The sequence below is a fragment of the Zingiber officinale genome, chromosome 11A (assembly GCF_018446385.1).
Source record: "Zingiber officinale cultivar Zhangliang chromosome 11A, Zo_v1.1, whole genome shotgun sequence".
Classification (NCBI taxonomy): Eukaryota; Viridiplantae; Streptophyta; class Magnoliopsida; order Zingiberales; family Zingiberaceae; genus Zingiber; species Zingiber officinale.
This window is the reverse complement of record NC_056006.1, coordinates 88,493,812-88,565,900: the sequence shown is the minus strand read 5'-3', so window position 1 is coordinate 88,565,900 and position 72,089 is coordinate 88,493,812. Positions and strand designations below refer to the sequence as shown.

General features: G+C 44.2%; 1 protein-coding gene across 1 annotated transcript; it reads left to right on the top strand.

The window, feature by feature from the left end:
- The first annotated feature begins 38,974 nt into the window (after positions 1 to 38,974).
- LOC122032377 (indole-3-acetic acid-amido synthetase GH3.8-like) lies at positions 38,975 to 41,213 on the top strand. Its single transcript, XM_042591664.1, has 3 exons — positions 38,975 to 39,425; positions 39,509 to 39,610; positions 39,694 to 41,213. Exons 1-3 carry the CDS (start codon positions 39,085 to 39,087, stop codon positions 41,087 to 41,089), a joined length of 1,839 nt encoding a protein of 612 aa, XP_042447598.1. The 5' UTR covers positions 38,975 to 39,084; the 3' UTR covers positions 41,090 to 41,213.
- The last annotated feature ends 30,876 nt before the right edge of the window (positions 41,214 to 72,089 follow it).

Below are 72,089 nucleotides of genomic sequence, written 5' to 3'. Positions count from 1 at the left end.
CTTCACTATTGCATGTATATGAGAGGAGAGCCACCATCACTTACTTTGTAAGGTTTATTTTGTTACCATTTTCAATTTATTCATTATGGATTGAAATCATCATATTAGTTAATGAGTGTATGAATTGAATCTATGAATGCTTGGGTCATTATGACAATTTAGGTAACTTTCTTTTACAAATTTCTAAGCATGATTGAGAATTCTATGAGAATACATCCTTAGTTATTTTCTTACTTTTGCTCACTTGCACGAGACATGCAAAAATAAATGTGGGGGATTTGATAACTAACCGTTTTATTTATTATTTTGGCTCTTATACTTGACATTTTGGCCATCTCGCATGCATCAATTGGTATTTATATCATATTTATGAGTAGGAATTTATTTGAAACTTAATTATAAATTTCCTACAATTATGTAGTTAAATCTCATGTTTTTAATGTGATTTTGTAGGGAATCCAAAGAGCAATGGATCAATGTCAAGTTGGATCAAATTTGACTTGATTTAGAGGTCAATTTGAGGAGATCAAGTTGAATTAATATGAACTATTGATCGAGATCTAGAGAGATCTTGTTCCTTCACTTAGATCTAGTTATCCAGCCCTCCATCCAGATTTGGAGCTACATGGACCGTTTGATCAAATCAGTCTTAATTTACTTTCTAATGATCTAAATCACTCATCTCATGATTTGACGGCCAAATCTTCATCCATCTCCCTCACAAGCATGGATGACTTAGATCGAAGGAGAAAATCCTTCCTTTTATTCATGTAGATGCATAGTGAATAGGGTAGCTAGGGCTCATTACTTTCACATTTTTCTCTCCTTCATCAACTCCCGACGTCCATTTTCCCTTTGCTCTCCCGATCTTCTCCAAATGACGATGGATTTCAGTGATTCTGGCGATGATTATGACATTCCGATTATGCTCGACTCGCCGGAGTGGTTCTTCGATGTTTCCCTCTTCCTTTATGGCTTCTTCGATGTCCTTGCCGAAGTGGTAGCAAGGGCTAGAGCTTCAAGGTAAGCAGCGGCAGCAGCAAGCTTCGATCTTTTGCACCTCACCGGAGTGGTTCTACGGTGTTTCCTTCACCTCCCAACATCCTTCCAACACTCCTGCACTCTGTGGTTCGGACGGGCAGGGGAAGAAGCGGCGGCGACAGTATATCCTCTACTCCGGCGGCAACATATCAGCTCCTTCACATCCCACCAGCGAGCTTCGAAGGGTTCCCTTGCTTGAGTGGTTGCAAAGGCAAGGAGGTTCTTAAAGAGTTTCAATAACCACTTCTATTCGTCGGAGATAGCTTCACGGTGTTGTATGGACTCTGGCTTCATCCAATTTGGCTAAGCTCGTCGAGATTCGCGTGGGTGGAAGAAAATTGACAAAGACAGATAGCCCTCCCCATCTTTCGATCAACTTCCATCGGAGTGGTTCTTCAGTGGAAGATTCGTATCATTGTCGTTGTCGAAGCAAGCACCACCATCAGTCCATCACCTTAATTGCTATCCACTGGAACTGATGGTTCCATCTCTGGGCCTTCGTGTGACGGTCAAAGTAGTCACTTGGAGTTGATCATGGATTGTGGTTGGATAGTTTAGTTTACTTACCTATTTAATTGTTTCATGTTTGGTTAATTTAGTTGAATTTCTTGTTTGATCTATGTGTTATTTCTTTATCATGTTTGATTGTTTAGTGTTGCATTTTGTTTCATTTATGCATGATTTTTTATCTTGTATCATAGGGTGACAATGTGATACATATTTATCATTTATGCATAGTTAGGTTTTGTTTATTTCTATTTAGGTTTGTTCAATTCACTTGCATAGTTCAATTATATGTCTTGTAATTCCATTTATTTTCCTATCATGCCTATTGATGGATTTCTTGTGTCATAGTATGACAATACGGTGCAGGGTAACCTTCGATAGTTAGCTAGGATTTTAGTTTCATTTATGCATATTTATTTTGTAGGTGGTGCTTGTAGCGTAGAATGACACTGCGCTATGGGTTCATCTTTGTTGGTTAGTTAGGATTTCATTTATTTTATTAGGTTTAAAGAACAACCCCAAACAAAACTCCTTGGTTTGATTTGGTCTAAAAACAAAGGTCTTGCCATTAGTTCCATGTGAGAGATAGCCTAGACTCTCTACTATGCTACCTTAGTGTAGGTTAAGGGGTTTCAGTTGATTATAAATTATTTAATTTGATTTGTGTAAGTGATCGTTGTGATATCATCAATGCCTTTTCTATTGATTTTTTTTAACGTTGTTTTTTTACCATTTTTTCCTACGGTTCTTTCTATTATTCTTTTTTCAAACCGTTTTTTTTCTACCATTGTTTTTTCTATCAATTTTACTAATCATTTTTTTTCCAATGGTTTGCAACGACTAATTTTAGATTATATATATCTATCATCTCTTTTAAATTTTTATCATTCATCTTACACCGAAAAATTATTCCATTCTTATTTTTTTGTAATCCATTTCATTTCATCTTTTATTCTTTCAAAAGGATCCAAATTATAGTGGAGGTTTTAAAAAAATCAATTCTAAAAATGCAATTTAGTAAAGTTCATGCAATCATCCTTATGTTTAATATTCTCAATTTTAACTTCCACATACTATCTCCAAAATTTTCCAAATGTTTTATACATTCCATAATTTTTTCTAAATTTTTAAAGTTCTTAAAACTTGTTGGCTCCTTCGAGTAATGCCCCTCAACCTCCATTTTACATCTATCCTCTAGAATATTAGCAGTCCATAGCAAGCTAATTCGTAATGTCACACCTTCTTATGGAATTTCTTCTCCACAACCCTCATTCATGCTCTCAAACGTATCAAGAAGGGTTAGCATAGACGTATCCAGAACTGACAAAGAATCAGTAACACTATCTGAGGTTCCAGAGTTGAGCAATGAAGGGAGTTTAGGTGTGTGTAACACCAAACGAGCCAAGTGGTCAATGGACGAAGAGTTGCACCTTGCAAAGGCATGAATCAATATTAGCATCAATCCAATCATTAGTATTGATGAAAAGGAACAAACTTTCTGGAAACGGATTGTGGATTACTACAAGTATTAATCTGATGGTTTTGTGGAGTAACCTTAGGTGAAGGTAAAATTACATTTCTATAGGCTTCATCTGATGGTGAATGAATTTATAGTCATATACAACAACTTTTATACATATCGTGAAAGCAAGTGGAGTGATGAGGATGTACTCATGAGAGCACATAAAATATGGCAGAAAAATCATTACAATAAGTCCTTCAACTATGAACATGTTTGATGAGTTCTTAGAGATTGTGAGAAATATGCTCCACAGGGAGTTGATCATCATGTTAACAAACAATCCAAGACCTCAGAATCAAGAGGGTACACATCCTCATTCAATCCGGATGATTGACGTAGATGATTGTGAAGTGCATACTCATCCAATAGGGCAAAAGGTAGCGAAAAGGAAAGGTAAATCCAAAACTAGAGACATTGATGACATGTAATTCGATAATAAATGGTAAAAAATGGAAGAATTACAACGAGAACTAATTGAGATGCAAAAGCACAAGATGACAATCAAGGAGTATGAAATCTTTATGAAGGATACTAGTGGAATGACAGAAGATCAGCTTAAGTTACATTTTAAATTTTATGAAAATATTAAAAAGAAATATGGTATGTATTGGATGTTTTAAAGATTATCTTTATAAAATTTGTTATTTTTATTTCATCTATGTAATTTATTTTTATTTATATTAATGTTATTTGTATTGAAATAGTTTTTCTAAAACTAAGAGAAATAATTGACTGTTATAACTAAAGAGCCCGTCTAAAAATAGTCGTTAACAAACTAGAGGTGGATAAAATTAACGGTTATAAAAATAACCGTTATAAAACTAGCCGATTTAAAAATAGCTGTTAGAATTAGTCGTTATAAATATATCTCTTATAACTAGCCAGTACAAATGCTTCTATATATTAATGTATAGAAGCTAGAATCCTCCATTCTACTAACATTGTCTTCTCAAACTACATTGATAGTATTCATTTATTTCAAATTATGTCTCATGATCTCAATCGCTCTAGGCGTTCTATTCTCTACGAACAGTGGATAAATGTTTTGATGGATTCAGATGATGACTTGGATCACATGACGCTGATGCTAGTTGAGCATAAAGAAATGAAAGTTCTAGCAGCTCAAAGTTCTTCCGGAAGAACTCACAGAAGGTATTTAAATCAAGAATGTGAAGCCAGACATGATCACCTCTTGAATAATTACTTTTCTGATCAGCTAGTATATCTTGATGAAGTATTCTGAGGTGATTTTATATACGAAGAGAGTTATTCCTTAGCATAGTCAATGCCTTGAGACATCATTCTTAATATTTTAAATGGAGGGTTAATGCAGCAGGAAGACGTGGTTTATCACCCCTTTAGAAATGCATGGTCGCTATCCTTCGATTGACGTATGGATCCCATGCCAACATTTATGATGAATACCTATGAATGAGTGAAACAACTGCTCTAAATTGCTTGGTTAACTTCTGTTAGTGTGTGATTGAAATATTTAGGACACAATACTTAAGAAGACTTAATGTTTCTGACATCTAACATTTGCTTGAATTGTATGAACAAAGACACGACTTCCTTGACATGTTGGGTAGCCTTGATTATATGCATTGAGAATAGAGAAATTGTCCCGTTGCTTAGAAACACCATTTACTCTAGGAAATCATGAGGTCCCAACAATTATGCTTGAAGCGGTTGCATATGCAAACTTATGGATACGACATTTTTTTTTTTAAATCGTAGGGTCATGTAATGATATCAATGTGCTTAACGAATCACTTTTATTCAACGAAGTTCTACAAGAAAATACACCATAGATTAATTTTACAATAAATGCATGACACACATACAAAAGGATAATATTTAGCTAATGCTATTTATTCAGAATGAGCTACTTTCGTTAAGAGCATTTCGTGCGCATGCCCACAAGATTCCAAGAAAAAAATATTCAAACAAAGACAAGAAGCTGTAAGAAAGGACATCGAGCGAGCATTTGAAGTGCTCCAATCTAGTTGGGCAATGATCAGAGGTTTAGGACGATTTTGGTAGAAGAATAACTTGAAGGATATCATGTATACATGTATTATTTTACACAAAATGATTATTAAGGATAAAGGGGATGCAGTAAGCAATCAATTGGTTGAATGATGAAGAAGATCTTTTGGCATAGATATTTCAAGGCTCTACTCAAGAGTTTGAAGAATATCTTCGGATAAACTACGAGAAATGTGATAATCAAGTACATCATTAATTTTGAATCGACTTGGTTGAGTATATTTGGACACACTACAAGTGTGATTAGTAAATGATTAATTTTTATAAATTATTTGTAATAATTCTTTATTAAATGTTGTACTATTTTTTAAAATTTTAATTTTTAATACTATTTTTTAACAAATTATGTGATATAAGAGTGATCCATCGATAAATAATTGAGGTTCTTTTAAAGATAGATTAATGGTTGAGTGTAGCTACTTAGGATCATAAAAAAAAAAATTATATGAAGATTTTTTAGAAAAAAAATAGAGTAAGAGTTTTTTTATTTTTGATATGATAATAAAATGGTACATAGAAAATGAAAAAAAAAAAAAATCTCACTTGTAAAGTTTTTCATGGGAGATGTCCTAAGCTACTAATGTGTGGTCTTCACATGCACAGTCAAGTCTCAGAGTGTCAGTGACAATCGTTTAACAACTTGTTTCATTGTTTGGCGGGTATGGAATGAATTATTAAATCCAATGCCTTTCGTCTGCGTCCATCCGCTTGGCGTTATCCAGCGCACGTAATAACTGAGATGTGCATCTACTCGTATAAAGGACAGCTATTTATTTTTGACTTTAGAAAAAAAGATGTTTCCATCCTTCATTTTTCATTTTAATAATTAAACATTCGTTTTTTTAATTATAAAAAAGAAGTTCCATCTTTCATCTTTTGTATATTTTATTTTTGACACTATTATAATTATTACATAATTTTGATTTCTTAGTTATTACAACTAAACTATAATATCTACTATTAATTAAAAATAAATTATCGATATTATAGGAGTTATAATTTGTAATTCATATTGATAAACATTCATATTATAAAGAGTTATAAATTATAACTATTACAATAATATCATTAGTATTGGCCAAAATTAAAGTACTGTTATAATATGAACATAATTAGTATACTAAAATTTATTAATTTGTATTACTCATAGTTGAAATATCCATCTTCTATCTAATAATGTTGAAAATAAAATATACTAATATAAGAGATTAAAAAAAACACATCCTTTTAGATTATCCAACTTTATTATGGGACCTATTATATTATATTATATTATATTATTATCACATTAAAAATAAAAAAAAACCATAACTTTTAGGACATATTCAATGATAAATGGTTTTTTTTTTTTTTTTTGACTTTTTAGTGTAGTCCCCACCAAAAATGAAGAAAGAAAAATAACAATAGGAAAGAGAATCATGAAAAAATTGTAAAAAACCTTCATTATCGACGGTCTTATAAACCCCTCTCTATAATCATAAATCCAAAAAATAACTTTATATTAGATCCCACTAAAACTCACACATCATTATTGATATTTTTCTATTTACTATTTTTATTTATAATATTCATTTATACACCATCATAAATATATATTTATAATATACATATTAATTAATTTATTAATAATATATATTAGTTTTATTTAATAATTTTTAACAAATTATTAATTTAATAATTAATATATAATAATTAATTCTAATTTTAATTTTTACATATGTAGATTTGTTTATGAAAAAAATAATTTCACGCCCATGCCCACATGCGCACGTGCTGTACATGCGCCAAAAGAGAGGTACACAGCTGACAGCACCCTTCTTTTGACATGCATTCTTATTCTTTTTAAATTATTCTAAACCACGCATTAAATTTTGGATCCTAAGATCTTTGATTTACGAATTCCACGTTAATTACATTGGATTTACAAAACCCAGCTAATTAGATTTTATAAATCTAGCATTGCAGCATGATACGGTTGGCAATGGAGGGGCCCCCGGAGGAAAGGATGAGAAGAGTCAAGGTCATATAGCGGTCAAAAGTTAAGAAGACGTGGCGGTCAATAGTCAAAGTGACCTGGCAGTCAATAGTCAAGGTAGCTCGGCAGTCAATAGTCAAGCTGATTAGGCAGGCAGAGGCAAGCATATGGGGTAGTCAGAGGCCCGGCAGACTTGCCGATCAAGGGAGCAAAGTAGTTGAAAGACAAAGAGAGACGGCAGACGGAACACCGGGCACAGGTCGGGATCGGCAGAGCTGGGTAGAGGCAGCTCGATCTACAGGTCTGCGATTCGAAGGCTCGGAAGTGCAAGTCACAAATCACAGATCAGAAGCGTCAGAGCTGTGTAAAGACAGCCTGATCTACAGGCTTACGGTCGAGGGCCAGCAAATACTCACGGGTCGGGATTGGAAGAGCTGGGTAGAGGCAGCTCAATCTACAAGTCTGCGATTCGAAGGCCCAGAAGTGCAAGTCACAAATCATAGGTCGGAAGCGGCAGAGCTGTGTAAAGACAGCCCGATCTACAGGCTTACGGTCGAAGGCCAGCAAATATTCACGGGTTGGGATTGGCAGAGCTGGGTAGAGGCAGCTCGATCTACAGGTCTGCGATTCGAAGGCCCGGAAGTGCAAGTCACAAATCACAGGTCGGAAGTGGCAGAGCTGTGTAAAGACAGCCCGATCTACAGGCTTACGGTCGAAGGCCAGCAAATACTCACGGGTCGGGATTGGCAGAGCTGGGTAGAGGCAGCTCGATCTACAGGTCTGCGACTCGAAGGCCCGGAAGTACAAGTCACAAATCACAGGTCGGAAGCGGCAGAGCTGGGTAGAGGCAGCTCGATCTACAGGTCTGCGATTCGAAGGCCCGGAAGTGCAAGTCACAAACCACAGGTCGGAAGCGGCAGAGCTGTGTAAAGACAGCCCGATCTACAGGCTTACGATCGAAGGCCAGCAAATACTCATGGGTCGGGATTGGCAGAGCTGGGTAGAGGCAGCTCGATCTACAGGTCTGCGACTCGAAGGCCCGGAAGTACAAGTCACAAATCACAGGTCGGAAGCGGCAGAGCTGTGTAAAGGCAGCTCGATCTACAGGTCTGCGATTCGAAGGCCCAGAAGTGCAAGTCACAAATCACAGGTCGGAAGCGGCAGAGCTGTGTAAAGATAGCTCGATCTACAGGCTTATGGCCGAGCGCCAGGAAATACAGGGTACAGGGTACAGACTGTGATCGACAGTGCTGTTTAGGGTGAGCCCGACTGACAAGTAACGCTTAGAGGCGGGATCTGGTCAAGGGGTGTGAGGTAGATGCAGACCGCGATAAATAAGATGAGCTAAGCTGTGCAGGAGTCGGAGGATCACAATTGTCCGTCAAGGGTAATCATTACATACCAGTGAGATGTGCGAAGGCGGAGGTTCCTAAACGAAAAGATGCCCTCATAACCAATAGTAGCCTGACAGATGTCCTTCACTACAAGACAAAACTCATGTGTAAAGGCGGAGGTTCCCAAACAAGAAGATGCCTTCACGACCAATAGCAGCACGACAGGTGTCTGGGATATATAACAAAGCCTAGCGTCTAACGTTTTCTGACAAGGTTGCAGGTTCTGGAAGCAAGGCGGATGCATAAAAAGGAGGAGATTCCTCGTACGCGGGTACGCACTCTCTCGTCATTTTTTCCACAACTTCTCATTTTCAGTCTCTCTATTTTTTCTGGGGAAAAAGTACTTGACTTGAGCGTCGGAGGGCCTGATCCGGGGGTTTTTTCCCTGGGTTCTGGTCTCTAACGTTAGGGAGGGGAGATCGTCTGAGCGTGTGCAGGGTCCTGTAGCATCGTCAGCCGCCCGTGGGAGCCGAATCGCCCACGACTTTCCGTCAACAACTAAGCCATCGCGACCAGCCTTGGTCCGACTCAGCTTTCGGACAGGATCAAATTTGGCGCCGTCTGTGGGAAACACAACAGCCTGATCCGAAGCGTGAAGATGGAGGACTCTGGTCGAAGCTCCAGTAGAAGGATTAATGTTACCATGACCGTGGGGGAGTACGAGCTCTTCAAGGAGGTCAGAAAGCGAGCCGCCTCTGAAAAACAAGGCACGGTTTCACGACCTCGCCTAGCACCTGAAGCATCCAAAGAACCAGCTCCTGTTTCCGACAGGAGCTCAAAGAGAAAGCAACCGGAAGAACTCCCTCATACTTCATTCCGAGAGCCTCGCCGCAACTATCATCGAGCTGGACCTCGAGAGCATAGCCCGAAGAAAGAAGAGCCGCCGGCGTCGGTGGCGGAAAGCTCTTTACATCCACCCCAGGATTCAGGAAAGGGGAAGGCTATAATCTCTGCCAGAGATCTGCCTGAAGATCCGGATGATAAGGTACCCTTCTCGGCTCAGATCTTGAGAGAAAGCCTGCCAAGGGGTTATCGAGCCCCAAACATCGGAGAATATGATGGGAGCAAGGACCCGGAGGAGCATCTGCGGAAGTTCAAGAATGCAGCTATGTTGTATCAATACAGCGATGCCGTCAAATGCCGAGTCTTCCTACATACCCTATCAGGGTCGGCGCAGAAGTGGTTCGATGGATTGCCCCCAGAGTCCATCAACCGCTTTATGGATTTCAAAATGGCCTTCCTGCGTCGTTTCGCCAGTAGTCGTAAGTATTAAAAAACCGACCATTGCCTTTTTGCTCTTAAACAGGAGCCGACTGAGCCTCTGCGAAGCTACATCAACCGGTTCAGTCAGGTGGCCAATGACGTCCCCTCCGCCACCTCAGAAATATTGATGAGCGCCTTCTCCCACGGATTGCGAGAAGGGGAATTCTTCAGGGACCTCATCAAAAACCCCGCTCGGAGTTTTGACGATATGGTGGAGAAAGCTTCTTGCTACATCAAGGTGGAGGAAGCTCAGGCCGCTAGGAGGAAGGCTGAAAAGACGGTGGCTCCTGGCAACCGACCTGAAAGGAGAGCACCCCAACCAGCTCAGCCCTTTCAGCGCGTTCAACCCAGGTCTGCCCCTCAGCCCGCTCAGGGAGTCAGACTAGCCCCACGAGTTGCTTCCATACACGCGCCCAGGCCTGGACCAAGGGGAGCACCATATTGCACATATCATCGGTCCAGGGCGCATGATCTCAGCAACTGCTTCCAATTCGCTCGTGATTCCAGGCGAGCCGCCGAGCAGGGTCTGCCCCCTTCCGGAGTTAGCGCCCCAAATACAGAGAATGGAGGAAGAACGAGCCGCGGCTGGGCGTGCTCGTCAGACCCGACTCGACCTAGCCGGTCCTTCTAACCAAGCCGGTCCCGGGGAAGATCGAAGAGATGCCGGAGAGCTGGAAAACCGGGGCAACGCTGCTGTGCGAGAAATCGGCATGATTTCAGGAGGGCCCACTGACGGGGACTCAGGCCGAGCCCGTAAGTCACATGGTCGACGGTTATATGTGGGAGCCGTGGGATGCAGCCACAAGCAGGCGTCCGACCTTGTTATTAGCTTTGGGCCCCAAGACTTGGAGGGTCTGGAACTGCCCCACGACGACGCTCTCATAATCAAGGCCGTTATTGCTAATAGCCGAGTGGCTCGGGTCTTTGTGGATACCGGGAGCTCGGTTAACATTTTGTTTAGAGCTGCGTTCGAGGAGATGCAGATTGATGCTGCTGAGCTTCAACCCGTAACCACTTCTTTGTACGGGTTCATAGGCAACGAAGTCAAGCCCATGGGTCAAATCAAGCTGGCCATCTCCATGGGCACTGAGCCACTGGTGCGCACCCGGAGGAGCACTTTTATAGTGGTGGATTCGCCTTCCTCATACAACGTCATCCTGGGAAGGCCAGCTCTGCATGAGTTCCGGGCTACTGTCTCCACTTTTCACCAGAAGATCAAGTTTCCGGTCGGCGAGCGGGTCGGGGAAGTCAAGGGAGAGCAGAAGGTGTCTCGCAGTTGCTACATTGATATGGTCCGGGTGGAGGCGCGCAAAAGCCGTAGGACGCAGGATGGTGGGGTACACGCTATCCAAGAGGAGCCTCTGCCTATTGCCGAGGAGCCTATCCCTTGGGAAGAGATCCAGTTGCACCCTGACAGAGCGGAGAGCATCACTCACATTGCCAGCGACTTACCGCCGGAGCTTAGGTCGGAGCTGATACGGTGTCTGAGCCTTAATAAGGACAATTTTGCTTGGTCACTGGAAGAGCTGCCCGGAGTCAAACCAGAGGTAGCCGAGCACAAGCTGCACTTAATGCCCGAAGCCAAGCCAGTCAAGCAGAAGAAGAGAAACTTCTCTGCCGACCAGAATAAAATTATCCGAGCCAAAGTGGACCAGCTCAGGAGGGCAGGACATGTTCGAGAGGTGCAATTCCCGTCCTGGCTATCTAACGTTGTATTGGTAAAAAAGCCTAACAACAAGTGGAGGGTGTGCATAGACTTTCGCGACCTCAACAAAGCCACCCCCAAAGACTGTTATCCTCTCCCACGGATCGATCAGGTGGTGGATTCAACTGCTGGTTGTGAGAGGATATGCATGATGGACGCTTATCAAGGATATCATCAGATACCCTTGGCTAGGGAGGATCAGGAGAAGGTTAGTTTCATAACAGCTGACGGTACTTTCTGTTGGAGTGTATACTGAAAGCCTAAGCTTTTGTAAACATTTATGTTAAATAAAGAATCACATTTGGTCAATTTATCTACATTTGTTTGTAGTTGTTCAATTAATTTATATTGTAGATAACATAGTATGTGGTGTCACATATAGAAGATGATGTTATCAGTACCTTATAAATTATAAACAGTAGCTCACGACCAAAATGGAAAGGAACAAACCATTGGAAGGTCGTAGTGTAATTAGGAATTAATTTATCTTAACTATATAATTACACTAGTACACTTAGAGTGTATTGAGTAGGACCATTTGAGGTCGTTTCTTTTATACTGACTTTATAAAGAAACAAAGTCCTCGGTTATTATGGAAGTGTGTGCTCTTAATCCTAATATAATAACAAGCATATATATTTGATATTTATTTCTTTAATTTATCAATGAGTGAGATTTAGTTCGATAAATCAATAAGCCCGATAAGTTGGGAAATGGTATCACTTATAGTGTGTGTTGTTGATTATAGAAGGAAACTGTGTCCTAGAGATACTAGGTTGATAATGTCCTCAAGAGGAGCTCATAAAGATTATCATGTTAAACCCTGCAGGTGGACTTAGTCCAACATGATGATAATGTTGAGTGGTACTACTCTTGGACTAAGATATTAATTAAATGAGTTGTCAGTAACTCACTTGATTAGTGGACATTCGATATCTTAAACACAGGGAGAATAACACACTCATAATAAGAAGGAGCCCAAAAATGTAATTTGGGATTGGTGCGGTAGTTCAATAATAGTTCTCTAGTGGAATGAATTATTATTGATAAAATTAAGTTGTGTGTTCGGGGCGATGCAATTTTATCGGGAGACCAAAACCAATTCCTCCTCTCGGTCCCTATCGTAGCCTCTAATTTATAGAGTACTATACCCACCTATACCCACCTTCTATACCCACCTAAAGGGGGTCGGCCAAGCTAGCTTGGGAACCAAGCTAGGGCCGACCTAGGTATAAATTGGGGTGGCCGGCCCTAGCTTGAACCCAAGCTAGAGAGGCTGGCCAAATTAAATTTAAAAAGAATTTTAATTTTAATTTTTATTATGTGGAAGATATAATTTATTTAAGAGAATTAAAATTAAATTATCTCTCTTGTAAAAGATCTACAAAAGATTAAAGAAAGAGATTAGAACTCTTTCCTTATTTGTAGATTGGTGAGATATTTTATTTTCTCTTTAAAAATTATTCACATGTTGTAAAATTAAAATTATGGAAATTTCTTTTTATCAACCATGAAGAGATTTTGAAGAGAAATTTTAATTTTAAAATTTCCGGAAACAAATTAGGAAGTTTTAATTGTTGATTGAAACTTGTCTAATTTGATGTGGCCGGCCATTAGAATTTAATTGGGGAAATTTTATTTTATTTTTCTCAATTAAATCATGTCAAGGAAATTAAGGAAATTTTATTGTAATTAAATTTCCTAATTTGCTTAGGCCAAGGAATATAAAAGAAGGAGTGAGGGTGCCTTCATGAGATACAACCTCTATTATTTCTCTCCCTCTTTTGTTCCTTGGTGTGGCCGGCCATCATCCTCTCCCTCTCTTCCTCTTGTGGTGGCCGAACCTCTCTCTCCCCTTGGAGCTCTTGTGGTGGCCGGATACTACTTGGAGAAGAAGAAGAAGAAGGAGAGAAAGCTAGCATCTCTTGGAGCTTGGTTGGTGTTTTGATCTTCTTCCTTGGTGAAGCTTCCTTATTGTTGGCCGAACCTAGCTAGGAGGAGAAGAAGGTGGTTGTTGGTTTCTCATCTCGGAAGATCGTTGCCCACACAACGTCCGAGGTTAGAAGAGGAATACGGTAGAAGATCAAGAGGTCTTTCTAGAAGGTATAACTATTTTCCCTTTCCGCATCATGCTAGTTATTTATGGAAATAATACCAAATACAAGAGGCTTACGTTCTAGTATTTCGAATATGTTTTTCAAAGTTGTGTTCTTTTGTTTTGTTTTTTTTCCCTTGTGATTTGATTGTTCTTTTCGGTTAACCTAAAGTTATTTTAGGAAATTAAATATTAGCTTTCTATAAAAGGTTTTGTCTAGTCGGTGGTGGTTGCTCCCATATCCAAGAAGGCCGTGTGCCTCGCCACGTCAGTACTGGGAACCAATTATGGAAATTAATATTTAATGGAATTAATAACTTAAGGTGATTTGGGTCGAACGTGTTAAGTTCCGCAGGAGACCCAAGTCAAAACCTAAAAGAACAAATAGATTAAGTTTTGGATCAAACGTGTTAAGTTCCGCAGGCGATCCAAAATTTAATTTAAAAGAACACATGGTAGCTAGGAAAAGGTTCAGACCTTTGTACAAAATTTTTGTACAGTGGAACCTCTAGGTTTTCCGAGTAGCAACCAACAATTGGTATTAGAGCTAGGGTTTTGCCTCTATGTATTTGGTATTAGTTTAATTATGCACATGTCATACATAATTTAGGCAGGATAATAGTAGGATGTGCTAACTTTGTGGATGCAGGATCCAACTATTATGGCTTTTAGTTATTATGTGTATGATTGGACCCTTGGACATGTCAAGGGCATTTATATGTGTGTGCATGATTGTATTAAAAATACAGCAGAAGCTGTATTTAGTTTTATTAGGATTTTATTTTTGATCTAGACACATGTACAATCCTTTTATGGAATATAGAATCAAAAATGTAAAATTCTATTTATGTCGCGGATCGAATCTTGCAAAGCGTGGAACCTTTTAAGGACCAGAGGCGCAGCGGAACTAGGAGCAAGATGGATGCGGCAGCTAGACCCGGTGGCGGTGGCCAAATATGGCAGCAGCTTGGGATGACAACACACGGAGGACAACTAGAGATAAAAGCCATAATAGTTGAAAATTAGATTTTCTATTTATTGCTTTTATATTGTGCTGTGTGTGTATGTTAGTTTACATGTTTAGTAGGCTAGCATAGTTAAAATTCCTCATTTATAAATAACTAAGTGGGAGAGGGATTTTTAAGTAAATCCCATGGTCTCCATTACTGGTTTGTAAGTGATGCAAACAAGCTTGCGCGTTGGCTCTGAGTGCCTTCCTCCATAACGGATGAGCTTGTTTGTGGATCACTAGAACAGACTTCCATTTTTGGATAACTATAGGAAGTTAATAAAGAGCGTGTGATCTTCCCCAATGGAAGGGGCATAATCTTATTAATGGACTTAGTGTCAAGTAATGGTATACACTTAGACACATCTAATAGTATCCTCCCCATCGGAGTCACTGCTATTATTTGTGTGACCAAAAGACACCAACTATTAATTTTATTTGTTAAAAAGTTAGGTTGACAAGATAATAAAATTAATGGGTTAAAACCCTCCTTTTACAAATGTTGAATTTGTATACGTCCACACTAACGTGGCATACAAAATTCACGGTGTTTTGAGGTGTTGGTTAATTTAAAATAGTATTGTTTGAGGAATCAATATTATTCTAAATTTAGAGTTCTGACCAAAAGTTATTTGTGATTCTTAGGATGACTTTCAACCCACTGTCCATCATACTTCAACAGAATAGACTTACTGGACCTAATTACATAGATTAGAAAAGGAACCTGGATATTGTTCTTACTGCTGAAAGCTATAAGTTTGTACTGACTGAACCTTGTCCTGATGCACCCACTGGTGAATCTACCCAAGAGGAGATTGAATATCATAAGAGATGGGTAAAGGCAGATGAGATGACGCGGTGTTACATTTTGGCTTCAATGTCAAATGTATTGCAACATCAGCATCAAGATTTACCAACAGCTTATGATATTATGAACAATCTCAAGAAACTCTTTGGTCATCAGGATCGGGCTTCTAGACAAGAAGCCATGAGAAAGATAATGGCAGCCACCATGCAAGAGGGTACTCCTGTGAGGGATCATATCATAAAAATGATGGCTTATCTGAACGAGATACATATCCTTGGAGGAGAAATTGATGGGGAAACCCAGATCGATATGATCCTCCAAACACTACCTAGAAGTTTTGAGCAATTCCGCCTGAATTACAATATGAATAAAAGGGTATATTGACAGAACTTCAGGCAGCAGAAGGATTGTTTCGTCACAACTCTCATATTCACTATGTTGAAAATGGTTCTACTTCTAAACCGAGAGGAAAGAAGAAGAAGAAACAAGTTGGTTCAGCAAAGAAAGTGAATAAATCTCAGAGTACAGGACCTAAAGCTGGAATGAAGAAGCCGAAGGGCAAGTTCTTCATCTGCAAGCAGTCAGGGCATTGGAAAGCGGACTGTCCTCGTAGGAATCAGAACAACAAAGGTATATCTCATGCTCTAGTTGTTGAAACATGTTTAGCGGTGTTATCTACTAGCACCTGGTATGTAGATACGGGAGCCACTGATCATGTCTGCAATTCCTTGCAGGGGTTCCAGGAAACCCGACGACTATCTGAAGGAGAGATTACCGTCTACATGGGCAATGCTACTAAGGTGGTGGCTGTTGCAGTGGGAGACGTCTACTTATCTTTTAGTAGAAATAGAAATTTGGTTTTAAGAAATTGTCTTTATGTACCCAGTTTTAGAAAGAATTTAATTTCAGTTTCTAAACTATTTTTAGATGGATATTCAGTTTCTTTCAGTAACGATGTAGTTATTAAAAGAAATAAAGTGATTATCTGTTCTGGTGCATTGGTTGACAATTTGTATACTTTAAACCCAATTTCTTCCAAAAAACAAAACATGGAAATTTATAACTCATCTTCTAACTCTAATAAGAGCAAAGAACCTTCGGAAATGAACCAAGCATATCTTTGGCATCTAAGGCTTGGTCATATTAACTTAAGTAGGATTCAGAGGCTTATAGCTGATGGACTTTTGAGTTCGGTAGAGTTGGAAAATTTTCCAACTTGTGAATCTTGCTTGGAAGGTAAAATGACCAAGAGGCCATTCAAGGCCAAGGGGTATAGAGCCAAAGAAGTGTTGGAATTGGTTCATTCTGATTTGTGTGGTCCTATGTCTATCTAGGCAAGAGGTGGTTTTGAATATTTTGTCTCTTTTATAGACGATTATTCAAGATACGGATATATTTACCTAATGCGCCGCAAGTCCAAGTGCTTTGATAAGTTCAAAGAATACAAGGCTGATGTGGAGAAACGATTAGGTAAAAGTATCAAGACACTACGATCTGATCGTGGTGGTGAATACCTCTTAGGAGAGTTTAGGAATTACTTATCAGAGGCCGGGATTCAATCCCAATTGTTCGCCCCAACAGAATGGTGTAGCAGAACGAAGGAATAGGACTCTTATGGAGATGGTTAGATCGATGATGAGTTATTCAGAATTGCCAAATTCGTTTTGGGGATATGCTCTGGAAACAGCAGTGTATGTTCTGAACTTAGTACCTTCTAAATCAGTTTCTTCTACTCCCATAGAATTGTGAAATGGGCGAAAACCCAGTCTAAGACATATTCGGATTTGGGGTAGTCCAGCACATGTGCTGAAACCATATGCTGATAAGTTAAAATCCCGTACAGAAGTTCGTGTGTTTGTAGGATATCCCAAAGGAACGAAAGGTGGTTTATTTTATAGTCCTAAAGACCAGAAGGTCATTGTTAGCACCAATGCCCAGTTTTTAGAAGAAGACTATATAATGGATCACAAGCCCAGTAGTAAAATTGTTTTAGAAGAACTAAGAGAGGACACGTATACTTTAGTACCAATAGTACAAGATGAAGTACTATAAGAGACTGCAACACGTGTCACACATGATACACAACCACAGACAGTGCCTCGTCGTAGTGGGAGGATTGTAAGGCAGCCTGAAAGATTCATGTTTTTGGGAGAGTCTTCGGACTTGATCCCGGCTAAACATGAACCTGATCCCCGGACATATGACGAAGCACTCCAAGATATAGATGCAGCATCTTGGCAAAAGGCGATGAATTCTGAAATATAGTCTATGTACTCTAATAAGGTCTGGGAGCTTGTAGAACCACCTGATGGTGTAAAAGCCGTTGGATGCAAGTGGATCTACAAAAGGAAAAGAGGGACAGACGGGAAGGTGGAAACCTTCAAAGCTAGGCTTGTTGCGAAAGGGTACACTCAGAAAGAGGGAATCGATTATGAGGAAACTTTCTCACCGGTAGCCATGCTTAAGTCTATCCGAATACTCTTATCCATTGCTGCTCATATGGATAATGAGATTTGGCAAATGGATGTCAAGACATCTTTCCTTAATGGAAGTCTTGAGGAAAACATCCATATGAGGCAACCAGAAGGGTTCATTGAAAAAGACAAAGAGCATCTAGTTTGCAAGCTCAATCGGTCCATTTATGGACTGAAGCAAGTTTCAAGATCTTGGAACATCCGGTTTAATGAAGTAATCCAGTCATATGGATTTATTCAAAGTCCGGATGAGTCTTGTGTATATAAGAAGTGTAACGGAAACGTGGTAGTATTTCTTGTACTATACGTAGATGATATTTTGTTAATTGGAAACAATGTCAAGGTATTATCAGACGTAAGGGTATGGTTGTCCAAACAATTTGATATGAAGGACTTAGGAGAGTGTGCACACATACTTGGGATCAAAGTAATAAGGGATCGCAAGAAAAGAATGTTGTGTCTGTCCCAAGCTTCATATATAGATACAATCCTTGCTCGTTTTAGCATGCAGGATTCCAAGAAAGGTTTCTTACCTTTTAGGCATGGAATAGCTCTATCTAAAGAGATGTCTCCTAAGACATCAAAGGAGATAGAAGACATGAAAGCAGTTCCTTATGCCTCGGCTGTAGGAAGCCTTATGTATGCAATGCTATGTATGAGACCTGATATTTGTTTTGTCGTAGGCATGGTCAGCAGATATCAGAGTAACCCTGGACAAGGACATTGAACTACGGTAAAACATATATTAAAGTACCTGAGAAGGACTAGAGATTATATGCTAGTTTACCAAGCAGACGATTTGCTCCTTGTGGGTTACACGGATTCAGATTTCCAATCAGATAGGGACAACAGTAAGTCTACATCAGGCTATGTGTTTACTTTAGGAGGTGGAGCCATTTCATGGAGGAGTGTCAAGCAGAAATGCGTTTCGGACTCAACCATGGAAGCTGAGTATGTTGCAGCCTCTGAGGCAGCTAAAGAAGCAGTATGGCTCAGGAACTTTCTAATGGACTTAGATGTGATTACTGGTTTACCCAAAATCATCACAATTTATTGTGATAATAGCGGTGCAGTTGCAAACTCGAAGGAACCACGAGCTCATAAGGCAAGTAAACATATAGAGCGCAAGTACCACCTGATACGAGATATCGTGAAGCGAGGAGAAGTTGTCATCGCCAAGATTGCATCAGCGGATAACCTGGCAGATCCTTTCACTAAGGCCCTTCCAGCGAAAGCTTTCGATCGGCATGTGGAGGGAATGAGAATCAGATGTATGGTAGAAGATATGGCAGCTTAGTCATTAGTATAAGTGGGAGATTGTTGGAGTGTATACTGAAAGCCTAAGCTTTTGTAAACATTTATGTTAAATAAAGAATCACATTTGGTCAATTTATCTACATTTGTTTGTAGTTGTTCAATTAATTTATATTGTAGATAACATAGTATGTGGTGTCACATATAGAAGATGATGTTATCAGTACCTTATAAATTATAAACAGTAGCTCACGACCAAAATGGAAAGGAACAAACCATTGGAAGGTCGTAGTGTAATTAGGAATTAGTTTATCTTAACTATATAATTACACTAGTACACTTAGAGTGTATTGAGTAGGACCATTTGAGGTCGTTTCTTTTATACTGACTTTATAAAGAAACAAAGACCTCGGTTATTATGGAAGTGTGTGCTCTTAATCCTAATATAATAACAAGCATATATATTTGATATTTATTTCTTTAATTTATCAATGGGTGAGATTTAGTTCGATAAATCAATAAGCCCGATAAGTTGGGAAATTGTATCACTTATAGTGTGTGTTGTTGATTATAAAAGGAAACTATGTCCTAGAGATACTAGGTTGATAATGTCCTCAAGAGGAGCTCATAAAGATTATCATGTTAAACCCTGCAGGTGGACTTAGTCCAACATGATGATAAGGTTGAGTGGTACTACTCTTGGACTAAGATATTAATTAAATGAGTTGTCAGTAACTCACTTGATTAGTGGACATTCGATATCTTAAACACAGGGAGAATAACACACTCATAATAAGAAGGAGCCCAAAAATGTAATTTGGGATTGGTGCGGTAGTTCAATAATAGTTCTCTAGTGGAATGAATTATTATTGATAAAATTAAGTTGTGTGTTCGGGGCGAACGCGGGATGCTTAATTTTATCGGGAGACCAAAACCAATTCCTCCTCTCGGTCCCTATCGTAGCCTCTTATTTATAAAGTACTATACCCACATATACCCACCTTCTATACCCACCTAAAGGGGGCCGGCCAAGTTAGCTTGGGAACCAAGCTAGGGCCGGCCTAGGTATAAATTGGGGTGGCCGGCCCTAGCTTGAACCCAAGCTAGAGGGGCCGGCCAAATTAAATTTAAAAAGAATTTTAATTTTAATTTTTATTATGTGGAAGATATAATTTATTTAAGAGAATTAAAATTAAATTATCTCTCTTGTAAAAGATCTACAAAAGATTAAAGAAAGAGATAAGAACTCTTTCCTTATTTGTAGATTGGTGAGATATTTTATTTTCAATTTAAAAATTATTCACATGTTGTAAAATTAAAATTATGGAAATTTCTTTTTATCAACCATGAAGAGATTTTGAAGAGAAATTTTAATTTTAAAATTTCTGGAAACAAATTAGGAAGTTTTAATTGTTGATTGAAACTTGTCTAATTTGATGTGGCCGACCATTAGAATTTAATTGGGGAAATTTTATTTTATTTTATTTTTCTCAATTAAATCATGTCAAGGAAATTAAGGAAATTTTATTGTAATTAAATTTCCTAATTTGCTTAGGCCAAGGAATATAAAAGAAGGAGTGAGGGTGCCTTCATGAGATACAACCTCTATTATTTCTCTCCCTCTTTTGTTCCTTGGTGTGGCCGACCATCATCCTCTCCCTCTCTTCCTCTTGTGGTGGCCGAACCTCTCTCTCCCCTTGGAGCTCTTGTGGTGGTCGGATACTACTTGGAGAAGAAGAAGAAGAAGAAGAAGAGAAAGCTAGCATCTCTTGGAGCTTGGTTGGTGTTTTGATCTTCTTCCTTGGTGAAGCTTCCTTATTGTTGGCCGAACCTAGCTAGGAGGAGAAGAAGGTGGTTGGTGGTTTCTCATCTCGGAAGATCGTTGCCCACACAACGTCCGAGGTTAGAAGAGGAATACGGTAGAAGATCAAGAGGTCTTTCTAGAAGGTATAACTAGTAATTTTCCCTTTCCGTATCATGCTAGTTATTTATGAAAATAATACCAAATACAAGAGGCTTACGTTCTAGTATTTTGAATATGTTTTTCAAAGTTGTGTTCTTTTGTTTTTTTTTCCCTTGTGATTTGATTGTTCTTTTCGGTTAACCTAAAGTTATTTTAGGAAATTAAATATTAGCTTTCTATAAAAGGTTTTGTCTAGTCGGTGGTGGTTGCTCCCATATCCAAGAAGGTCGTGTGCCTCGCCACGTCAGTACTGGGAACCAATTATGGAAATTAATATTTAATGGAATTAATAACTTAAGGTGATTTGGGTCGAACGTGTTAAGTTCCGCAGGAGACCCAAGTCAAAACCTAAAAGAACAAATGGATTAAGTTTTGGATCAAACGTGTTAAGTTCCGCAGGCGATCCAAAATTTAATTTAAAAGAACACATGGTAGCTAGGAAAAGGTTCAGACCTTTGTACAAAATTTTTGTACAGTGGAACCTCTAGGTTTTCCGAGTAGCAACCAACACTTTCTGCTATACGGTCATGTCATTAGGACTCAGGAATGCTGGGGCTACCTACCAAAGGATGATGGACAAAGTCTTTCGAAGTCAGATTGGGCGGAACGTCGAAGTCTATGTTGATGACATCCTAATCAAGTCCCCCCTGGCGTCCAATCTCATAAGAGATATAGAGGAAACCTGCAAGACTCTAAGGCAATATGGTGTAAAGCTGAATCCTCTGAAATGCTTGTTCGGGGCCAAAGGAGGGAAGTTTTTGGGGTATCTGGTTACTGAACGAGGGATAGAAGCCAATCCTGAGAAGGTTCAAGCACTTCGGAACATGCAGATCCCTTAGAATCTGAAGGAAACGCAGAAGCTAGTCGGCAGGATAACAGCGTTGTCCCGATTCATCTCTAGATCTGCAGATCGAGCTGCGCCCTTCTTCAAAGTGCTTAGGAAAGCAGCCAAGTTTCAGTGGACGGAAGAATGCACACAGGCCTTTGAGGAGCTAAAGCAATACCTGGAGTCTTTGCCATCGCTGTTTAAGCCTGTTGTGGGAGAGCCCCTTTGGGTCTACCTGTCAGCCACCCCCGAGGCCGTGGGGGCCGTGCTAGTTAAAGAGCAGGACAATGTACAACGGCCAGTGTATTTTTTCAGCCATCTATTGAAGGGGGCTGAGTCTCGGTACACGGCCCTGGAAAAGTTGGTTTACGGACTTGTTCTCATGGCTCGGTGCCTCCGACCGTATTTTTTGGCGCATCCCATCACCGTCCTGACAAACAGTACAATGGGTCGAGCTCTCACCAAGGTGGAGGTAGTAGGTCGACTTATCAAATGGGCAACCGAGCTAGGGGAATATGATATACAATATCAACCTCGAACCGCGATCAAAGCACAGGCTCTGGCGGATTTCTTGACAGAGGTTTATCAAGCAGACTCGGAGGAGGTCTGGAAAATTTATGTAAACGGGTCGGCTACCCATCATGGAAGTGGTGTAGGTGCACTTCTAATATCTCCGCAGGGAGACATTATGCAGCTGGCAGTACGGCTAAATTTCAGAGCTACCAACAATGAGGCAGAATATGAAGCCCTATTAACAGGTCTGCAAGCAGCTCGGCATGTAGGAGTCAGCCGAGTCATAATATATTCAGATTCCCAGCTAGTAACTCAGTAAGTGACCGGGCAGTTTGAGGTAAACAACGAGAAGATGCAAGTTTACAAGGAAGCCTATAAAAAGATGAGGGAAGAGTTTAAAGAAGTCACAGTCGCTAAGATTCCCAGGGCTGAAAATGAAAGAGCGGATGAACTAGCTAAAATGGCTAGCTCCCTAACCACTTGGACGTTTGACAGATCTATGGCACAGACCTTCCTTATAGCTCAGATAGATCTACAAAATAACCTGGGAGAAGTAATTGATTGGAGGGCGCCCATAATAAGCTTCCTCCAACAAGGAATTGTACCCACCAACTTAGAAGAGGCGCGTATGCTCAGGAGACAGACCCATTCTTATGTTATGATCGGAGATCAATTGTACAAAAAGTTTTTCTCCAGGCCTCTGCTCAGGTGCTTGAATATGGAAGAAGCGGATCAGGCCTTGCGGAAGATACATTTGGGATGTTGTGGCAACCACGCAGGTGGAAGAACGCTGGCCCGGAAAGTACTATTGGCCGGGTATTTCTGGCCTACCCTGCAGAAGGACGCATAGAAGCTGCTGAATACTTGTTTGTCATGCCAGAGGTATCAGAACCTGAGGCACCGACCCACAGAGCTGCTGAGAACTTCTATAGTGTCTTGCCCATTTGACCAATGGGGTATGGATATCGTAGGACCTTTCCCGATGGCTACGGGGCAAAGACGTTTCTTGCTGGTAGCAGTAGATTACTTCTCCAAGTGGGTGGAAGTGGAAGCCCTGGCCAAAATCACTGAAGATGCGGTGATCCAGTTCTTGTGGAAGAATATCTTTTGCAGATTTGGCTTACCTCATAAGTTAGTGTCGGACAACGGCAGACAATTTCAAGGGCGCAAGATACAGAATTGGTGCAAGGGGTTCGGCATAACTCAGGCCTTTACTTCAGTGGCACATCCTCAGAGCAATGGTCAGACATAGGTGGTCAATCGAGAAATAGTGCGAGGGCTCAAAGTCAAGCTGGATCACACGGGAGGCAGTTGGGTGGACGAGCTGCCGAGCATTTTATGGGTCTATCGTACGACACCCCGAGAAAGTACAGGTCTGACGCCCTTCCATTTAGTGTATGGTAATGAAGCAGTAGTACCTCTGGAGGTCGGGATACCGTCCGTGAGAAGAATGATGTACGGCCAAGAGAACACAGAGCGACGGCTGGCCGAACTGGATTTCATCAGCGAAATTCGCGAGCAAACAGCTGCCAGGTTGGAAGCCTATAGACAGAGGATGAGACAAAACTATAACAGAAGGGTGATCCCTCATTTCTTCGGAGAAGGAGACCTTGTCTGGAAGCAGGTGAAACCCTTAGGGGAAGTGACAAAGCTGGCGCCACAATGGGACGGACCATACAAAGCCATCAAAAAACTGGCATCAGGGGCCTATTACTTGCAGGATGCTCAAGGAAGGAAGCTAGACCGACCTTGTAGTGCTAACTACCTACGGCCCTATCGAGTTTGAAGGGTGCCGACTCTATGGGTATAAGCCAGGTCGACCGAGGGCTCCGGAGACAGTAGGATAGTCAAGTAAAAATTCGAAGATACTCATGTACATGTAAAAATCTCATCAGTTTTAAGCAGTTGGAACAAATCATTTGAAAGGAGCAAAGATCTCATCCGAAAAACCTTGGATGATCTTGTCCTGATCCAAGAAGTCTGCGGGAGGGATGGAGTTCAAGAAATTCTGCGCGTGAAGCTGTCAGATAACTCCAGCCGCCGTGAAGGGTACGGTTGCAGAAAAATGTGCCCCGGCTTGGGATAAAAACTCAGGAGAGCTCAGATATGACATTCGACTTTGAAGGCAACGATCACTCTCTCCTTCTCGATAGACCGCTAAGGCAGTGGATACTCCCGTCAGAGCCGCTCGAGACTGGGATAGTTCTGCTTTCAGAGCCCTCAGTTCAGCTGCTTGAGTTTCCAGTTGAGCTGCCTGAACCTCCAATTTCTTGTTCCTCTCCTGCGGAAGGGTATCCTTGGACTGTATTTCCTGAGCCTGATGGGCCAGTTGTTGCTGATACCCCGCCTCAGAGACAACTCTCTCCTCCTTCAAAGCTTGGAGCTCATTTTTGACCTGCACTAGGGACCTTTTTTGCCGATCGGTCTGGTTGGTCAAGGCTTGGACCTCTGCTCGCAATGCGTAACTGGCTTGGGCGGGGTCATTCAGTTGCAGCTCTAATTCGGAGACTCTCTCTCAGAGTTCTTTGCTTTCGTGATGGAGGGCGTGGAAGGATTGGTTCAGCACCAAAGATTCTGCATGAGTCTGGATGGAAGATATAACCCCCAGTTAAGGCAAACTAATACCAAGTGCAAGGTGAAGCGTACTTACTTTAGCCCAGGACTTCGAGAACCTATCCATCTGAGCTAATGGTGACGCGCTGTCCATCTGACTCATGCTCTCCGCCCACAAACTGTCGAGGCAGCCTCTCATCATCTGAATGCTCGTGGGGGCGTCGTGTCGATGAGCTAGAGCAGCTTCCAAGGGGATAGTGGTCCTGTAATGATGGCGAGAGGAGGAGGAAGGTTGAGAAGGGCCAGCGTCAGAACCAGGAGGAGCAGGAGGTGGCTCGGGAACGGGCTCAGTTGGCACGGGGTCTTGACGATCGCCTGGGCTGTCTTCCTCTGCAGGAGCGAGGGCAGAGCGGAATGCAGCTGGTCTTCCCCTGTAAGGGTTGGGAGAGGCTGCCAGATAAACGAAATAAAGATTAAGAAGGGAGTGGGGTCAGAGTCAGCCACGATGGCCACAGGGGGCAATATGGCAGTAAAAGGAACAGGATTAAGTGTTTATAAAGTCGAACCTAGTCTTCGGCGCCGCCTGTGAAGCAGGGGCTGGTTATCAGAGTTAGAGTCATCAGAGCGAGGCCGACCCTGTGAGAGGCTGCAGCACCCCTGTCTGTGGTGCCCCGACCAGATGAGCTTCGACCTGCACGATGAAGGGCTGCGCGACCACGTCTGGAGGCCCGAGGGGCTCCTCGGAAGACGTGTCTGGCCAGACGGCCGGCTGGATCACAACCCCGACCTCGGCTCGGGGCGGCAGGTGAAGGAGAAGCATTGTGTGAGGCGGGGTTGGAAGTACGCTGAGGCGCTGCCCCAAATGAGGTGGATCCAGAATGAGGGAGTAGCCTCCTCTCCAAGATCACCCGACCACGCCGCAGTATTTCCAGATCACTGAGGGGCAAAGGCAGAACCTCTGATGCGCAATGCAAAACCTCAGCTGTAGGCACCAACGCGAAGGATCAGTCTAACAGAAAATGAGCGAAAGGGGGAGCTCAGCACAAACTTACCTAAGGAGTGCGGTGTTTCAGGAGAGGGAGGGCTCAGCCTGAAATAAGAAAGTAGGTCGCCAGATAGCAGTCTTGTTAGATTCAGGCGCCAATTCTCCATCTGAGTTGCAGCCATGTTAAAGTGGAGGTTCATATGGAACTCTTCCAGCGCCGGAGTTAGAGGGAGCTCAGTCTGCCAGTGCATAGGCCAGCCTGTTTCTTCGGGAAATCGGAGAAAAAAGAATTTTTTTCCTCCAGTTAGCACTGGGAGGAGGGAGAGGAGAGAAGAAAGCAGTGTGACTGCGAGCTTGGAAGTAAAAAAGACCATCGCGTGCCGAGCAAGAGCAAAGAAGCAGTGAAAGAGGGGAGCGGACCAGGAAACCTCGCAAACTTCGCAGAGTATTACAAAGCCACATAAAATCTTTATGGAGTTGGGAGTTAGCTGACCTAAGGGGATCTTAAAGTAGCGGCACACTCCAGACAGAAAAGGATGCGGGGGTAGATGAAGGCCAGATACAAATTGCTCAGTGAAGAAAGTACAAGAACCAGGCGGAAGATTGAAGTACAAGTTCACACCAGTAGGGATGATGAGGCGAAAGCTAGTAGGGATTTCGTAAGTGTACCGTAGGTCATCCCAATCCAACTCCGCGAAAGTCGAAGCGCCTGGGAAGTGCTCCGCCAACAAGGAGATCCAAGAAGGAGAAGCCATTGCAGAAGAGATTATCTCAGAAGATAGGAAGAGCAAACGAAAAGAAGAGGTTTGGAGAAAAGGGGGGGGGTCGCGGCAAAGTCCCCGAGAAAGTCAGTCGGTGGCGGCGACGTTTGAGTATTCCGCGGTGATGGCGAATCATAGCAGAAGGGAAAGATTACGAAGATACTTATAGGTATGGCGGATGAAGGACACTTTCGTAAGTTGGCAACGGATGGTTGATGTAGGGGCGGAGATAGACAAGGAATGCCCTGTGATGGTCCTCGAGAGTATAACTAGGGGGCATTATGGGAAATGCAGGGGCTCAAGACACGAAGCGCCTCCTAAGGTGATTGCTCCAAGCAGGACAAGAGTGTACGGAGGGGCCACTAGGATGGTGGATAGATCAAATCAGCGGGCTTCAGGGACGTGCAAGGTAAAGTCTAGCCTTGGCCGGGCTAGGTATAAAGGCAACTATCGGAGGAACAACGACGTAGCCGAACAAAATAAGCAAGGGCGAGCGGATTAGCAGAGATCAACCAAAGCCACGGACGACCTACTAAGAAAAGAAGCAAGCTAAGGACACATGAAGGGGAAGCCATACGATTATCCAGACATAAAGGCAGATAAGTATAATCATCCAAAGTTCAATAGGACCACGCGAATAAGTACAATCACGGAAGATTCAGCGTTAGCACATGGAAGTTAACATTACAACACGTCGCCGATCACATAACATCCGAGGAAGAAATAGCAGGGTCACTGGAAGCCAACGGAAGGAGCCCGGGGTCGGCTGGCACTATGGCGGAAGACGCAAGATCAGCGGACGCTTCAGGAGCAGCAACAGGAAGGGCCTGGGCAGAAATATCCATGGGAGCCGGATCGGTCGCAGGGTGAAGAGCCTCCAGGAAGAAGATCCCATCATCTGCTTCGAAGGAAGGGAAAGTCTCTTGCGGCAATTCCCTGGATAGGCGAGGTGTGTCCAGAAAGGTAGCAGGAGGTGCCGAGCGTAGAAAGCCTTGCTCGAAGGCCTGTTTGACCCTGCCCGCGGCCCCGTGGCACAGCAACAAGACCATCCAATGCCCCAGCTTTTGGAGGAAAAAGGAAGAGCGGACATAGGCCAGTCTGTAGGCTTTCAGCCGCCTTGGTTCACCGGCCTGGTACACTTCCAGGCTGTTCTTGTTCTTGGCAGCCTCAGCGCGAGCTACAGATAAATCGCTCTGGCTCTGGGACACTGCTTCCTGGGCCTGCGAGAGCTCCGCTTGCAAAGATAGAAGAGTGTTTTGGCAAGCTTCCCACTGAGTCCGCACGGTCGCCTCCCGGCTAGCGGTAGCACTAGACAGGGCCTGGGCATCGGCCAACCCCATTTGCAGGAGCTCCCGACTTTGATGTAGTAGTCTCAACTCCGTTGATTGGGAGAGCAGCTCTGTCTCTTTGTCTTTCAGCTCAGAAACTGCCGCTTGATGACGCTCCACTTCAGAAGTCAAGGAAGACTCACTTGTCTTTAAAGCCGCCTCCAACTTTTGAAGTTTATCGAAGGCGGCATGGGAAATGGCTCGAGCAGAGGCCGCAGATTCCCCGGCAGCACGCAGATAAGCATCCAAGCTTCCAAGAGAAGGCTCAGGAGGAGCTGAGGAAGTCGCAGGGGGCTCTAGTTCCTGAAGACGTGCCTTGAGCACCGCGTTCTCTTGCTGAAGCTCGGCCGCTCACTGAACGACACTCAGACTCGCGGAACAGGTCTGCAGGTGGCCATAGGAAGGGAAAGGGGGTTATAGAAGCCTATGAATACCCAGTAGAGGAAGAAGAGGAGCTTACCGCTACCAAGGAACGAGCAATCTGATCAAACCCCTCTAAAGGGGAACTGCTCTCCCAGAATTGGCGGTTAGCTGATTGCCAGACGGTGGCCAAGTCCCCATAGAAATTGACCCTACCAAAGATAGAAGACAGGTCGGCAGCAAGCGCGTAAGATGGGTTGATCTCTGAAGGAAGTCTCCAGGAAGCCTCGAAAGCTAGGTCTGCGGGAGGCAGGTTCAGAGTCGGCATGGCTGAGCTCATAAGCGCAAGAAGAGGAGAGGCTGGGGGAGTCAGCAAACCCAGAGGCTGATCGCCAGAGGATGAAGGCGGGGGAAGTGATATACCCTGGATTAGTACCATAGCTGTCAGGTCCAACGACGGGTCTGCCATCTCCAGATCAGAGGCCTTCTCCCGGGCCAAGCTTGTCTCCTGGGTCGAGCTCGTATCCAAGGACCTGGAGGGGGAAGAGATACTCACTACACGTTGACGGCGAGGAGGTGGAGGAGAAGTTGCGGTGACTGGGGCCGTTCTCTTTCCCTTGCGCGTAAGGCGCAGCTTCATAGTAGGAGGGAGCGAAGGCACTTGCCCTGCTGGCGATGGCTCAGACGCAGGTTGATCCGAGATGCGGGGTAGGGCTGAGTCTGCAGAGCTGGGGGCAGGTGGCTCAATAAATGCCAAGGCGACTACCGTCTCTGAGGGTTGGGGTCCCGAAGGCTGCGGACCGACGAAAGCGGCGGCGTCAGAAGAGAGGCCTTGTGTTAGCTCCTCGTTCAGAGCTTGCAGAACGGCCACCGAGGGTGTCTCCTGACTGGCAAAAGAGCGGAGGATGGCAGCCACTACAGGAATAAGAGAAAAAAGCACCTCAATTAGCGAAGAGCGGCATATAAAAAGTAACAACTTACCAAAAGGAGCACTGATTTCTGTGGAAACAGGACTAAGACCAAAAGCGTACAGAATGCCTTCTAGCATCAGTACAGACAAGTGAACAACAACACCGCGCAGCTTGTCCACAGCTGCGGAGCAGGCAGGTTCATGAACATGTGAAGGGAAGTCTGAAGCAAGGATGGGACGCCATTGGGAAGGCCCGGCTAAGGGGACGGGGGGCTTGAGGAAGAAAAAGCGAGATCTCCAACCTTTATTGGAAGAAGGTAAATCATCAAAAAACTTATAGCCCGGCCTGGCCTAAACGTTGAATACCCCCGCCTCGGCCCGCCAGAAGGAATAGAAATGGTGGAATAAGCGAGCGGTCAAGGGAAGGTGGTAAATGCGGCACAAGATGATGGTTCTGTGGACGGCTCGGAATACGTTAGGGGCAAACTGAGAAATACTGAGTCCGCAGTACTGGCACAACTCGGAGAAGAAAGGGTGTAAAGGAAAGCGAAGGCCGCCTAAGACTTGATCCCTAAAGACGGTGATAAAACCTTCGGGAGGAGAAGAGGGGTGTTCAGTGGACAAAGGGAGACGAAGTTCATACGAGGAACCTAACTTCAAATGAGATTGCAGTAAAGACAAGTCGTAATGGTCCAGATTAAAGATATAGCATGAATACCAGAAGGTTTCCTTACCGTCCATGATTGTGAGGAGTAAGCAAAGGAGGAGGTCGAAGACAAGAGGGGTCACAGGTCGGGCGCGAGCAGGAAGACGAGAAGTTGCACTACCAGAAGCGGTCACGAACAAGAGAAAGAAGATAGCGAAGCGTCGAAGTGAAGACGACGCACGACCTTTAGGGTTTATAAAGCCCATTCGTTCCTAGGAAACATCGAGAGTCGAGCCAAGTATCTTTTTGGGTAATACGCCCCAGCGCCGTCAGATGGGAAGTAAGTGCCGGAGGGTGCAAAAAAGGGTCGAAAGCTGGCATCAGGAGGCGTGAGCAATAAAGGCGTCGGACAGGTGTCATCGCGAGAGGAAGCGCATTAAACATTGACATGGCGAGGTAATCATGAAGGGGCATGGCCACAAAAAGGAGGCATTCTTCAGGAAAGGCCCGAGGCTAGGCGGGAAGTTTCATAATGCTGCAGAAGCCAGACAATTCAAAAGGGTCGCGAATGAGACAAGGCAGGTCAGTAGAAGTGAATGTCAGATCAGAGAAGTATCAAGCGGGCCTGTGGGGGTGTTGCTTGCTTGGACCATCCGGGCAAGTAGCTCTGCATAGGCAGCCCCTGATCCGATCAGCTAACCAAGCGCATCGTGAGAACTGCGGGGTCATCATAAACTGCAAGGGCACTACGACCCAAGGGTTGAGTAAGGTTTTTACGCTTCCTCCTCTATTCTTAATTCTATACCATACATAACGCAATTGCAGGGAGAAACACGACGCGAATGAGTAAGCCCAAAGCTAGCAATAACGACCAGATCAACCAAAGCAATGAAGTCGGCATAGGCGAGACGGATGAGGGCGGAGAAAAGCAATGCATCTATGCCTTCGCCGTTTGGGGTCCAGCTGGTCTCAGACCAGCACCATCGCCACCAGTCTCGGACCGGAGTATCATTACTGGTCTCAGACCAGCGCCATCGCCACCGGTCGCGGACCGGAGTATTATTACTGGTCTCGGACCAGCGCCATCGCCACCGGTCTCGGACCAGCGCCATCGCCACCGGTCTCGGACCAGAGTATCCCAGACTCTCGCCTCAGTGCGAGTTATAAGTGAGCTCTGTTCTCACGCCCAACGACCTTTCAGGTCGGCTCCCATGCGAGAATTAAAAGTGAGCCTTGTGCTCACGCCCAACGACCTTTTAGGTCGGTAGTCCCAGACTCTCGCCCCAGTGCGAGTTATAAGTGAACTCTGTTCTCACGCCCAACACCTTTCAGGTCGGCTCCCATGCGAGAATTAAAAGTGAGCTTTGTGTTCACGCCCAACGACCTTTTAGGTCGGTAGTCCCAGACTCTCGCCCCAGTGTGAGTTATAAGTGAGCTCTGTTCTCACGCCCAACGACCTTTCAGGTCGGCTCCCATGCGAGAATTAAAAGTGAGCCTTGTGCTCACATCCAACGATCTTTTAGGTCGGTATCTCCAGACTCTCGCCCCAGTGCGAGTTATAAGTGAGCTCTGTTCTCACGCCCAACGACCTTTCAGGTCGGCTCCCATGCGAGAATTAAAAGTGAGCCTTGTGCTCACGCCCAACGACCTTTTAGGTCGGTAGTCCCAGACTCTCGCCCCAGTGCGAGTTATAAGTGAGCTCTGTTCTCACGCCCAACGACCTTTTAGGTCGGCTCCCATGCGAGAATTAAAAGTGAGCCTTGTGCTCACGCCCAACGATCTTTTAGGTCGGTAGTCCCAGACTCCCAGCGCGAGTTATAAGTGAGCTCTGTTCTCACGCCCAACGACCTTTCAGGTCGGCTCCCATGCGAGAATTAAAAGTGAGCCTTGTGCTCACGCCCAACGACCTTTTAGGTCGGTAGTCCCAGACTCTCGCCCCAGTGCGAGTTATAAGTGAGCTCTGTTCTCACGCCCAACGACCTTTCAGGTCGGCTCCCAGTGCGAGTTAAAAGTGAGCCTTGTGCTCACGCCCAACGACCTTTTAGGTCGGTAGTCCCAGACTCTCGCTCCAGTGCGAGTTATAAGTGAGCTCTGTTCTCACGCCCAACGACCTTTCAGGTCGGCTCCCATGTGAGAATTAAAAGTGAGCCTTGTGCTCACGCCCAACGATCTTTTAGGTCGGTAGTCCCAGACTCTCGCCCCAGTGCGAGTTATAAGTGAGCTCTGTTCTCACGCCCAACGACCTTTCAGGTCAGCTCCCAGGTGAGAATCAAAAGTGAGCTCTGTCCTCACGCCCAACGACCTTCTAGGTCGGCCCCCATGCGGGAATCAAAAATCATCTCCCCTGCGAAAAATCATAAGCGAACTCGGCGCCCACGCCTAACTACCTTTCAGATGGATATGCCTCACGATGAGCGGAACGTCTCCCAATAATTAGGTTAGCTACATCTGGCCTTGTTGTAGTTCCTTTATGCAAATTGCAAATATGCAAGGTACAGAGTACGGGAGGCCATCCACCCTACCCCTAAAGCATCAATATGAATTGCGGAATCAGGTTTTGCACGTTCATTGCAGTTTTAATTTTCAAGCACTATGTTGGTTTTATTATCCAAAATTCATACATAAAAAGGAGTCATGATGCAACTCTTAGCTCGTACATACGGACCAGTTTCTAAAAATGCTTGCTAGATGAAAATTGAGCAGGAAAGACTATGCCGGAAAAGGACAGATATACAAGTACAACAGCACAGTTCAATAAGCAGGCGATACAGCTAAGGCCACAAGAGGGAACGCTTTGCGGCAAAGGAGCCACTGAGACAACTATGGCTTGAACTAGTTTTAACTCGGGGAAAGGATTGGTCATGGAGAATGAGCACTGCCGTGTGAAGAAATGTCTGGGGACTCAGGAGCCTCTAGGGCGTTAAGGCTCGAGCCAGCTGCGCGTGTAGGGAGTTGATGACTGTTTGTTGCCGGGCGATTGTGTCTTGCTTGTCGTCGAGATACGCACGGAGGAGAGATAGCTCCATTTCATGCTCTTGCTGCAAACGGTCCTAAAGACTAAATTGGCGCTGCAGGCTAGCCTAGCATTCCTCTTTCCTCGCCTTCTCAGCATGCACGCAAGACTTCGCGAGACGATACTGGGCTTCCATGGAGTGCAAGGCAGCTAGCTGACGAGCTCGATCCTTGGATACGCGCTCCAGTTCACGTTCTTTCTCGGCAAGTTGTAAGGTGAGCTGATCTATCCGCATCTGGGAAGGTGGTTGATCAACCTCCTCAGAAAAAGGAGAATGCATCGCGCGGGGAAGAAGCTGGTGGAACGCGGGTTAGCAAAAGAAAGTGGGAAGGCGTGACAGAAGAAGGATAGAATAAAGAAGTGACCGTAAGGCTCTTTATAAAGAGGATGGGTAGCCAAGTCAAAGCAACTATGTGGGCACGGTACCCCAAGCGACTGGCGAAGCAATTAAGGAGGCATGGTATCCCAGGCGACGCGACACAAAGGTTGATGCGTGAGGCAGGAAACAGAGCGCGCAGAGGTGTGGTAAGACACAGAGATAGGCTGAGGTCATAGAGATATGCTGAGGTGACGGAGATATGCTGAGATCTTAGAGATATGCTGAGGTGACGGAGATATGCTGAGATCTTAGAGATGTGCTGAGGTCTAGTCAGTCAGACTGTCGTCCTCCTTCGACTAGACTTATGAGGGAGGCTTGTGATACGGTTGGCAATGGAGGGGCCTCCGGAGGAAAGGATGAGAAGAGTCAAGGCCATATAGCGGTTAAAAGTCAAGAGGGCGTGGCGGTCAATAGTCAAGGTGACCTGGCAGTCAATAGTTAAGGTAGCTTGGCAGTCAATAGTCAAGCTGACTAGGCAGGCAGAGGCAAGCATATGGGGTAGTCAGAGACCCGGCAGACTTGCCGATCAAGGGATAAAAGTAGTTGAAAGACAAAGGGAGACGGCAGGCGGAACACCGGGCACAGGTCGGGATTGGCAGAACTGGGTAGAGGCAGCTCGATCTACAGGTTTGCGATTCGAAGGCCCGGAAGTGCAAGTCACAAATCACAGATCAGAAGCGTCAGAGCTGTGTAAAGACAGCCCGATCTACAGGCTTACGGTCGAGGGCCAGCAAATACTCACGGGTCGGGATTGGCAGAGCTGGGTAGAAATCATAGGTCGGAAGCGTCAGAGCTGTGTAAAGACAGCCCGATCTACAGGCTTACGGTCGAGGGCCAGCAAATACTCACGGGTCGGGATTGGCAGAGCTGGGTAGAGGCAGCTCGATCTACAGGTCTGCGATTCGAAGGCCCGGAAGTGCAAGTCACAAATCACAGGTCGGAAGCGGCAGAGCTGTGTAAAGACAACCCGATCTACAGGCTTACGGTCGAAGGCCAACAAATACTCACGGGTCGGGATTGGCAGAGCTGGGTAGAGGCAGCTCGATCTACAGGTCTGCGACTCGAAGGCCCGGAAGTGCAAGTCACAAATCATAGGTCGGAAGCGGCAGAGCTGGGTAGAGGCAGCTCGATCTACAGGTCTGCGATTCGAAGGCCCGGAAGTGCAAGTCACAAACCACAGGTCGGAAGCGGCAGAGCTGTGTAAAGACAACCCGATCTACAGGCTTACGGTCGAAGACCAGCAAATACTCACGGGTCGGGATTGACAGAGCTGGGTAGAGGCAGCTCGATCTATAGGTCTGCGACTCGAAGGCCCGGAAGTGCAAGTCACAAATCACAGGTCGGAAGTGACAGAGCTGTGTAAAGACAGCTCGATCTACAGGTCTGCGATTCGAAGGCCCGGAAGTGCAAGTCACAAATCACAGGTCGGAAACGGCAGAGCTGTGTAAAGACAGCCCGATCTACAGGCTTATGGCCGAGCGCAAGGAAATACAGGGTACAGGGTATAGACTGTGATCGACACGGCTGTTCAGGGTGAGCCCGACTGACAAGTAACGCTTAGAGGCGTGATCTGATCAAGGGGTGTGAGGTAGATGCAGAACGCGATAAATAAGATGAGCTAAGCTGTGCAGGAGTCGGAGGATCACAATTGTCCGTCAAGGGTAATCATTACATACCAGTGAGACGTGCGAAGACAGAGGTTCCTAAACGAAAAGATGTCCTCATAACCAATAGTAGCCTGACAGATGTCCTTCACTACAAGACAAAACTCATGTGTAAAGGCGGAGGTTCCCAAACAAGAAGATGCCTTCATGACCAATAGCAGCACGACAGGTGTCCGGGATATACGACAAAGCCTAGCGTCTAACGTTTTCTGACAGGGTTGCAGGTTCTGGAAGCAAGGCGGGTGCATAAAAAGGAGGAGATTCCTTGTACGCGGGTACACGCTCTCTAGTCATTTTTTCCACAACTTCTCCTTTTCAGTCTCTCTGTTTTTTCTGGGAAAAAAGGACCTGACTTGAGCGTCGGAGGGCCTGATCTGGGGACTTTTTCCCTGGGTTCTGGTCTCTAACGTGAGGGAGGGGAGATTGTCTGAGCGTGTGCAGGGTCCTGTAGCATCTTCAGCCGCCCGTGGAAACCGAATCGCCCACGACTTTCCATCAATAACTAAGCCATCGCGACCAATCTTCGTCTGATTCAACTTTCGAACAGGATCATAGTACTCTAATAAAGCAAACCCACGAAAAAAAGGATGCTGTTGAAGAGTCGCTCTCTCCGACCCCATGCCTCCAAAATGGCATGCAAATTTTTGGTGGATCACCAAAATATGAAAAAATCGATCGATCTAGGTAAAAAAAACAAGAGGAAGAGGCTCTGTGAGATCCTCTCGGCAGATCATGGAGCTAATTAATTAATTAATATACAATCCCTCTCGGCAGATCATGGAGCTAATTAATTAATTAATTAACAAACGTGTAAAGCATGGCTTTAGCTGGCTGTCTTCTATAATAAAGTAGTCTAGTGATTGAACTCTCATGTGCTAATCCTTGAAAAACAAAAACAATGGCCAGTCTGATGGCACCTTGGGAGAAAATACGTTGCTAGATGAGAATTAATTAAATTATATAATAATTATTATTATTATCAAATAACTTACATAATAAAATAATATTTTAACAAATTAATCAAACTGATTAATTCTTCTGTTTCTCTCTGCCAATTTATGAAATAACTAAATTCCACAGGGGGGTTAACCGGCTAGCTGAAATGTTAAATATATGATGGTTCCATATCGAGCATGTGGGGTTGAATCTCGAGACTGACAGACATAAATCCTAATATTTTATGGGGTAAAAAGATGATTCATTCACCCCCAACATCTCTGTTAATCCGTCCTTAGGTCAATACGGAGGAGGTAAATCACGGGTGACTACTAACCATTAGTACAAATGACTAAGACATGGAGGAGGTTATACTCGGTCACGCCAAGTTTCAACCCCAAGACCTCATGTGACAACTCCCCAGAATACTGGGCATCTCATCCATCTGGGCAATATCATTAACTCTCTCATGATGTTACCGGATGAATTGATGGAATTGATAAAGTCATTTATGATTACATCCTCTCTATTAATCTAGGGACGAGTTAATAAGGTCCTCCCGACTATAATGTAATGGCATAGTATTCAAATTGTCACTCAGATATTTACAGTCCGAGTCTCAGCTACGACGAATTTGTAAGAATTTTTACTCTAAATGAGACACGCAACTAAAAGATGCTAAACTCCTGAACTATTTGTTACAAGTGTTTTCCGATTTATTATGATGATCAATGGGACCAATTAATGAGGATGAGCGAATAATTTTTTACCATGTAAATTGAAAGGAAAGTGAATAATCTTTTGCATAAGACATTCTGTCCAAAACCATGACCGGCAAAGTGAGTAGATATTGGCCGGAGGGTAAAGTTGGAGTATATTGTGATTCTAATCAGTCCAGGCCGTGGATCGATGGAGGATCACCGGGCGGAGATGCTTGTCAACTGGAATCATTGTGGTAAAAAGATGAAACACTTACTCCCAACGTCCCTGTTGTATCTGACTCAGGATCATCACGAGGAAGATAAATCGCAACATCCAAGCAAGCATGTAACGGATAGGGTGTAATACGAGAATAAAAAATTTATTCCTTAGCTGTTCCGAGGATCGACCCTATGATTTTATTATGACAACATCGATCATATGTCAACTGATCAACTAGGATGATCCGCAGGATCTTGTCCGACTGGAACCATGCGCAAGGGTGCCGAAGTGGACGGAGGCAGGGAATATTGGGTGGTGGGCCCCAGGTTCGAGGGACCACAGGGCCCCCTAGTGGAGACCGGATCCTCTGCGCCCGCGTCCCCTGCGCCCTCTGTGCCCGTCGCTACACGACAAAAAAAAAAAAAAAGCACGTGCTTAGCACGAAAAAAAATAAGAAAATCCTAAGCGAGACCTCCTCTTCGTCCGCCGAAAAAGCCCTCTCCGCTTCTTCTCCAGCCGACGACGCAGAGCTCCTGCAGATCTACGCGATGCCTGTGTTCGACATGATGGAGAGCTATCTGGTCAAAGAGCTTCGCTTTCCTCCTGGCCTAACTCTTCGCCTGATAACACGAAGTGCTTATGTCAGTAAGCCTCCCTGCTCCATTGATTTCCTCACTCACACTTAACGATTCCATTCAATAAATCGACGAGCAGAGCTAAATTCCTTGGTCTGTGAACTATTGCAGCATTCACCATGTTCATCGGCATGACCTTCCCCTTCTTCGGCGGCCTACTCTCTTTCTTCGGCGGATTCACATTCGCCCCGACCACATACTTCGTGAGTGCTCCACACTAGGGCTATAAACGAGCCGAGCCGAGCCGAGCTTTGGGGTGTTCAAGCTTGTTTGATAAGATAATCGAGCCGAGCCGAGCCGAGCTTAAAATAAACCAAGCTTTTGAAATGAGTGTTCAAGCTTGGCTTGGTTTATTTTTTATGAGCTTGAGCTTGGTTCGAGCTTGGTTCATTTAGATGTTATCAAACTCTCAATTCAAGCTTGGCTTGGGCTTGGTTCGAGCTTGGCTTGAGCTTGGTTTGAGCTTGGTTCGTTTAGATGTTATCAAGCTCTCAATTCAAGCTTGTTTGATTGTTTGAAACTTTTAATTTTTTGATTAGTTATTAAGATTGATAATTTAAATTTATTTATTTTATTGTATTATTTATTTGGCATATTGAAAGAGTTTTATTAATAAATATGGTTCGTGAACATTGTTCATGAACGTTGTTCATGAACGTTGTTCACGAACGTTGTTCACGAACGTTGTTCACGAATGTTAACGAGCTGAATACATATGTGTTCAAGCTTGTTTGTTTAGCTTAACGAGCTGTTCAAGCTTGTTTGTTTAATTAATCTTATGTATATTGAACGAACATAAACAAGCTCTTACCAAGCCGAACACCAAACTTATTCACGAACGCTTGGTTCATTTACAGCCCTACTCCACACACTTACCTTACAGTTCACATTGTAACAAACCATTTGATATTGCCATTAATCCTCAATCTTTCTGATCGATCGATGATTCCAGCTTCCTTGCATCATGTGGCTTGCTATTTACAAACCCAGAAGGTTTAGCTTATCTTGGATCACTAATTGGGTAAGCAAGTCAAGAACATCTTTCGTTGAATATTAGAATGGCTATCAGAATTAATAACGAAGATGAATATTATCTCTTCGTTCACATTGTTTCGCTTTTTTTACCCGCAACAGTGAAGATAGGGGATCAGTTTGTGGACCGATCAGGCTATGGCCTGATCGGTCCACAGACCGATCAGGATTTTCCTGGACCGATCAGGCTATGGCCTGATCGGTCCAGGTACTGGCCTGATCGGTCAGAACTTTCCTGGATATAGCCGTTGAGTCGACAGCCTGCTAAGCACGTGTTTTTTTTTTTTTGTCGTGTAGCGACGGGCGCAGGCGACGCGGGTGCAGAGGATCCGCGCTCCCCCTAGTGTCGCGTCCAGAGCGTAGACTTCCTGACGCGGGCCTATTGCTCCGTCAGTCCGTCCGCTGAGTCACCGCCCATCCAACGATCGCCTCCCTCTATAAATTTGCCTGCCGCTCAGGCGATGACCTCTCCATCCCTCCTCTTCCATTACTTTCTTATCCTCTTTCAGATCGCAGAGCTTGTTACCTCTGCTAGCTGCTTGACGTTGCGGTAAGCCAAAAGAATGGTGGTTGAGATGGTGGTGCTTACGGAGAGCGGGAGCGCTGTGGCCAAGCTCGGGCCCGCCACCAACGAGAAGGACTCGGAGAAGCTGAGGTTAATCGAGGAGATGACGGCAAACACGGACGAGGTGCAGAAGAAGGTACTGGCGGAGATACTGAAGCGCAACGCAGAGACAGAGTATCTGCGGAGGTACGGGCTCGACGGCGCCACCGACCGTGCCGCCTTCAAGGCCAAGGTCCCCGTGGTTACCTACGAGGACCTGCAGCCAGATATACAGAGAATAGCCAACGGAGACCGCTCCGCCATCCTCTCCGCCCACCCAATCTCCGAGTTTCTCACCAGGTACATTTCCTATATATTAATCTTTCATGTTTCCTCGAGTTGTGTTGTTTATTATGCACAAATGTGTTTGATGTAATTTGAAGCTCCGGGACGTCTGCTGGGGAGAGAAAGCTGATACCGACCATCAAAGAGGACCTCGGCCGCCGGCAACTCCTTCACAGCCTACAAATGCCCGTGATGAACTGGTAATTTTACCCTCTTCGTCTACTTCCAGAATCAATGAATAATTCTGTAAAATTTTTCAAGCTTAACTTTCGGAATTGATCAGTTACGTGCCGGGACTGGACCAAGGGAAGGGGCTCTATTTCCTTTTCGTAAAATCGGAGATGAAGACTCCCGGCGAGTTGACGGCTCAGCCCCTTTTGACGAGTTTCATCAAGAGCGAGCACTTCAAGAACCGGCCCTACGACCCCTACAATGTGTACACCAGCCCCACCGCTGCCATCCTCTGCACCGACTCCTTTCAGAGCATGTACGCTCAGATGCTCTGCGGCCTGCTTCAGCGCCTCGACGTTCTGCGCGTTGGGGCCGTCTTCGCCTCCGGACTCCTCCGGGCTATCCGCTTCCTCCAGCTCCACTGGCAGGACCTCTGCAACGACATCGCCGCCGGTTCTCTCACCATCAAAGTTACCGATCACTCGGTCCGCGCCGCCGTGGCCGAGCTCCTCAGCCAACCCGACCCGGAGCTAGCGGGGTTCTTAGCGGCCGAGTGCAGCAAGGGTGACTGGGCCGGCATCATCACCCGCATCTGGCCCAACACCAAGTACCTCGACGTTATCGTGACGGGCGCCATGGCGCAGTACATATCCACCCTGGAGTACTACAGTGGCGGCCTCCCCATGGTTTGCACCATGTACGCCTCCTCGGAGTGCTACTTCGGACTCAACCTCCGTCCTATATGTGAACCTTCGGAGGTCTCCTACACCATCATGCCTAACATGGGCTACTTCGAGTTCCTCCCACACGGCGACGACCACGTCCAGGACCAGTCCCAGCGGCTAGTGGATCTGGCGGACGTGGAGGTAGGCAAGGAATACGAGCTGGTGATCACCACCTACGCCGGTCTAAACCGCTACTGTGTGGGTGATATTCTGAGGGTGACCGGGTTCTATAACACGGCGCCGCAATTCCGATTCGTCCGCCGCAAGAACGTGCTCCTCAGCATCGACTCCGACAAGACCGACGAGGCGGAGCTACAGCGGGCAGTGGAGAGCGCGTCGGCGCTGCTGAGACCCTACGACGGCACCGTGGTGGAGTACACGAGCCACGCCTACACCAAGTCCATCCCCGGACACTACGTCATCTACTGGGAACTGCTCGCCAAGGGGGTCTACAACGGCGACGAAGCGCTGGAGGTGTTGAAGCGCGACGGAGTAATGGAGCGGTGCTGCCTGGCAATGGAGGAGACATTGAACGCGGTTTACCGGCAGTGCCGCGTGGCGGATGGGTCAATCGGGCCGCTGGAGATCCGCGTAGTGCGCGGCGGCACGTTTGACGATCTCATGGACTACGCCATCTCAAGAGGGGCGTCAATCAACCAATACAAAGTGCCGCGCTGCGTCACCTTGCCGCCGATACTGGAACTCCTGAACTCCCGAGTCGTCTCCACCCACTTCAGCCCCGCGCCGCCCACGTGGTCGCCGCTCCGCCGCCCGGCAAACTGAAACACCGCTCGTCCCCATCGAGAAGGGGAATATGAACACTGAAAATAAGTGGTTCCGCGCATGATCTTTTTTATCTGTTTTACCGTATTAAGTAACTAAAGAGTCGTCGGTTTTTTGTTTTTTTTTTCTTTTACTTCAGTGACGTATGGTGCTTATGCTTTTCGTACGGTAAAAGATGATGCGCTCATCGGGAGCCCTCCATATTCGCAAGGCACGTAGAAGGGAGGTGTATTGCAGACGATTGAGTCAATGGAGAACAACTATGAAAATCCTGTGACTTTGAGGGTGAAGAGAACTCCTATGTGTTGGTATAATCAGTTTGTAGAGTTTTGATGTTTAATAATGAGTTTAGATATGCTTAGTTTGATTAAAGATTTATGTAAATAGAATTTGATATTTAGAAGAAAAAATTTTAGTGGGTACTAGATGATTAATAAGGAAAAATTTTAACTGGAGTTTACGAAAAGAAAAATTTTAATGAGTAAAGTTAGGTGGTGGGAGTCCTGATGAGTGAAATTAGATCATAATGAGTGAAGTTAGGTGATGGAAGTTTTGGTGAGTAAAACTAAATCCTAGTGAGTGAAGATAGATGGTGAAAATCCTAGTGAGTGAAGTTAGGTAGTAGAAAACCCCAAGGGAAGTAATTCTAGGTCATGCGAAGTCTTATAGAAGTGAACTCCAAGCATGAAATCTAGTGGGTCGAGTAGACTTACAGGAGTACGACTTGATTATAAGAGATTGACCCTTAGGTGATAGACTTGGAGGAGAGACCTCCAAGTACAAGGTAAGCCTAGTAGGTAAGGTGACTTACAGAGATAGGCTAGGTTGCTTGTTTGTATTTTATATGATTATTTTATAGGAATCTGAAGCTAGAAACAAAATAGAGAGCAGACAAATGCAAATGGATGAACCAGACTCGACTCAGATCGAACCAGACTCAAACCGATTTAATAGATCGAACCAGCGGTTTGGTAGACTAGTTGGGTTTGGTCCAAATTACTGAATTATAAATTGTTGACATGGAAGATGATGTGACAAAAGATCTGAGTCATCTTTATGATTTGGATGAGGATAAGGATAAACCAGATGATATAGATAGAGATAAAGCTTGATCCATATAAGTTCCAGATATGATTTCATCCAGATATGACTTTATCCAAATAATAGTGGATCTAAATAAGGATTTGATCCAACTCTATAAAAGAAGACAAAGGCTCTACGTTCAAGATATCTATTCTTCATACCACTACCATCTCTCCGCTCAGAAAGCAATGCCTCAGAGCTCTGCAACCGGGGAAGCTCCAGAAGTAGCGCTGCACTTAGGACTTCTAGATCGGCCATCATCCTTTTTGTTTGGTTTGTTTTATATATGTGTTAAGTCTTTATATTATTTGTGATTATAAAACAAACTATAAATAGTTTCTCCTCTTTCGGAAGGTTTTCGGAAAAGAGAAAAACTAGTGGATGGGCGCTTCGGATGATTAGGCCTTGGGCGTATCGCATGATTATGCCTTGGACATACTGACCATGGGGGGTTGAGAATCAAGTAAACCGCCGGTGTTCTTTTCATGTCTTTATTGTATATTTCTGCTGCAACTAACTAACTCTGATAGAATGAACAAAAGAACAAGCGTGAAAAGATGGATCAATATTCACCCCTTTATCAATGCCATCAATTCTATAATTAGTATTAGAGTAGGAGACTCTGATCGAACCAATCGTCGAAGGAGCAAGCAGGCCAAGGATCAAGGGGGAGCAAGTTATAAATTTTAATTATGGTTTTTAAATTTTACATAATTTGTTTAAGTGTAGGGAGAGAGGACACCATAAAAATAAGTGTTCTACTCGTAAGAATTGAATAACACCACCGACGGCAAAGGAGGAACTGATACCCAGAGTTCGGAGGAGCAAAGATCACATCAAATGCTTCGAGGGTCAAGGTTCAAACACTACAAGAACCGTCACCCAACTAGGAAAATTGTGAAAAATATTAGTAATTTTATATTTCATGCAAATCACCGTAGTACATTCGAAAATAGGTGTATAAATTTACATGATGATATTATTTTCAAAAATACCCCTATGTATGATAAATTAAAATTTTCCTTCAATAAACTAGATAAAATTAATCATAATCTTATTAAATAATTTAATCAAGATAAATCTAAATTGGATAAAATAAATCTAACTAATTCAAACTCAATAGATTTAAATAAAAATTCTAATATGAAATTGATAAAATACTTGATAAAATATTTAATTCAACAAATAAAAAAAAATTAAACTTAGAAAAAATTAATAGTCAGGATAAAATTATTATAATAAATACTAATGATTCAACTAAGATAAAATTTTAATTAATAATTGATCCGGCAGTAAGGACGGGGGACCCTCTTTAAGGGAAGTCAATGTCACATGGAGGTCAAAGGTTAAACGGCCGACTGGAAAAGGGGGGACCGACCGGCCGAACGGGGTTTAAGCGGAATCAAAGAACCCGACGGGGAGTCGGGTCTCTAACGCTCATGGTGAACAGGGTAGCCGGGCCGAGCGGATAGCCCGCTCGGCCGAGGCATAAAGCAGTAATGCTGTGAACAGTTTCAGCCGAGCACACGACCTGAAATCTCCCGAGTGAATCAGTACCTACGTCCGGTCGGACGTGATGGGACTGCCGAGTGGACGGACGCTCGGCGCGGGGAAAGAAGAGACAAAAGGACAAGGGAAACATCGGGGGACATCTTCTGATAGCAAGCGTGTTCGACGACTAACCCATACGCAGAAGCCTATGACGGAAGATTCTACTGTCCCATCAGAGAGGTGCTCGGACTGTAGCAGTATGGTGTCAGGCAAGCTCTTCTGACAAGCCCATACAGAGGTATGGTTAGAGGACACATATTCGCCTCGGTATGTGTGCGTGAGCCTCTTCACAGCTCTATATAAGGGGTCTCACACTTTGCCGGAGGTACGCATTCTCTCGTATTCGAAGCCACTTCTGCATTTCCTCTTGCCTGACTTGAGCGTCGGAGGGTCATCGTCGGGAACCCCTTCTCGGCCCGACTTCTTTGTAGGTTCGCCGAAGACCCGTGCGACCGGTCGGAGATCCACATCAGCAGTTCGGAGAGCATCACGTGCCCAGCGTCCGTTGAGTCAGCGTTCGGACAGGATCAATTTGGCGCCGTCTGTGGGAACGCACCTGCATCCGAGCGGAAGCAATGGACGAAGCTGGACGACCGCACACGGTGATGCTCTCCACGGAGGAGCTCGACGCTCTAATCGAAGCAAGAGCAGCTAAGCTTGTGGAACAACAGAAACAGAAGTCGCAAGCCGAGCGGATGGAGCAACAAGCGACTTCAGCATCAGGAGGCCGAGCGGAAGCACCTCCTGCCACGGTTCCATTTCATCGGACCCTATTCTGTACGTCTCCTGAGGTCACGACAGTTAATCGTGATCGAGGATCTTCATCCGACGAAGTGCCAATGCGAGACAACAGAAAATGCAAGGCCCCCCGAGCGGAAGCCTCCCCCGAGCGGATCAACCGTCAGTTTTCGGAGGCCATCCTGCGGGACCCTCTGCCAAAGCACTATGTGCCCCCGGCGATCGGTGAATACAACGGAACCACCGACCCGGACGATCATCTGGGTAAGTTCGACAACACAGCTACCCTTCATCAATACACAGATGGAGTAAAGTGTCGGGTGTTCCTTACCACCCTCTCGGGATCGGCGCAACGGTGGTTTCGGAGGCTGCCGGACGGATCGATTACAAGTTTCAAGGAGTTCCGCACAGCCTTCCTCCACCATTTCGCAAGCAGTCGGCGCTATCAGAAGACCAGTATCAGTTTGTTTGTCATCAAGCAAGAGCCCAGAGAGCCGCTCAGAGCTTATATCCAGCGATTCAACCAGGTGGCCATGGATATTCCAACGGCCACCTCAGAAACGATGATGAATGCGTTCACGCAAGGCCTCGTGGACGGTGACTTCTTCCGCTCGCTCATCCGGAAGCCGCCCCGAGACTACGATCTTATGTTACACCGAGCCAATGAATACATCAATGTGGAGGAAGCCCAGGCGACCCGAAGAAAAGAAGTTCCAACTGAGCGGCTAGCCCTTGCCGAGCGGAAGCCCGTCACTCGCCAGGAGCCGCCCAGAGGACCGCGGACTGAAGTAGTCCGCTCTCACCATGCGAGGTCCCATGTCCAAGAAGTAGCTGCCGAGCGGCCCAAACCAAAGAAGAAGGTATGGACCCCCATGTTTTGCTCGTTCCACCGGACCGACACGCATAACACACGAGATTGCCGAAGCCTTCCCCTGATCACCCACCCCGCTCCTCGGAGCAGCCGTCGTCGGTCGCCATCATCCGACAGGCGACAGTGACACCATGAGGCCGATCGGCGGATATCCAACAGGCGACAGCGACAGACTCCCGAGCAGCATCATACTCCGAGGCGTGAGGACAATCCCCGGATGTCTAGGGAGCGACCCAGGCCGTCCGCACGGGAGGAAGAAAACAGAATCAACACTTCCCGAGGCGAAATCAACATCATCGTTGGCGGACCGACCGGAGGTGACTCCAACAGAGCAAGAAAGGCGAGCATCAGGCAGCTCCAGATCCATGCTGTCGGCTGCAGCCAAGAACGGGCGAGCGGACCCGAAATCAGTTTCGGGCCCAGGGACTTGGAGGGAGTCGAAGTGCCACATGACGACGCTCTCCTCATCAAAGCGGTAATAGCTAACTATACTATTCACCGCGTTTTCATCGATACAGGAAGCTCGGTCAATATTATATTCAAAAAGGCCTTCGACCAACTACAAATTGATCGAGCCGAGCTGGTGCCCATGACAACCCCTCTCTATGGGTTTACGGGCAATGAAGTTCTGCCGGTCGGACAAGTCCGACTGTTTCGCTGGGAGAGGAGCCACTTAGAAGGACGCGGACTGCCAACTTCGTCGTGGTCGACTCTCCTTCAGCATACAATGTTATTTTGGGGCGACCGGCGCTCAACGAGTTTCGAGCGGCCATCTCCACCTTCCACCAGAAAATCAAGTTCCAGGTGGAAGATAAAGTGGGAGAAGTACGAGGAGACCAGCTGGCGGCTCGGCGATGCTACGTCGAGATGGTCCGAGCTGAAGCTAATTTCGCTCGGAAGACGCCACGGATCGAGGTGAACGCCATAACCAAAAAACCACCATCTTTTGTTTATGAAGAAAAAGAGGAAGTGCAGATTCACCCGACCCGACCGGAGGCCACCACATTCATTGCGGCCGATCTAGAGGAAAGCTAGAAAAATGAGGTGATCAAATGTCTCCAGAGGAACTGCGATGTTTTCGTTTGGTCAACGCATGAGTTGCCGGGAATTTCTCCAAGTATAGTGCAGCATGAGCTTCACGTCCGACCGGACGCTCGGCCGGTGAAGCAAAGGAAGAGGGACTTCAGCGCCGAACAAAACACCATCATCCGAGCGGAGGTTGAGAAGCTCCTGGAGGCCGGCCATATAAGGCAGGTCCATTTCCCGAGCTGGCTAGCAAATGTAGTGCTAGTCTCCAAGCCGGGCAACAAATGGAGGGGTTGCATCGATTTTTGGGATCTCAACAAAGCGTGCCTGAAGGATTTCTACCCTTTGCCTCGATCGATCAACTGGTGGATTCCACAGCCAGGTGCGAGTTGATATGCATGCTAGACGCATATCAGGGCTATCATCAGGTGCCGCTCACCCGAGAAGATCAAGAGAAGGTCAGCTTCGTCACAGCCGACGACACATACTGCTACAATGTGATGCCGTTCGGACTGAAGAACGCGGGGGCAACCTACCAGTGATTGATGAACAAAGTGTTCAAAGAGCAGATCGGACGAAATTTGGAAGTGTACGTGGATGATATTCTCATCAAGTCTGTCCGAGCGGCCGATCTCTTTAAAGACATGGAAGAGACTTTCCGAACGCTGAGGAAGTATGGAGTTAAGCTGAACCCTCAGAAGTGTCTGTTCAGGGCAAAAGGCGGGCGTTTCTTGGGCTATATAGTGACCGAGCGGGGCATCGAAGCAAATCCTAGCAAGGTGAAAGCGTTACAAGATATGCCACCCCCAAGAAATCTGAGGGAAGTACAACGCTTGACCGGTCGGATAACAGCATTGTCCAGATTCATCTCGAAGACTGCCGATCGGAGTCTCCCTTTTTTCAAGATCCTACGCAAAGCCACTAAGTTTCATTGGGACGAGGAGTGCGATCGGGCGTTCGAAGAGCTGAAGACGTACTTGAATTCTCTGCCCGTGCTAGCCAAGCCAGCTGAGGGTGAGCCGCTCTGTATTTACTTATCTTCAACCGAGCAGGCAGTAGGCTCGGCATTAGTGAGGACGAGCGGAGAAGAACAACCCGTGTACTTCTTGAGCCATATTTTAAAAGACGCTGAATCTCGCTACACTGGGCTCGAGAAACTAGCTTTTGCCTTGGTCCTCGCCGCTCGGAGACTTCGCCCTTATTTCCTAGCACATACCATAATAGTCCGGACAAATAGCCCACTGGGAAGAGTGCAGCTGAACCCAGAAGCGTTCGGCCGGCTCATCAAATGGACAACGGAGTTGAGCCAATTTGACATTCAGTATCAATCCCGCTCGGCGATAAAGGCGCAGTCCTTGGTAGATTTTATCACCGAAGTGCAAAGGCCAGAGCCCGAAGCTATGTGGAAAATATTTGTAGACGGATCGTCCACTCGGCTCGGGAGCGGGATTGGCGTGCTATTACTCTCTCCCCAAGAAGAAAGGATGCACTTATCCGTCCGGCTGGATTACAGAGCCACAAATAACGAAGCGGAGTATGGGGCCCTTATAGCCGGCTTGTAGGTCGCCCGACATGTTGGAGCCGGTCGGGTGACGCTCCATTCAGATTCTCAGCTGGCCGCTCAGCAACTCTCGGGCACTTTTGAGATTAATAACGCTCGGCTCAAACTCTACGCTGAAGCCTTCGAAAAGCTCAAGGCCAATTTCAGAGAAGTCATTATCCAGAAGATACCCCGAGCAGAAAACCAGGCAGCAGATGAGTTAGCCAAACTCGCAAGTTTAATAACGCCGGTCGTCATACAACAGCCAATTGAACAAGTATCCTTGGTGGCGCATGTCGACCGGATGGAGGGCCTCGTATTTCCGAGCGATTGGAGGACAACCATCATAGAGTTTCTGCGCTCGGGTGCGACAATGTCCGATCAGGAGGCTGCCCAGCTATTAAGAAGGAGAGCCGGTCGGTTCACACTCATTGGAGACCAACTCTACAAGAAGGCTTTCTCCCGCCCACTTTTGAAATGTGTGAGCTCGGAAGACGCGGCGTACATCCTCCAAGAAGTGCATCAAGGATCGTGTGGAGGACATCCGGGCGGACGATCACTGGCTAGGAAGATCTTGCTGGCCGGATACTTCTGGCCAACCCTGCAAGCAGACGCCGCTCGGACCGTCGCGACGTGCCTCTCCTATCAGAAGTATCACAACGTCTCCCACCGACCGGCTGAGGAAATGAAAGCATCTACCTTATCCTGTCCGTTCGACCAGTGGGGAATGGATATTGTGGGTCCGTTTCCTATGGCGACCGGTCAGCGGAAGTTTCTAATGGTGGCGGTCGACTATTTTTCCAAATGGGTGGAGGCCGAGCCACTAGCCAAGATCACCGAGCAGATGGTCAAAAAGTTTATTTGGCAGGATATAATCTATCGGTTCGGCATCCCTCGCCGGCTAGTATCTGATAATGGACGACAGTTCGTCGGGAAGCAGCTCAAAGAATGGTGCGAAAGTTATGGCATTGAACAACACTTTACTTCCGTGGCGTATCCCCAAAGCAACGGCCAAGCGGAAGTAACCAACAGAGAGATCCTTAGAATTCTTCGGGCTCGACTTGACCACATAGGAGGAAGCTGGGTGGACGAGCTGGCAGGCGTCTTATGGGCTATCCGCACGACCCCAAAGGAAGGAACGGGCGCCACGCCATTCCATTTAGTGTATGGCGGCGAAGCAGTCATCCCAATCGAAGTCGGCGTAGAGTCCGTCCGGATCCAGAACTATGATGAGAACAATGCCGAGCGGAGGAACGTGGAATTGGACCTGATCGACGAAGAGCGAGCCAAGGCGTCCGTCCGGCTGATGGTGTACCGGCAAAGAATGAAGCAAAACTACAACCGGCGCGTGATCCCTATAGCATTCCAAGTCAGCGACCTAGTCTGGAAGAAAGTGAAGCCGGTCGGGGATGTTGGCAAGCTGGAGGCTCCTTGGGCGGGCCCCTTCAAAGTCATCGAAAAGCTCCGCTCGGGCGCTTATTATTTGGAGGATGAAGACGGACGGCGGATGGATCGACCATGGAGCGCGAATCATCTCCAGCCGTATCGAGCTGGGTGAGAGGTGCGCTGATGTAATTCATTTTGTGTATCTCTTGGTCGCCTGTGTTCTTTTAATGCAGGAAGCAAAATGATAAAAAAACATATTTGGCAATCTTCGCCGAGCGGCAGTGTTGAAATTAGCCTTAAAGGCCATCGAGCTCCGACGTTAAATATCGAGAGTCGAGTCGACGACTATAAACCCTCCGAGCAGAAGACCGTCGAGCTCCGACGTTAAATATCGAGAGTCGAGCCGGCGACTATAAACCCTCAGAGCAGAAGACCGTCGAGCTCCGACGTTAAATATTGAGAGTCGAGCCGGCGACTATAAACCCTCCGAGCGGAAGACCGTCGAGCTCCGACATTAAAAATCAAGAGTCGAGCCGGCGACTATAAACCCTCCGAGTGGAAGACCGTCGAGCTCCGACGTTAAAAATCGAGAGTCGAGCCGGCGACTATAAACCCTCCGAGCGAAGACCGTCGAGCTCCGACGTTAAATATCGAGAGTTGAGCTGGCGACTATAAACCCTCAGAGCGAAAAACCGTCGAGCTCCGACGTTAAATATCGAGAGTAGAGCCGGTGACTATAAACCCTCCGAGCGGAAGACGGTCGAGCTCCGACGTTAAAAATCGAGAATCGAGCCGGCGACTATAAACCCTCTGAGCGGAAGACCGTCGAGCTCCGACGTTAAAAATCGAGAGTCGAGCCGGCGACTATAAACCCTCCGAGCGGAAGACCGTTGAGCTCCGACGTTAAAAATCGAGAGTTGAGTCGGCGACTATAAACCCTCCGAGCGGAAGACCGTCGAGCTCCGACGTTAAAAATCGAGAGTCGAGCCGGCGACTATAAACCCTCCGAGCGAAAGACCGTCGAGCTCTGACGTTAAAAATCGAGAGTCGAGCCGGCGACTATAAACCCTCCGGCCGGACGAAGGCAATAAAGAGGTTTAATTGGTGAGTCGTTTCGTCGATCGGCCAAGTACCCAAAAGTACTTCGTCAACATCCAGCGAACAACCTCTTTTGTCGAAACATGATATATTAAGCCGAGCGGACAAGCTACGCAAAATACTTCGTAAAAAACCCCTTTCGAACACAAGAAAGGTGGGATGAGAAGCGAATAACGAGGAGAAACAAAGGAACATGAACGGTAGTTGGCTAGCCGAGCGGACAACACTCATATTGATTAGCAAAAGAAAAAGCAAGTAAAAGGATAGCATTAAAGAAATTAAGGCCGAGCAGCCGAATTACAAAAATGGATAAGTTTTTGGCCGAGCGGCCAAGTTACATAAAAACTTCCTATTCAAGGAAATCATAAATGTCTTGGGGGATGTTGCCGAGAAGCGCCGCCTGGTCTTGGGCCGGGATGAGGACTGAGTCGGCCAGATGACCCTTGGACTTCAAATAAGTGGTGGTGGCAGTCATGGCAAGCTCGAAGGCGGTGTACATCCGTTCGCAGACTTTCTCCGAGATTACTTCCGAATGGATGTAATTCGGCCTCAGGGCTGCGACTCGGCCAGGCTCAACTTCTTGATATTCCTTGAAGGCCGCTTAGGAGGCTGCGAGGGACTCCTGCAGAGTTTTCAGCTCCTCTAGAGTTTTCAGCTCCTCTTTATGCTTAATCACCTTGGCCGAGCGGCTCGCCTTCTCGCCGTCTAGCTGCTCCATCAACTCTTTAACTTTTTGCTCCAACCCCCGAGCCTCTACGTTCTTCTTCTCCAGATCGGAGATAGCCGTTTTCTTCCGCTCGGTGGCCAGGCTTATCTTGCGATCCAGTGATTTGTTCAGGCGATCAAGTTCGGCCAGAGTGTGAGCCTGGTCGGCCGTCTTCTTCCGCTCGGCCTCCAACAAGTCTTGGGTCTTTTTGAGCTCCTTCTGCAGCTCGGCATAAGATGGACCCTGGGAAGGCGCGTCGCCCGAACTCTTCAACCTTTTTAGCTCTTCGTCCACCATCGCCAGACGATTGGAGACGGCGATCTCCTCCACCCATCTCTGGCATAAGCAAGAATTGTTAGTGGTCGATCGGAAAGAATGCATAAAAAACTTCGGAAGAAAACGCACTTACCCCAGTGGCCTGCTGCATGTGGCTATTGCCCAAATTGCTGAGGGGAATCATAGCGACGCGTGCCCGAGCGTCGGCCCACATTTCGGCTAGAGGCCCCTTCATTGTGATCATGTGCTCGGGCGCGGTGGGCCGAGTGGCCTCGGGCATTAATTCCTCGGTGGGGAGATGCAAAGAGACCCGGATGGTACGGTGCCGATCGGGGGTCGTCTGGGCGGAAGCCGAGGAAGGATCGGAGGCCGGCGCCGAAAACTGGGACAAAATTGATGAACGATGGACTTGACGGGGAGCGGGCGGAAGAGAGCTGACTGGTATGGCCTCCAAGGGGTCCGCGGAGGCATCCAATTGGGAGGGGGTCCGATCGGACGAAATAGCCTCCACCGCTGGTGCTTTGCCGCGAGAATCGGCGGTGGCCCGCTCGGATGGATGGACCGCAGATGTAGCCGAGCGGAGTGGTGTCTCCGTGCGGCGCCTCTTTTGTCGAAGGGGGCGCTCTTCCTCCTGAGCCGAGCCTTCCTCCCGGGCGGAAGGCTCTCGACTAGCAGTTGCGCCAGCCGCTGGCTCCGGGAGAGAAGCCTGAGCGGCCGACTCCCCAACATTTGTCTCGCTCTCTCCTTCGTTAGAGCCGACCGGCTGAATGCCAAGCGTCTCCATCTCTTTGGCCGCCGCGGCCTCGAGCGCCGCCGCCTTCCTTTTTAAAATGCCGGCCATTACAGACTCCATGACGATGTCCGCTGCAAAGGAAAAAGGAGAAAATCAGTTAGCAATCAAAGCGAATGTACAAGTAAAATTCTTACCGAAGCCGCTCGGGAGAGGGGTCCTGATCGGACTCAGGCCGAATATATACATCACCCCTTCAGGCAGAAACTTATTGATGTCAAACCTCAGACCGGCTAGCATGTTGGCGGCATGAAGATAGTCCGGTCGGGTTTTGAACCTTTTGAGCTCTGGTGAGGTTGGTGGTCCGATTTGCCACTGCGTTCGGAAGGGGGCCCGCTCGGGCATACGAAGGTAGAAGTAGAATTCTTTCCAATGCTTATTGGAAGAGGGCAGCTTATTGAAGAAAACTAAACCGGGCCGAGCTTGGAACATGTAAGTGCCCAGCTCGGACTGTTTAGGGTAATAAAAAAAGTAGAAAACCTCCGGTCGGAGGGGCATATTGTGGATTTTAAAAAAGACGACAACGTCGCATAAAAGGCGGAAAGTGTTGGGGACTAGGCTTCTGAGCGGAATGCCGAAAAAGTTGCAAACTTCAACGATGAAGGGATGAATGGGAAATCGCAGACCGGCTGTGAACTGATCGCGGAAAACACAAAAAGCTCCGCGCGGCGGTTTGTGTGGCTGAGCGGATGGAGAGGGAAAGATAATTTCGAAGTCAGAAGGGATGTCAAAAGTATCCATCAGAATATCAGCGTCGCGCCGATCGAAGCGCGACTCCATGGTAGTATACCATGGGTCGAGGGCATGGTCTTGAGGTTGGGAGGAGCTAGCCATTGTCCGAGCGGACGAAACCAAAAAAGATGAAAGGCAGAGGATAAAAGAAAGAAGATGGCAAACGAAACAGTGCCCCGAGAACCAAAACTCGGGAAAGAAACGTAAAGAAACACGAACCACAAGAACCAAAGATAGAGAAGAGGAAGAGCCTTACAGAGAAGAATGAGGATCGAAGGAAGAATGCCGGAGATCGTCGGAGGACAGAAGAACAGGGTCGCCGGAGTGCTGAGAGCGAGAATCTATGGAGCACGCGAGAGCAGAAATGCGGTGAAGGAAGAAAGCGAAACCTTTATAGGGTGGAGCCCGAGCGTCCTCCACCGTCGGATTCAGGTCGCGAGAACCGGAGCACGCATCGCACCGTTCATTTCAAACCACCTCGATCCCGTCAGAACACCACGCCGCCGCCGTACAATGACGGCAGCATTGCCACGTGGCATTCAGCCACTGGAACGCATTTAATGAGCGCGTGCTCGACCTTAATGATGGAGATTGGCGAAAACTTCGAAAAAATACCGAGGAATGTTGGCGTTGACTGCGTTTTAGTTGCCCCTGTGGGGGCGAGAGGAGGGTAGTTGCATATGGATGCCGCTCGGCGCAACTGATGGTCCAGTCAGTCGGACTAATCGCCTACTTCGACTAGACTTGAAGGGGAGGCAAGTGATCCGACAGTAAGGACGGGGGACCCCCTTTAAGGGAAGTCAACGCCACGTGGAAGTCAAAGGTTAAACGGCTGACCGGAAAAGGGGGGACCGACCGGCCAAATGGGGTTTAAGTAGAATCAAAGAACCCGACGGGGAGTCGGGTCTCCGACGCTTATGGTGAACAGGGTAGCCGGGCCGAGCGGATAGCCCGCTCGTCCGAGGCATAAAGCAGTAATGCTGTGAACAGTTTCAGCCGAGCACACGACCTGGAATCTCCCGAGTGGATCAGTACCTACGTCCGGTCGGACGTGATGGGACTGCCGAGCGGCCAGACGCTCGGCGCGGGAAAAGAAGAGACAAAAGGACAAGGGAAACATCGGGGGACATCTTCTGACAACAAGCGTGTTCGACGACTAACCCATACGCAGAAGCCTATGACGGAAGGTTCTACTGTCCCATCAGAGAGGTGCTCGAACTGTAGCAGTATGGTGTCAGGCAAGCTCCCCTGACAAGCCCATACAGAGGTATGGTTAGAGGACACGTATTCACCTCGGTATGTGTGTGTGAGCCTCTTCACAGCTCTATATAAGGGGCCTCACACTTCGTCGGAGGTACGCATTCTCTCGTATTCGAAGCCACTTCTGCATTTCCTCTTGCCTGACTTGAGCGTCGGAGGGTCGTCGCCGGGAACCCCTTCCCGGCCCGACTTCTTTGCAGGTTCGCCGAAGACCCGTGCGACCGGTCGGAGATCCATGTCAACAGTTCGGAGAGCGCTACGTGCCCAGCGTCCGTTGAGTCAACGTTCAGACAGGATCAATAATTAAAACAAATCTAATAATTTAAATTCTAATCTTAAAATTTTTAATAATACAGAATTAAATAAATTAATTAATAATCAAAATAATCTTAAAGATAAGATAAATTTAAATTTTATAAATTTAAATCTTAAAAAAAATCTAGAAACTAAATCTAGAAATTTTTAGAATATAATTCAAATTTTAATATAAAAAATTAAATTTAATTAATTATAATAAAGTATCCTTTAATTATAAAACAATAAATAATTTAAATTTAAATCTTAAAAATTTAAAATTAAATCTTAAAAATACAAAAAATTAAATCTACAAATTTTAGGAATATTAATTCAAATTTTAATTAAAAAATTTAAATTTAGTCTAAAGTATAATTTAATTATGAAACAATGAATAGCAAATTTAAATTTAAATTTAAATACCAAAATTCAAGGAAGAAAATCTACAAATTTTAGCAAATTAAATCCACAACTTACAAAAATTAAATAAATAAAATAACATTACTACTTTGAAAAATAAAATAAAGAAATTAAAAATAATAAAACAAGTTATAATTAAGTACCATAAATTATAGAACGAATTATCAAAATTTTACCAAATAAAACAACTTAATTAATAAAAATCAAAATATGTCAAAGTGGGTTGAGATATTCATGGATTTACTAAATGTATCAAATTAAGAATTTGATACATCATTAGAAACCAACTATAAATTGTTTGACTTGTTTGACACATGTATACTTGTCATGTACATGTATTATTTTATGTTAGTAAATATCATGTTATTCATACTAGTATTTTGTTTATACTTAATCTAGAATAGTTAAGGACTTAGACTTGATTGATACTTGTCTAATCTAGTATCAGGGTGGGGTGAGATGATAGTACGTTAGGGAAGATTAGTCTAGGGAGTCAAGTGAGGTAATGTTGGTCCCTTTGGAGGCCGGCAAGAGGGGAGGGGTGAATTGTCCTATAAAAATAAACCAAAAACCTTTCTCGGATATTTAACTAATTTAAAAGAACTTGTAATTAAAAAAGCAGAGACTAAATAAACAGAAATCAGACACATAGAATTTACTTGATTTGCAATCAGGGGATTGCTAATCCAAGGAAAGTAAGCGCACTATCTGACGATCTCCTTTGGGCGGAGTAGCCTCTTTATAGCGTTGAGAGCACAGAAAGAAAAGTAGAAATGAAAGAACTGATTACAAGTTGTTGTTCTGAATGAATTGATTAGCTTCTGGACCAAGGCTATATTTATAGCCTTGGTCTTGCCGCCTGGAAGGGTTCCGGACGCCTTAGGGGGATAAATTTTATCGCCCAACGTTCAGATCGAGTCAAACCTCGATCCTGGTCAAAATCCACTTCCGAGCGTCCGGAAGGGTTCCGGGCGCCCCGGGCTATTCCGGGCGCCCCGAGCCTTAAAGTTAACAGATGTTGACTTTTTCGTCTCCGGGTCAGCTAGTCTCGGTCCGGGTCTTATTCGCTCCGGCTCCGTTAGCTTGGGTGACCTCGACCATCCGGAATAGGGCTCACCCGAACCCAAGTTCCGGCCTTTTCCTCGAGCAGCCTTCCTTCCCGATTTCTCATCCCTCGAATGTCGTGCATGCTCTTCTCGTCCACCGGTGTACTCTTCCGCGGTCACCTCGTCCCTCGGACGCACTGAGCCCGTCGGCTCTCTCCCGTGCCGTCCTTCTCGCTAGCCGCGTCTTCCGCTCGACTTCCTGTGTTCCTAAGCTCCTGCACACTTAGACACAATGGTTAGACCCGGACCTAACTTAGCTTGTTTGATCACATCAAAACACCTTGGGGTTCCAACAATCTCTCCCTTTTTGATGTGAGCAACCCAAGTTAAGTTAGTGTAAAACAGATGCAATAAAAACAGTTAATTTGCAATTAATTTGCAATTAATTTGCAAATAAGTCTAAAGATATTTCAATTAAAAAATATATTACCTCCTCCTAGACTTAATATCCTTCTCCCCCTTTGATCACATAAAAAATAGGGGTTCCTTTTAACAAGTCTAAGGTAAAAAATTTCTTCCGAAAAAAATTTAAGTTAAATATTTTTCAGAGAAAAAAAAATCGTAAGTGTAAAAAAAAATTCTTAAATTTTAAGTTTGAAATTTATTTCAACATTTCCTTAAAAAACTTGTCATAAGTAAAAAAAATTCTAAGGAAAATATATATATATATATATATAAAGAAAAAACCAATTTCTAAGGCAATATTAAAAAAAAATTCATAAGAGAAATTTCTAAGGCAATTTTAAATATTTTCTAACACAAATTGAATAACTCTTTTAAAGCATTAAGTAATTTAAATTAATACTTTTTCAGTTAGTCAATTAAAATTTTCATTTCGATACTTGGCTTCCAGGTCGTGGCGAGACACTAGGCATTCTTGGTTATTGGAGCAACAACAACTTCCTTAGACAAAGTCTCATAAAGAAATTAGTTGTTTAATTTTCTTGCTGAAAATGCTAAGTCTAATTTTAATTTTAAATTAAATAGGTTTTTGGAACCCAATAGAGGTTCCTACCTACAGGATTAACCAAGTATTTCCTAGGTACATAGACTTTTGATATATTTCTAATTTGACTTTGATGAAATCTATAATACCAATTTAAACCTCTATAATTTCTAAAAGTAGAAATATTTGAACAATTAGATTTTTTTCAATCTTTCTATTTCTTCTTTTAGTTTTTCATTTTCAATTTTCAATTTATCAAAATCCTCTATAAGACATGATTTTGTCAAAAAAAAATTTGTTTCTAAAATTTTATTTTCTAATTTGGTATTTTTATTTTCTAATTTATACATAGATTTTGTCATTACCTTAATACCAAAGTAAAGTTGATCAGGGGTAAGAGGTATACCTCACTTACCATATCAGACTTGAAGCCTGAATCTCCCCCTGCTTCACTGCATTCATTTGAGGTCGCTCCCCCTTCATCGATGCTGGGTTCTGATGTACTTTGCCCTTCATAGCTTGCCATCAGTGCTATCCCAGCATATTCTTGAATCTCGGACTCAGACGATGAAGTGCCGTCCCAAGTGGCTTTTAGGTTCTTGTGTTTCTTGTGTGTCTTCATTTTGTCCTTCTTTAGTTCTGGGCAATCCTCTCTTAAGTGTCCTTCCTTTTGACACTAGTAGCAACACACTTTTCTTCTATTTCTTCGATTCTTTTTATTTTGCATTTCTTTAAATTTATTAGATCTAAAAAACTTTTTAAAGTTTCTTACCATATATGCTTCTTGGTCTTCTTCGGAGTCTGGCTCGGGTTCATCCTTCTTGGTTGCGTTCAGCGCCATTATCTGACTTGAGTCTTTTGTTGTAGCTGCACACTTGGTTTCATGTAACTCAAGAGTAGAAAACAACTCTTCTAAAGTACTTACCTCCAGGTCTTTTGAAATATAGTAGGTGTCGACGATTGATGTCCACTCCGGAGTTCGAGGAAATGCGTTGAGTGCGTAGCGTATGGTGTCCCGGTTTGTTACCGTTTCACCGAGGTTCTCGAGACCAGTAATTAATTCTTTTACCTTCGCATGTAGACCGGCTACCTTCTCACCTTTTTTCAGACGGATGTTCATCAGTTTGTTCCGGAGGATGTCTCTTCTAGCGAGCTTCGCTTCGGACGTGCCTTCGTGGAGTTCCAGGAACTTCTCTCAAAGTTCTTTGGCCGACGAATAGCTTCCGATGTGGTTGACTTCTTGAGGCGGCAGTACGCTCAGTAGGTGATATTCCGCACGGTTGTTCGCTACAGACTCATTCTGCTCCTTCTTTGTCCAATGACTCTCTTCTTTTTCTTCTCCATCTTGATTCATCGGAGCTACAAAACCATACTTCATAATAAATCGAATTTCGAAATCAGTTTTTAGGAATACCTCCATACGATGCTTCTAGTCTGCGAAGTCCCCCTCAAATTTTGGTGGAACGATGCTTGGTCCAGCCATCTTATTGCTTCGATCGGCGGTTAGTCCTCCTGAAGCGTCCTTGCTCTGATACCACTTGTTGGTCCCTTTGGAGGCCGGCAAGAGGGGAGGGGTGAATTACCCTACAAAAAATAAACCAAAAACCTTTCTCAGATATTTAACTAATTTAAAAGAACTTGTAATTAAAAAAGTAGAGACTAAATAAATAGAAATCAAATACAGAGGATTTACTTGGTTTGCAATCAGGGGATTGCTAATCCAAGGAAAGTAAGCGCACTATCTGACGATCTCCTTTGGGCGGAGTAGCCTCTTTACAACGTTGAGAGCACAGACAGAAAAGTAGAAATGAAAGAACTGATTACAAGTTGTTGTTCTGAATGAATTGATTAGCTTATGGACCAAGGCTATAGTTATAGCCTTGGTCGGGGCGCCTTGAAGGGTTCCGGGCGCCCTGGGGGGATAAATTTTATCGCCCAATGTTCAGATCGAGTCAAACCTCGATCCTGGTCAAAATCCATTTCCGGGCGCCCCAGGCTGCTCCGGACGCTCGGAATGGTTCCGGGCGGCCCGAGCCTTAAAGTCAACAGATGTTGACTTTTTCGTCTCCGGTTCAACTCGTCTCGGTCCGGGTCTTGTTCGCTCCGGCTCCGCTAGCTTGGGTGATCTCGGCCATCCGGAATAGGGCTCACTCGAACCCAAGTTCCGGCCTTTTCCTTGAGCAGCCTTCCTTCCTGGTTTCTCGTCCCTCAAACGTCGCGCACGTTCTTCTCGTCCACTGGTGTACTCTTCTGCGGTCACCTCGTCCCTCGGACGCACCGAGCCCGTCGGCTCTCTCCCGTGCTATCCTTCTCGCTAGCCGCGTCTTCCGCTCGACTTCCTGTGTTCCTAAGCTCCTGCACACTTAGACACAAGGGTTAGACAACGCCGGACCTAACTTAGCTTGTTTGATCACATCAAAACACCTTGGGGTTCTAACAAGGTGTACCCTTCTTGGACTACTTAACTAAGTGGAACTAACTGAAACTACCTCGCCACATCCTAGACTAGTTAGACCAGGGTTTCTTAGCAAGTTGAATAAATGTAAAATTTCATTAAAAGATTTAATTTTTCTTAGAAAATGGTCATTGCTCCGATACCCAAGAAGACCTTTGTGCCTCGCTACTGCATGAAACATAATTTTTGAAATATGTATTTAATTAACTAATTATTAAACTTAAATCTAACATAAGGTTAATCAATCCTTAGATTCAAGCTTAAATTTTAAATTAAATAAAACTGATAAAACATCTCATTAAACCCATAAGGGTACCATGATTAATTGTGCTGAAACACTTAAATGGGTGAGATGACAAGGACTATTAAAATGAAAATATTTTGAAAAAGTTTTCAAAATTCATAGATAATTTTCTAAAAATTATTTTTAAAATCATGATTTAACATAATAATGTTTTAATAAATTTCATGTTTGATTAAGTGTATTTATATATATAAATTTTGAAAAATTTATATACTTGAAAAATATTGATTGTTGACTAGTACTTAGACATCCACATCCTAAGGTCAATAGTAGAACCTAGTCCTCTAGATACTTAGGCAAATTTTCTTGTGGTTAACAAGGATAACTAGGGTGTGTTACGTTAAGGGGAGGTGCTTTTGAAAATTTAGGAAAATGCTTAAAAAAAATTTCTTTGGAAATTTTATTTTTTTAAAAATAATAATAATAAATTTAGAATCCTTTTTAAATCTTTGAAAACTCCTTTAAAAATCTAGAAATGTTTTCTTACAAATATTTTTGAAAAATATATGAAAAATCTTTAAACACACTTGAAAATCTTTTAAAAATTTATTTCAAAAATTTATATTTTGAAAAATATATTTTAATTTATCTTTTGATTTGGATTAATCACTAGACATAAAGAATAGTTCTATATGTCAGATTGAGGGGGAGTTCTGATTAAAAGATGAGATATATACTTTTTAAAATTCTTTAAAAAAGTTTGAAACCATGCTTCTCAAATATTTTTTGAAAACTTTTGAAAATACTTTCCTTAAAAACTTTGTTTAGAAAATATTTTAAAATACTTTAGTTGTTTTTTAAATTTGGATCAACCCCTAAGACACGTAGGATATGTTCCTTGTGGTTAGCAAAGATTCCTAATAAAGAGTCAAATTGAGAGAGGGGGGGGGGCCTTGATTGAAAGATCAAATATAATTTTCAAAATTTCTTTGAAACTGTGTTTGAAAACTTTTTTTTTGAAAATTCTTGCATTTTTAACTGCAATTTCAAAAGTGATATTTTTAAAAATAATTTTATTTCAAAAATAATATTTTAAAATAAATATTTTAACAAAGATCCCTCAAGTATTTTCAAAATTGTTAGTGAAAAATTAAGGGAACCTTAGATAATCTTTTTGATGTGTGTCAAAGGGGGAGAGTGACCTTAAGTTAAAAATATTTTAACTCCCAACTTTGGTATAAAACCTTAAAGACCAAATGTCTAATTTAAGAAAATTATCAAATATCAAAAAGGAAGAAATTGTTGGTGCAATCAGGTTCCATGTTTTGATGTTTGACAGGGGGGTCTTGATTGAAAGATCAAATATAATTTTTAAAATTTCTTTGAAACTATGTTTGAAACTTTTTTTTTAGAAAATTCTTGCATTTTTTAACTACAATTTCAAAAGTGATATTTTCAAAAATGATTCTATTTCAAAAATAATGTTTTAAAATAAATATTTTAACAAAGCTCCCTCAAGTATTTTCAAAATTGTTAGCGTAAAACTAAGGGTGTCACACCCCTAGAGGAGTCCCTACTGACAAAATTTCAGTAGCATCTCCCCTGTACCGGTGATAATATGAAGCATAAATACATATAACCATAGGCGTACTCATTAGCAGTATACAACAACCCACACAACTGGATAAATAATACAACCACACAGTTTTAATAGCAGCCCACACGGCTGAAATATAACACAGTGGAAATCACAAAATAAGGAACATGAAACAACAGAACAATTAACTGTGAGTCGGCTCGGCTTGACACAATATTAACAAACCAAATACAAGATACCACAAATGATACTCCAAATAACAGAATACACAAGTACAAGAACAAGTACAAAACTAAATACAAATAGCGTAAGAAATACCAAAATCATAAGATCGTCCACGAATGTGATGTGGGACCGGCGGACGGATTCTCCAAGCGACTCCATAAATCCTTTACCTGCTACCTGGCGAAATAACCAGTTTACGGGGTGGTGAGTATAAAGACTCAGCAGGTAATAGACAGATAGTGCATGAGTATAGTAAAGAACTAGAGATACAAAGGTATACAGTCTCGTAGGGAACAATAGCAGATACTACAATGATTTTATAATAAATGTCCATATATGAAACTATATCCTAGGCTAGTAATAGGTCACAAGTAGCAAAGATTCGCTATAATACTGCTCATACTACAAGGGTAGCATGTGAGGTATATACATAATACCAATAAGTGAGTTAGTGTCTAAACACATACAATAGATGCATATCTCAACATATGTAAGCATAACAACATAAGCAATAGCAGCATAAATTAGCAATAACAACATAAGTAAGCAGCAGTAGCATAAGTATAATAACAACAGCGTATGCACGGATGGTCACCCCACCCACCTCTTCGCACCACGACCCTGTATGGCCGAGAGGTCGGATCAATGACAACTGTACAACACTCCAGCCGCCACTACTCTCAAGTGACCGAGTGGACAATTTATATAGTAGCTATCTAGCTATGTAGCAATAGGGTCCCTGCTGCTCACAACTCCAGCCATCACTACCCATGAGTGGCCGAGTGCGGCACGACAGGACAAGCGGCACGCTCCAGCCGCCACTACCCATGAGTGGCCGAACGTGCTGCCCTGACCAACGACCCTCTCAACCACAAGGGAGACATGGTCGTCGGCATGCATGCAATGACATGATGCGTAAAATGCAATAGTCATCATATATATATATATATATATAAACAGAAACAAGTATGCTACATGAAGCCAGCATGCTCAATAAGAAACATGAATAAATAGCAGTCAAAGCAAGTAAACATGATATCTGGTATTTATATATTCTGTAGTATCTAGTGTTCGGTATCTGCTAAATATCATAGATAACAATGAGAGACTGTATAGATACAGAAACGAGTAGCTCAAAGATTGAGTGGAAGTATCAAACGCAGGAAAAATACGAGTGGAGTCAAGATAAATACAGGAACTATCCGAATGTATAGTTTATGCACTATGAACAATGTACTAAAGAGATAAAGCAAGAAGTACCCGCCTTTATCTGTCGATCGTAACAAATAATGCCACATCGAGATGTGTCTCCAACTAGTATCCTGCAACACAGAATACATAATACTGCTAAGTAATATCATAATCCAAATAGCTAATCCTAATCCGAATCCGATTAGAAATCAACATTTTAATTCCCTTTACTGCTCCAACACTTCTTTCACACCTAATCCCCTTATGATTTAATTCAATTCAATTCAATTAGTTAACCCTTCTTGTTAACATGCTTCAATTATCCATCAAGATACAAACTAACAATCCAGCTAATATATTCAATCATGTATCAATTAATCCTCAATTAATACATTATTTAATCCTTGTCTTAAATCAACTAGGCATCATGAATCAATTCTACTTAATTCATCTAACTCAATTAACCCAAACTATAATAATCTCAACTATTCATAACCATTCCATACTCAACTCAGCTTAAGATAAATATAAATTAATTCCAACAACTCACCCTAATAGGAAGCCTCCTTTGTGGACTCACAGCTGAGGAAAGTGGCTTCCAGAAATGATGGATTGAACTGTGGATCATCGACAACTAGTGCTGGCTGAAACTACATCAATTAGCCAAACCACTAATTACAATACCCAAACAGAATATGAGATGAAATCTCTACCAACCTAACATTAAGCACGTCTTACCCCTTACCCAGATCTGAATTGGCAGTAATGCCCCTTCCAATTGTAGCGGTGGTAAACAGGAGTTGCTGACCCTTGCCGCAATCAGTAACCCTGTCCAGTGGAGAACTTAAGTAGTAATCCTTCACGCAACCTGGATCGCCACAACTAAGGATCTGCAACCCAGTACACCCATCGGTGGTCAATAGCGATCAACAATTGGACAAGAACAGAGCGAGGGAGGGTAAGGAGGCAACCATACCTTCTCGTGGCCAGACACTTCTCGTAAGGCCAAGGAATGGCTGGGACCGAGTGTTCCGACGGTCGAAGGCACAACTCGCAAATGCGGCGAAGGAAGATCCAAGCTAGGGGTCGGGTTCACCTTCTTGGTCGAGAGCCAATCTGTGCAAAGATGATCTAGGGCTAGAGCACAGCCAAAGGGCTCGACTTCCGGCGAGCTCCTGGTGTCCGCAACCAGGAGAGGGGAGGAAGAGAAGTGGTGTCGATGAGGAACCGTGAACGACGACCGACGATGGCGACGATGGCGGCAGAGAAGCTAGGGCACAAACTCAGCCGGTTGAAGGAAGGAACCGGTAGTGGAGATCGACGACGGCTGGCAGTAGAAGAGCGTTGACGTCTTAGGGTTGTGGTGGCCATCGCATTGACGGCACCGGCGCCGGCGACGTGCGTGAGAGAAAGAGAAAAAACCAGCGTGATCGGGAGAGGAGGAGGAGGCGTGCGTCGGTCCAGTGGAGGAAAAGGAAAGCTAGGTTTATATCTAGGTTAATTAATCTAACCTTAGGTTAGCTTTAATTAAGTTTATGTTTACTCCTTAATCAACTCCCATTTAAATGATATTCCAAACGGACTTCTCTACACCAGATAGCTTTATCCACTTAAATGGCTCATACGAACTCCATTTAAATCCTAGAAAATTTCTAAAAATTTCTGAAAAATCAAATAAGATTATTTCTCAAATAACCTTATTATCTCATTTATTATTTGGGTGTCATATTTTACAAAGGGAACCTTAGGTAATTTTTTTGATGTGTGTCAAAGGGGGAGAGTGACCTTAAATTAAAAATATTTTGACTCCCAACTTTGGTATAAAACCTTAAAGACCAAATACATAACTTGAGAAAATTGTTAAATATAAAAAATGAGGAGATTGTTGGTGCAATTAGCTTCCATGTTTTGATGTTTGACAATGTACCTAAGTTTGGTCAGTTTGACCAAGGGTTAATCCAAACATGACTTGATGTTTGGAAGAGAGAAATCTAGTTAGGATTAGATGACTAGCAAGGAAAAGTCCTTACTGGAGGTTAGGAAAAGGGAAGCCCTAGTGAGTGAAGTTAGGTGGTGGAAGTCCTGATGAGTGAAGTTAAACCCTAATGAGTAAATCTAGGTAATGGAAGTCTTGGTAAGTGAAGCCAGACCATAGTGAGTGAAGTTAGACGGTGAAAGTCCTAGTGAGTGAAGCTAGATAGTGGAAAACCCTAGGGGGAGGTAACCCTAGGTAATGGAAAGTCTTGGAGGAGTGAACTTCAAGCATGAAGCGTAGTAGGTTGGATAGACTTACAGGAGTATGACTTAATCCTAAGGGATTGACCCTTAGGTGGTAGACTTAGAGGAGGGACCTCCAAGCAAAAGGTAAGCTTAGTAGATCAGGTAGACTTATAGGAGTGTGACTTAATTCTAAGGGATTAAACCTTAGGTGGTAGACTTGGAGGAGGGGCCTCTAAGTAAAAGGTAAGCCTAGTAGGTCAGGTAGACTTATAGATATAGGCTAGGTTACTTGTTTGTATTTTGTATGATTTTTTTTTGCAAGAATTTATAGCTAGAAGCAAAACAGAGAACAAATAAATGTAAATAGATGAACTAGACTTGACTTGGGTCGAACCGAATCCAAATCGATTCAGTAGACTGAACCAGCAATTTGGTAGATTAAATGAGTTCAGTCCAAATTATTGAATTATGAAATGTTGACATGGAAGATGATGTGGTCTTTAGACCCTGAAGAGGATGACTTGGGATCATGGAAACATGATTGTTTTTAGACCTTGAAGAGGGAAACTCAGGCTCATGGAAACATGATTGTCTTTGGATCTTGAAGAGGACAATTCAAGCTCATGGAAACATGATTGTCTTTAGACCCTGAAGAGGGAGACTTGAACTTGTGGAAATATAATTGTCTTTGGACCCTAAAGAGGGCAACTCGAGCTTGTGGAAATATGACTGTCTTTGAACCGTGAAGAGGCAACTAGCTGATGGATGCCTTAGTCTAAGACTGAGTGAGTTTCTTTGATTATGTGAAGATACAAGAGTTAAAAAAGGATCATCTTTTATTGATTAAAAAAGTGAGATAGGTACAGAGTTAAGTACTTGCTCAAACTAAAATAAAATGAAAAATGGTATTGAGATCTCTTGGTACGGTAAGGCTGCAAATGCATAGCTTGCCATGGTCATCCAAACCCCTTTCCACATTAATCCTCTAGATAGCATGCTCTTGAGCTCAACTGTGGGCGATTCAGTACGATCCTCCCCACTGAGGCTCTAGCTTCCCCACATCCCTCACGGATTTGATCTGCTTCTTGATAAAGTTATGTACTTGAGAAGTATTGGGGAATGACCCTCTTGTTGTAGGTTTGACACATTCATTGTCCGTAGGTTAGGAGTTCTGTTGTTACCTTTTCCCAAGTTTTAGTGATCAGATTGAGCTCGAGCAAAAGCTTGTCTGAATTGTTGGAGTTGTAGGCTTATACTCGAGTGAACTCCACACTGATCTTGATAAGAACGAGTATCTCTCTCATGGAGTAGTTTTGTAAAATCATAGGAAGTTCGATAACTTTTCCAACCTGTTATTGTCGATGTGATCGAATTTGTTCTTGAGGCCTCTAATGATCTCTCAGTTGGTAACCTCTGTTTTCCCATTACTATGGGGGTAAATGAGCGAGGTGAATGTCTACTGAATGCCTATGCTTTCACACCACTCCTTGAGTTTGCGCCCCCCAAACTATCGACCATTGGCAGATACCAACTTATGAGGGAGGCCATACAGATAGATGACATTCTTGTTGGGACCAATGTGCCCGCTAGAGGGGGGGTGAATAGCGTTTCGTCATACTTGCGTCGGTTTACTTCGTCTTGATGATGATATGCAGCGGAAATAAAATGCAAGACTCATACAACGCTAACAAGTAGATTTACTTGGTATCCACCTCAAGAAGAGGTGACTAATCCAAGGATCCACACATGACACATTCCTCCACTATGAAAACCTCCTTCTCGATCGCAACCGAAGGCGGAGAAGCCTTGTACAAATTCTCACACACACAAACAACTCATACAAGAAGAAGAAATACAAATACAAGTAAAAACACTTTTTTCTTGCTTACTTGTTGCTTGTTGTTGCCTCTTGAACCTTGACAGAACACTCTCAAGTGCCTTCAAGAACTGGCAGTGAAAGTCGGAGAAGCTCGTTGAAGATCGCAAAAAAATCACAGGAAGAAGAACCCAAAGTTCTAGCGAAGAAAACGCTCCGCCTAGGCTTTAAACAGTGCTCCCAATCGATCGAATTCATCCCCAATCGATTGCCATGTCAGCACCACTCTATCGCAGCCGCCCATCACCTACATCCTGTGCAACGGTCACTTTCCAATTGATCGACCGATCGATTGGGACTTCCTGAATCGATCACCCGATCGATTCAGAACCGTTTTGTGCTCTCGCATCTGCATGAGAACTTCTGTTGCCCAATCGATCGCCCGATTGATTGGGAAAGCCTCTGTGCTCGTGATTTCACATCCCAATTGATCGGTCGATCGATTATGCCTTCCCACAATCGCAGCACAGTCCAAATCGATCGACCGATCGATTTGGATCCTGTTCAATCGATCGCCCAATCGATTGAACACTCTGAACTTGACTTAAACTCAAGTCCAAAGTCCCAAACCCAACTTCCGATCAACTGTGACCTGTTGGGTCTCCATGCCTAGCATTTGGCCACACCCGATCAACCTCGAACTAGCCTTCTAGCCTCCTCCATCAGCCTTGCGTCCCTCAGATATCTTCCCATCCTTCACGCATTGCCTTTAGGAGCTTCCTTCGGTCTCATCCTAGTTGTTGGGTCTTCCTTGCCAAGTCATATCAGGACTTACCTTACCAAGACCACATTCTTGGACTTACACCCTTTGCCAAGATCACACATGGACTTTCCAATTGCCTGACTCCTCACCAGAACTTTCTCCTTTGCCAAGATCACACTTGGACTTTCAACTGCCTGGCTCCTCACCAGGACTTTCCACTTGTCTGGCTCCCTACCAGGACTTTCCAATTGCCTGGCTTCTCACTAGGATTTTACCGTTGCCTGGCTCCTCACCAGGACTTTCCCTTGCCTAGCTCCTCACTAGGATTTTCCCGTTGCCTGGCTCCTCACCAGGACTTTCCCTTGCCTAACTCCTCACTAGGACTTTCCAAATGCCTAACATCCAGTTAGGACTTTCCCAGTCAAGTCTCCTGTCAACCTTGACCTCTTGACTTGTATTCTCATCAACCTAGTCAACCCTTTGACCATCTCCATAACCGGACGATTGCTCCAGCAATCTCCTTATATTGTCAAACATCAAAACTCAAATCCCGACTCAAGCTTGATTCAACTCAAGCTTAGTCAAACTGGTCAAACTTGACCTAGGGAAATTGCCCCAACAATTCTTCCATAAGAACTTGAGCATGGTCTTTTCCATTTTACGGGTTAAGGTCTTAACCTCCTCCCATTTAAAGAAATAATTGAACACCGCTAAGAGGAATTTCTTTTGATTGGCCCATGTCGAGAAGGTGTCGATGATATCCATCCCCCACTCGCCAAAGGGGTAGAAAGTAGTAGAGACCTTGAGCAAATCCATGGAGAATCATGATAGATTTTGATGATTCTAACAATTAAGGCAGGCACCCACGAGCTTAGCAATGTTAGTCTATAAGGTTGGCTAGAAGCTCTATGCAAGAGTTTGACCACTAGTGTGATTTCCACAACTACCTTGATGTATCTCCTTCATGACATACTCGACATCCTCGATGCTGATACATCTAAGGAGTGAGAAAAGGATTTGAAGGTCCCAAGTAGGTCAGCTGGGGGGGGGGGGGTGAATAGCCCTGTAAATCAAGTTAGAATTTTCTCTTACTATCGATCTTAGCAAGGACACACTTAATTAGTTAAAAACATTAATTAAAGGAAGAGGCAAAGATTTACTTAGTTTGCAACCAGGGAGGTTGCTAATCCAAGCCAGTGAAAGCTCCAATAAAAAGATCTCATTTAAAATAGGCGGAGTAGCCTCTTTACAGACGTTGAAAGCGTAGAACAACAAAACAGAATTACAAAATGAAAGTACAAGTTGTGTTATGCTAGACTTCAAGCATAGGGGTTCTATTTATAGCTCACTGGTTGAAGTTAGCCGTTGGATGATGTGGTATCTCCTAGGTGCCTGGACCCGATCTGGGCGCCTGAACTTGGTTGACTCAATCCACACTGCAACGACTTCTTTCTAATGGATCAAGGCTTCTTGGGTGCTTGGTCTCGATTTGGGAAGTCTGGAGCTAGCTAACATGGACTCCAGTGTTGATCTTCTTTGGCAATGGCTCGTAATGACTTGTTGACATGGTTGAAACATCCCAGGCGCTTGGACCTAGTCTGGGTGCTTGAACCTGGTCTAGATGCCTAGACTCAATTAACTCAAAAGTTGGCTTGTCCGGTTGCTTAGGTGATTCTTCATTCGTCTTGAGTTGAGCTTACCTAAACTCAATTCCAGCCTTCTCCTTGAGCAATCTTCCTCCTTGACTTCGCACTTCAGTCAAGGCATTGGCACTCCTTCAAGAGTTAGGTGCACCAATGTGAGCCTCTGCAAGATTTCTTGCACAACTTGATCGACGAGTTGCTAGAAATATCCTCTCATCATGGTGGCCTTCTCCTCCCTGGCTCTATCGTTAGCTGTTAGAACCCGTGTGGCTGGTAAGAGAGGATGAATTGCCCTTTAAAATGAAAATAGAACCTTTCTCGATCTTTTGAAATAATAATACACTTGTATAAAAAGAATTGATAAACTAATAAAAAGAAAGAGGCTACCGATTTTACTTGGTTATAATTGGGAAGGTTGTTAATCTAAGACTTTGAAGCACTGATCAAATTCTCCTTTCGTCATAGGCAGAGAAGTCTCTTACAAGCGTTGGAAGCACACAAAGTAGTAGAACACTTAAAGAAACTCGTGTATAAGTGCTTCTAGACTACTAGGATCAGGGCTGCATGTATAGCCCTGATCGAAGTACTTAGACATGGATAAAATTTTATTCGGGTCGCAACGAATCATGACACATTGAGTTTTGATAAACTTTCTATTTCAGGCTCTCGGATCGTTGCAATAAGGCCCCGCTAGGCGAGGCGCCTCAGGGGCACCCAAGTGATCCAAGCGGCAGGACCAGGTCCAGGTGCCCAGACCGTTCGAGCGCTAGGACTTGGTCCAAGCACCCGGACCAAGTCAACTTCCTAGTTGACTTTTTGGTGCAGGCTCTTGCTCCGATTCCGCTCGCTTGGGTGATGTTGACCATCCGAAATAGGATTACCAGAATCCATTTCTAGCCTTCTCAAGCAACCTTTCGCTCCGGCTTCTCATCCCTCGAAAATACCGCACGCTTCCTTCTCGTCCGCTAGCGTCCTCTTCCACAGCACCTCATCCCTAAGACGCACCAAGCCCGTCGACTCTCTTCCGTACTGTCCTTCTGGCTAGCTGCGTCTTTCACTCGACTTCTTATGCTCCTAAGTTCCTGCACACTCAGACACATGACATCAAAACATAACAAGACCTAACTCTAATTCAGTTAACCATATTAAAACTATCTTGGGGTATTAACAATCTCCTCCTTTTTGATATGCATCAACCTGAGTTAGACTTAGGGTAAAAAATATATAGAGGTAATAAAATAACAATTAAACAGTTAAAACTAGAATTTTTAATTTACATAATTAACCTTCCCCTAGACTTAAACTCTCTCATTCCCCCCCCCCCCCCCCTTTTATCACAGCAAAAATAAAGTTGGGGAAAAATAGTGTTAAAAATTTGTAACTTTTTCTAAGGGTAAAGAGAGTAGAAGTTAAAAAGCTTTTACAAAATAATTTTCTAACGTTAAAAGAAAATTAAATTTCTAAAATTAGATTTTTGCAAGTTAAATTTTAAAATTAGATTTTTATAAATTTATAAAATTTTTCTAAGTGTTGAGAACAGAATGCACAACAACTGAAAAATTAAATAATTCAAGAATAAGTTCTCAAGATTTGGTTTTGTTTTAAAAATAAGGTTTTCAGTAATTAATTCATAGAAAATTTATTATTTATCAAAGAATTTACAAAAAATAGTTGCAAACATAATTTCAAGGGATCTATCACTATAAAAAAATTAGGATAAAAATTTCAAAAAGAAGGATTGTTCGAAAAACAGATATGACAAATATTTAAAAAATAATTTTATTAATCTAAAAATCATGCTGATTTTTCTCATTATTTAAAATATAATGATAGTTCTATAAAAAAAATTTGTTGAAATGCATATCCAAAACATTTTAAGTTTTAAATCATGACTTTTTTTAATAGAAGAAAAAATTTTAAAAAACAATTAATACTTAGAGATTTTTCATTCTAGAAATAGAAAAAAAAATTCAAAGATAAATATTAGCAGTAAGCGTATGACCTTAATTTTAAAATTTAAATTCATATTTCTAAACATAAAACATGCATAATTATTTTTAGACTAAGCAAGATCTAGGGACCCAAAATAAATTTTTATCTATTAGGTTAATGATGTGCGTAAATATTATGATTGTTTATGCATATTTTAACGCACATTCACTTGCTTTATACGTATATATTCTTTGCATGATCACCTCTTTTCTCATGTACTCATTATATATACTCTTTTGTTCGGATATCTGCTCTTTGTTTGGTTTTGTGATGACAGGGATAACTTTCGGTGCAAAAATAGTGATTGTCGATGCATCGGAACGAGCTAGAGAACAAGGCCGTGCAACCTCGCACGGCTGTGTGGCCAAACAGGAGAGGAAAAGTGCATGGCCGTGTAACTCTTACACGGTCGTGTGGCTAACCCAAAGGTATATCAGAGTATGACCGTACATACTTGCACGACCGTGCCCCCCACGACCGAAGCGAAGCAAGGAACGGTCGTGCAACCCTGCACGACCATGCCTTAGGAATCGAGCCTGAAGCTCACACGACCGTGCCAATTGCACGACCATGCAGTGCGACCAGAGATAAGAAAGGGCATGACCATGCCATTCTTACACGGTCGTGCCACCGCAGGCACGACCTAGCCTATAAAAGGGTTTTAACCCTTTTCCTCATTGGGGGGAGCGGGGAAGTGAGTCGTCAGAGAGAGAATCGACTTGGTGTCATTCCACGCCATCCAGGACCTCCGTCCAGCAATCCTTCATCACCACATCAACTCCAGAAGCAAAGGATTGGATTCGAAGATCACTCGTCGTCGTTGGATAAACATCTTTTCTCCTTCTCTTTTCTTGTTTGAGAATTGTATGCTTAACATTATGTATTCGGGTTTTTCTCTGGCGTCTATGGAGTAGATTCCTTGTTCTAGGATGAGGGAGTAGTTGTGGATTGGTTTGATGTAAGACTCATACTTTTGCCTCTATTTCATTGAATGATTTCGCTTGCTTTGTTTCGACTACTCGATCTCTATA

Excerpts from the sequence above, each read along its gene's own strand:
- LOC122032377 (XM_042591664.1), top strand. The coding sequence starts at position 39,085 with ATGGTGGTTGAGATGGTGGTGCTTACGGAGAGCGGGAGCGCTGTGGCC. Across the intron at positions 39,426-39,508 it reads ATCTCCGAGTTTCTCACCAG|CTCCGGGACGTCTGCTGGGG; the intron begins GTACATTTCCTA and ends TGTAATTTGAAG. Across the intron at positions 39,611-39,693 it reads CAAATGCCCGTGATGAACTG|TTACGTGCCGGGACTGGACC; the intron begins GTAATTTTACCC and ends GGAATTGATCAG.